Here is a 59853-nt window from a genome sequence, read left to right as displayed (position 1 = left end):
GTTATGCACCTCCCATAGACCATGATGTCAATAGTCATAGGAATTATTATGGACATTTTCAAAGTCCCGAGCCGCAATACATGAACCCTAATGACTATTCATACATGCATCATTCGCCACAACGTGAAAATGAACATTTTGCTAGTGCCTCACTCACACAATCATCACTGATCGATCAATTAGAAGCTCGAATCGCAGCTTTAGAAATGCAATCACATGAGGAATCTGTCACATCTAATTTTCTTAGGCAACCTAAAATCTATGCATGTCCTGCATGTGGTAGTTTAGACCACCCTGTTGAGAATTGTCATATTTTGCATAATTTTAGGCAATCTAGAGAAAATCCAAGGTATGAAATGCCCATGAATTGTGAGAATGGTAGTCATTGGGACCATAATCAATCCTTTGAGGGTTGCGATCAATATTTTGTAGACCCTAATGACCATGCATACATGTACCATTCACCACAATTTGAACATGAAGAATTTTGTACTCCCATGAATTTAGACTCCACCACAGAAGCTTTCAGACTTAGTGAGCAAAACTTCGATAGATCTACATCACGAATTCAGGCATATTTAGATCAGATTTTGCTTCACCTACAAAAGGGGGAAATTCATGAGGAAATGTATGTTGTCCCTAATGAAGTGTCTAGTCCCATCCATGTAAATGATGATTATGAACCTAATTTAGAGGAACATGAATCGACTAATGACACCACCACTTTTAATGAGGACCAATATGCATGCTACCATGATGATGATTATGATGATTATGATGATGTGTTAGAAGAACATGAAAATATTGTGGAACCTGTTGGTTCAATAACATATGGCTTCTCGCCCTCGACCTTCATGAATGTTGTTTTTTCTAATACTCATTGTAATTCATATGATTTTGATATTGACATGGGATTCGTACAATTATTCTGTGAAGATGAGCATGACATAGGAATAGTTGAATCTTCTGTAGACACAATATGCATGAAATATATTTGATGTGTCTGATTCTCTACCTAGGTCACATTGTGATATTTCTCCTGATTTGCCAATGCATGAGAATGAATTTTGATGATGTTGATGATTCTGATTGTGATCTTGCCAATTTGTATGATGATTGTGAGCATGATGTGACATGTGTAGATGAGTTAGAAGATTTTGATTTGATTGATAATGATATGCCTATTCTTCTACCTAAGTCACAATCTGATGGCCTTCCACCCAACCTAGATTTGGTTTGTACCAATATTATAAAACCAATTTCTCTGAGAATGCCCAACCTAGGTTTGGAACTGTGTGCTTCCCAAGTCCTCTTGGACTATTTTGCTTCCAAATATAATACATTTGAGGAACCACAGTTGGAAATAGCATGTTTGCCCGTCCCTAGCACAGTTCATTTCGAGCTAGACCTTTTGCATGATGAACCCCCGAAACTGCGCGATTTTGTTTTCAAAACTATATCTTCTGTAAAATCCAGGTTTGGGGGTAGCTCATTTTGTTTCACAGTTTCACTTGCGTTTCTTTCCTGTTTATATGTGTGAAGCTGTTGAAATGTCTACACTTCGTCTTTTGGGTTGATCCTCAACTCTTTAGATTGTTAGTGTATGGTGAATTTTTTGTATATAATCAGTAGATAAAATTTTAAAAACCCTTTTGTTCCTTTTGTATATATTTTGCTAATCCAATATGATCTCGGCTGAATATGTGGATTTTTGCCTTGAATAACGGAGTTTTATTCTGCTTTCGCCGAAATCGGGTATTCTCTCTCCTTTTACTCTACTCAGCATGTCCATTTCCATATGTTGCATTTTAATTCTTTCCATATTTTGAAACATTGAGGACAATGTTTAGTTTAGGTTTGGGGGTATAGAGTAGATACCACGATAATATGCTATAATTGAAAACAAAACTCCTTCTTCTTTTTGAAAAAATTGAAAAATTCAAAAAAATTAAAAAATCAAAATTCAAAAAAAATTAAAAAAATGAAAAATCATAAAAATGGAGCTCATTTACCTTGAAATGTTGACTCTTGTGCAAATATGTATTTTTATTAGGAGTCTTAGTCTAGATATTTAGGCACCCTGATTCTAGCACAATTCACATAGTGATAAGAAATTTGCACGCGCACGATCTACCAATACATGTATGGCCTCGATCTTCAAGGTGTTGGATAGGAAGTTACGATTGCCAATCACTTTAGAATACTGAACGAAACTTGACTAGCTTGTTCTTTGGTTGGTTGGGATAGAAGGTGGAGGTTACATTAAGAAAACAACCATCGAATTTAACTGGGTGCATCAAAAAGGGCTACCTCTTGCAAAGTGTCATGTAATTTTTTTCTTGTTGTTTATGTATCAAAAGTGTGTGTTCTCTATCAAAAAAAAAAAAAAAAAAAAAAAAAAAAAAAAAAAAAAAAAAAAAAAAAACGATGTATATATTCAGAAAAAAAAAAAAAAAAAAAAAAAATATCAGAAAAATACCAAAAAAAAAAAAAATCAAGTATTTATCAATTCCATCATCTCTTGTTCCAAAAATAAAAAGAGATGTCAATGTAAATAAGAGTCATGTAAATATTCATCTTTGTTGTTTCTTTTGTAATAAGCAAGGAGGGTGTATGCCATTGATGTACAACGCGAGAATTGTGAAATACCTCCAACTCATTCACAATTCTCGTAAAGTCCGGACAGCTAGCTAGATTTCGACCTCAGTTCTTAGCCTGAGAAACTATCTCTTGGTGATTAGTAGTCATGACTTCAGATCTTTCTTTACACATGTGTAGATACACTTTACACTCTTATCACATGTCCTTATTTGTTATCAGTGCTAGGATTGTGCCTTGATAGCTAGATTGACATCTCCATTTTGCTGTGAGCTTAACTGTTTTGCACATGTCACGTTTGATGGAATCTGAGCTCATATTTTGTCCTTAGGTTTTGTAGGCACACCTCTGGTAAACCTTCACGAGACTTCAACTCGTCCACTAGGGACACTTAGTGGTTTAAAAGGCTTAGTGCATACGCTAAATGCATTCGAGAGACCAGCGACAGTGGTATAGGTAGGATTTCCTTAGTTTTGTTTTACTTGAGGACAAGTAAAATTCAGGTTTGGGGGTATTTGATGAGTGCTAAAAAGTGCATATTTCTATATATTATTCTTGGCATTTAACTCATCTTTTGTGCGTTAATTCTACATTTTATCCCATATTCTGTATTTTCATTGTTTTCAAGAATAAATATTTTTATTAATTAATTTTGCATTTTTAGGTAATAAATAAAGTTCGGATGAGTCGCGGAGCGAAAAGAGCAGAAAAGTAGTGAAAAGCCGGGAGAAATTACGCAAGGAAGCCGCGAAGAATGGTGCGCACAACCTCATTTTCTACACACAAAAGCGCCTCCGACCTCAGCCATCAGATCATTTCTCAGAAGCATCCGACGGTCGCTCCTTGCTGATCATCAAAATCTGATGTCTCTGCCAAGCACCACAGCGCTGAAATTCCAAGCCTTCAGATTAGATGGTAGCTGAATCCAACGGTTGCTCCCTTGCTGTTCATCAAAGTTTGATATCCCCGCCTTACACTACAACACCTAACCCCATCTAGAGCCGTTAACTTCGTTGTATCCCTTCATCCGACGGTCGCTCCTCGCTTGCCTCCGCATCACCGTCCGATCCACCTACCATCGTCACATCCTACGGACCAGATCGCGAAACATCATCCCTCGCTGCAACCGCTCAACACTACAGTACCAAACACCCTACACCTCTACCAAACGCCCCCCTCTTCCCAAATCAGTCGACCACCCTCCCCTTCTCCCAAAATCAGTTGCAGAACCACCATCTCCTGCAACCCTCTGCAACTCCACCAGACCTCGAGCTCCACCACAACCACAAACACCCGACAACACCACCATCTCCATCAACCGACAACAAAACCCATCATCCTATTTCACCCATTTCATTAACCCTACCCACTGTTAGGGTTCTGACATGAGAGAACTAGGTTGATGGGAACTGAATTCGTCAGAGGAGCAGAAGAGAGCATGGGTCATCGACAAGAAGGACAAGGAACAACAAACAAGGAAATTTGGTGAGTAATTTTGAAAATTGAAAAAACCCTAATTTCAATTTAGGGTTTCTTAAATTTGGGGATTTTTTTGTAAACTATAAAAGGGAAGTGTTAGGGATGTAAAAACTGTTCTTGGACTAGCCAAGTTTCCACCCAATTTGGGTTAGCCTAATTTCAATTGTTCTTGCACTGTTAATTGTCCTGTTAAATTTCAGTTTCAACTGTTAGTTGCATTTTCACCCTTAGTTGCATTTGTTGTCATGTTAGTTGCCATTGTTAAATGTTTGTTTGTGTGTGTTCATGTTAGACTCTTGTTACTGTTAAATGTGTTCTTGTTAATGCACTGTTAATGTTAATGTGTGATGCTCCTGTTGTTAGTTAGACTCATTGTTGTGTCACTGTGAATGCTATGTTTAGTATAATATTTGTCATGTTCTAAATCACCTTGCTAGGGACTAGATGAAGCTCTATTGTCTTATTGTGTAGTACATTGATCACATTGTTCTAGAAGGCTAAACAAGTTTAGGACAATACTGAACTTAGCTCATCATCACCTCACTTTCACAATGTATGCCAAGTATGCTTTGTAGTTAGGTTCATGAGCTGCTGATAAGCTGCAACTCAAGCTGAAGTCATAATCCCTTGACTAGTTGTGCTGTAGAAAGACAATTAGTGCTTTGGAAATAATACCATAGTGTGTTTAACTTCCTATAGGAAAATACACAGTAAAAATTAGAGTGAATTCAACCCCTAGTTCCCATCCATAATCTACTTCATTCTCAACCACAATTCATTCTTCAACTGTTAGTTTAGCTTTGTTCTTGCTTTGTTTGCTTTTACCTTGATTGTTCCCCCCTGCCCTGCACTCTGTTGCACCCCTGCTTTGCTTTTTGTTCACTGCTTGAGAGCTGCAGCTGCTGCTGCAGCTCTGTGTACTGCACTGCTGTGCATTTTCTGTGCTGCTGCCACTTCTTCTGGTGTGGTTGCTGCTGGTGCCTGTTACTCTACCAGGTTGCTGCTGCTGGTGCCTGCTGCACTGCTTCTTGCCTCTCTGCAGCTGCTGCTGCCAATCCACTTCTCTGGGCTGTTGCATTGCTGCTGATTGCTTTGCTCTCCACAGCTCACTTCCAAAAGCCCAGAGCACAATCTGAGCCCAACTGTAAGACCAAAATCAAAGCCCAGTTCAGTAAGGCCCCAAGTCAAATTCATAGTCAAGGCCAAAGCCTAGTTCTCTGTTAAGCCCAACTCATAGTTGAACTGCTGAGCCCAAAGCTCAAATCAGCTCACTGAAACAAAGCCCAACTCTCAAATACCAAGCCCAATTACTGTAAAAGGCCATTTCACTGTTCAGGTGAGATTGAGCCCAAAGCTTAAACAAAGAACCAAAGCCCATTTGCACTTTAAATATAACTGAGCCCAGGCTCAGTTCATTTTATGTTTAACAAACCCACTAAGCCCAATCCATTCAAAGGGCATTCAAACCCAATAGTACATTAAGCCCAACACTTCCAAAGGGCTTCTAAGCCCAAAGCAAATCTAGGAACCCAATTAGCTAAAACACTTCCGAAACACACCCGATCTCTGTGGATCGACCCGTACTTGCACGAGCTACAACCGACGACCGTGCACTTGCGGTATTACTGTAGGCCCGTTTCCATTGCATCATTTCTATATACCCTTCCGGGGCCCAACACTTCCTATCAGGGCCGGTTTTGAGTGGAGGAACTTCACAGGATCGGACTTAGATATCAGCACCACTTTATTGGAAAGTAAGTAATGCCTGAATTTCTGGATGGAGTGGATCAAAGCTAAGCATGCCTTTTCTGCTTTGGGATATCTGATTTCGGCATCTCTTAAAGTTCGAATAAAGTAGTAGATGGGATGTTCAATCCCTTCGTCATCTTCTTGGGCGAGGAGAGATCCGATAACAGTGTCACTAAAAGCAGTGTAGAGGTGTAGCGGTCTTTCTTGTATGGGAGATTTCATGATGGATGGGGAAGATAATATCTAGGAACTTTCCCGAAGAGACACCAAAAGCACACTTCAATGGATTCATCTTCAGTTTGTACTCGCGGAATCTTTCAAACACCTGCCGCAGAATTCCTGCATGGGCTTCCCGAGTTTTTGACTTGACCACTATGTCATCTACATAATCTTCGACTTGGTTGTGCATCATGTCATGAAAAATAGTGGTCATGGCGCGTTGGTATGTGGCGCCAGCGTTTTTTGAACCGAAGGGCATCACAGTGTAGTAAAAGTTTCCAAGAGGAGTTCGAAAAGCCATCTTACTCGCGTCGTGTTCGTACATCTTTATTTGGTTGTAGCCGTTGTATCCATCCATGAAAGAGAACATACCATGTCCACTGGTGGTGTATACTAGCATGTCAATGTTGGGGAGCGGAAGTCATCTTTTGGGCAACATTTGTTCAAATATCTAAAATCGACACAGCACCTGATCTGGTCATTCTTCTTTTTTACCGGAACTACGTTGGCCAACCAAGTAGGGTGGTGAATCGGTTTGATGAAACCATCCGCTAGTAGTTTTTGTATCTTTACCTTAATTTGTTCTTCCACATCGTGCCGGAATTGTCTTGGGGTTTGCTTGACCCGTTTGGATCCGGGTATCACGTGTAAATGATGAGTGACCAGCTTCTCGTCCAAGCCAGGAATTTCCTCATATGTCCATGCGAATACGTCTTGATATTCCTTGAGAAGGTCTACCAGCTTTACGCGTTCGTCCCCGCACATAGTCGATCTGATCGAGATGGGTCGCGGAGATTCTTCACTTCCGACATTAACAACCTCAAGCTCGTCCATGGTAGAGTTGGTTCCGTCTTGTAATTGTCGTGGTGCATCAGGTACTTCCTCCTGCGGCTCGTTACTACGTTTGTGTTTTATTGGGCAGAGATACTGTGTGGTAGTATCTCATGTTAATTGCTAACAGCGGCGCTGATATACGGTTTTCCATTTTTCATCATGACCCATGATAAAATCCCATCCTCGCTTGTTATGGGTGCAAGTCGAACTCTGGTTTGGCGGGTAGAGACTGGCGTGTCTTTCTTTCGAAGGGAGGATGTGAGACCGGGTTTCTCCATGAAGCGGTGCAAGACCATCGCTTTCTTCAATGGACGTCCACTTTGGCAGTGGAGTGTGGTGAGCCTTGTTGGCTGTGGCCTGCGGTCCCTTTCTTGGTTCAAAAATCTCCACACCACAGATTGGCGCATAGGGAGATAATGATGCAGCAATGCGAACCACTTCTCCGTTTAACATGGTTTTCAAGCACTGGTGATACGTCGAAGGAATGATTCTGTTGTCGTGGAGCCATGGTCTTCCCAGTATCATGTGGTAATCTGGCTCCTTTTCGATTACCTCGAACCGTACTTTTGACTAGACAGGTCCTACTGATAGATTCAGGTTGACGTACCCATACGTGCTGGTTTGGTTGCTTTCGAAGTCGGTCATTGTAGTGGACTGTCGCACGACTTCGTTCGGTTGTACTCTGGTCGTTCTGAGCGTCCTTAGGGTAACAACGTTGGAAGATGCTCCCGTGTCAATGAGAGCCCTTTTGAATTCCACGTCCTTGATACGGGCCGTGACGTGTAGGGCCTGGTTATGCCCTTCCTCCGCCATCATGTCGTCGTCGTTAAATGTGATATTGTTGATGGACATATCTGGTGTTCTTGATGTTTTCAAGCGTGAAGGAATCAAGGACGCGTTTAGCGCTATTCGATTGATGGCGGTGAACATCTCCATCCGTTGATCTTTTGAAAGATGTAAGAGTTCACATAAATTTTACACCAGTGAGGCCGCTTCCTGGCCTACTGGTTTATGATTAGTAGTGAAGCTGTTGACTTGGGAGTGATCGTTTGGGATGTTATTCCCCAGTCCTAGAGCTTCCGGGGTAAGTGAATCGTTCAACTCTGTCATTAAGTTGATGAGGAGGTCCAGTATGATGTTAATCGCATCTTTCATCAGACCCATGTCATTAGTGTGGATCTCCTGAATCCGCGCCAAGTTAGTCATCCTTGGTATTCCTTCGTCGATTGCGTTGTTGGGCGTTGCATTTGGGGAGGGAACATTGCCATTCGCCTGAGTGAAACTTGGGCACACGGATTCAGCCCTAAAACCAACCATCTTCCTGAGTTAGAGAAACGTATTCTGGAATTGGTATTGGAACCGAGATATTGAGCTCCCACTGTGATCGCCAATTGTTTGAGGTTGAAAACGATTTCTGCTGATTTTGGTAATTTCGGGTGTGTGGGTGAGAACGGAGTTTAAACCCTAAACAATGTACTGCAAGGGAGTACTTTAGATTCGAGAGATCAATCTGTACAAATCCGTCCTAAACCAAGAAATGTTCGTTCCAGACTTGCTTCGGTCACAAAGTGAAGGAGAAGGGTTGGTCTTGGGGAAGGAAGCGAAGAGAGTGTTGAGACCAGAATAGTTGATTCTGGAAGAGTAGTTGTTTCACGACTTGTATCATAAAGTGGGAAGCTAACAGATGGAAAGCTAGCAAATATTTTTTGAGTGTTGTATCCTCCTGACCTGAACTTTTTATTCGGAGGAAATAGGTAATGCCTATTTATACCAGTCGAAGTGAAACGTACTCTGGTCTCATTAAGAAATGAAAAACGGGTGAGTAAATGGGAGGAGGTGGTAACCGGTAACGCCTGTAATTAATGTTCCATAAAAGAAAGCGTTTCACTATTACTCCATGTATTTACTAACCGCCTCGTCCTTATGACACTGTCTTATAACGGGCGTAGTATACGCCGCACGCTGTAAACCGCCAAACCAATACACAATGAGCATCCCCCAGTTTGTGACATGTGTTGATGTCTCGAGCGTTTTCGTGGAAAACATGTAGCATGTTGTTGTTTTCTGGAAAGTTGAGCTTGGGAGACTTGCCGACTCGGTAGTGACCTTCGACGGTCGAGATTTTGCATCTTAAGAGGAAAGGTAGCCGTTGATTATTGTAACTCTTCGTTAGGTATCCAGTGGCATGAAAGCATGATCAATATGGCTTCAATATGGCCTAATTTAGGCGCGGCCAAAAGTTAGGGTTTTGGTTTTATTTAGGCACGACCAAACTAGGGCCAAAGGTTGCCATGCGTTAGATGGTAACCTTGGACGACTAAGATCTGCATCTTAGATGAAAAAATGGTCGTTGATTTTTGCAGGCCTTCGTTTTGGTAGCCAGTGGCATGAACGCATGATGAGTATGGCTTTAATATTTCCTAGTTTAGGCGCGGCCAAAAGTTAGGATTTTGGCTTTGTTTAGGCGCTACCAAATTAGGGCCAAAGGTTGTCATGCGTTAGCTGGTAACCTTGGACGGCTAAGATCTGCATCTTAGATGAAAAAGTGGTCGTTGATTGTTGCAGGCATTCGTTTTGGTAGCTGCATAGGGAAGGCCGGCATGGTATGGCGCGGCAAGGTGGTTGGCATGTCATTGGCACATGTGGCATGGCATGCCTTGGCGCGGTTTGGCGTAGCCAAAACTAGGATTTTGGGCCAAAGGTTACCATGCGTTGTTTGGAGACCTTGGACGGCTAAGATTTGCATATAAGATGGAAGGGTGGACGTTGATCATCGCACGCCTTCGTTTTGGTAGCCGCATAGAAAAGGCCGGCATGGTATGGCGCGGCAAGGTGGTTGGCATGCCATTGGAACATGTGGCATGGCCTTCCTTGGCGCGGTTTGGCTTGGCCAAAACTAGGGTTTTGGGCCAAAGGTTACCATGCGTTGTTTGGCGACCTTGGACGGCTAAGATATGCATCTAAGATGGAAGGGTGGTCGTTGATCATTGCACGCCTTCGTTTTGGTAGACGCATAGGGAAGGCCGGCATGGTATGGCGCGGCAAGGTGGTTGGCATGTCATTGGCACATGTGGCATGGCATGCCTTGGTGCGGTTTGGTGTGGCCAAACCTAGGGTTTTGGGCCAAAGGTTAACATGCGTTTTTTGGCGACCTTGGTCGGCTAAGATCTGCATCTAAGATGGAAGGGTGGTCGTTGATCATCGCACGCCTTCGTTTTGGTAGCCGCATAGGGAAGGCCAGCATGGTAAGGCACGACAAGGTGGTTGGCATGTCATTGGCACATGTGGCATGGCATGCCTTGGCGCGGTTTGGCGTGGTCAAAACTAGGGTTTTGGGCCAAAGGTTACCATGCGTTGTTTGGCGACGTTGGACGGCTAAGATTTGCATCTAAGATGGAAGGGTGGTCGTTGATCAGCCCACGCCTTCGGTTTGGTAGCCGCATAGGGAAGGCCGGCATGGTGTGGCGCGGCAAGGTGGTTGGCATGCCATTGGCACATGTGGCATGGCATGCCTTGGCGCGGTTTGGCGTGGCCAAAACTAGGCTTTTGGGCCAAAGGTTATCATGCGTTGTTTGGCAACCTTGGACAGCTAAGATTTGCATCTAAGATGGAAGGGTGGTCGTTGATCATCGCACGCCTTCGTTTTGGTAGCCGCATAGGGAAGGCCGGCATGGTATGGTGCGACAAGGTGGTTGGCATGCCATTGTCACATGTGGCATGTCCTGCTTTGGCGCGGAGGTGCGGCTGGTATGGCATGACATTGGCGCAGTGGTGCGGCTGGCGTGGTTGGTATGCATTGGCGCGAAGGTGAGGCTGGCATGGCATGCCATTGGTGCAGTGCTGCGGCTGACATGGTTGGCATGCCTTGGCGCGGAGATGTGGCTGGCATGGTATGCCTTTGGCATAGTGGTGCGGCTGGCATGGTTGGCATGTCTTGGAGCAGATATTTGGCTGACATGGTATGTCATTGGCATGGTTGGAATGCCTTGGCGCGGAGACGTGGCTGGCATGGTATGACATTGGCACAATGGTGCGGCTGGCATGGTTGGCATTCCTTGGCGCGGAGACGTGGCTGGCATGCCTTGGCACGGAGACGTGGCTGGCATGGTATGACGTTGGCACAGTGGTGCATCTGGCATGGTTGGCATGTCTTGGTGCGGAGACGTGGCTGGCATGGTATGCCATTGGCACGGTGGTGCGGTTGGCATGGTTGGCATGCCTTGGCGTGGAGACGTGGCTGGCATGGTATGCCATTGGCACAGTGGTGCGGTTGGCATGGTTGGCAACTTGGCATGCCTTGGCGCGGAGACGTGGCTGGCATGGTATGACATTGGCAAAGCGGTGCGACTGGCATGGTTGGTATGCCTTGGTGCGGAGACGTGGATGGCATGGTCTGCCATTGGCACAGTGGTGCGGCTGGCATGGTTGGCATGCCTTGGCGTGGTAGCATGAGAATTAGGGTTTAGCATAGATGATGTCAGTCAGTGTTAAGGGTTCTGCCGTCGAACATGACCCATGTAAAAAAAAAGGTACCCCGGTAATTCTTACGTAGGCATGCTGATTGATTCAATAAATGCGTTGATGGTCATAGTGACGTCATGTCAGATGTACAGTTTTACGATTTTGACCCTAAGCTATAAACCACCATCAACAATAGGTTAAGGGTAGGTTAATCATTTCCACACTTTAGGACACCCCTTATAACTATAAGTTAGATATTCTTATCACTTAGTAGTCCCCCACCATTTTAGAGTAGTCCCAAAAAAATCGTTCTTTCCTAATCCAGGCTAGCCAGACGGGTCTCATATTCAGCAACACAAAAAGCCTGCTAGGCCGGATATAAACACTTATTTTAGGCTCAAAGACCAATGGGACATTATATTAACCAAGCCAACAAGTTTTTTTTGTAGTATTTTAAAGTTCTATAGCAACTGATTTGATTCTTGTTTGTGATTTTGGGATTGAATAAACTATAGTTTAAAAATAATCTTAACTAATTAATCTTTTGTGAAAGAGGATTTGTGGACAATCATATATGGACACTATCGTATAATATTTGATCCAATTTTCTCTAGTATTTAAATGACAACGAATTCCAACTAAATACTTTGATAATACGTTTCTCTTATAAAACTCGACATGCCTACCGAAAATGAGCACAATCAGAGACGTATAACACCACCATCTACTACTTTGAAAATCAACCGTTGAAAATTAGTGGTCGAAATTAAAATCGGTTGATCTTTGGTATATCTAATTGTGCTCATTTTCGGTAGGAATCTATAGAATTGAATTTGATATTTGGAATATAAGAAGGAACTTTTACACTCTCAGACTCACAAGTAAAGAGGATGACAATACTCTTGGAGATGGAGGTACGTACTAGAGGTGTTTTTGATCAGCTTATGATTCTGGATGGTGTACCTACGGGGGGATAGTCTGATTGACGAGGATGAAGGTCGTGGTCTGGATCCTCCTCATTAAAAGAATCCCCAGGCATATCATCTCAGATATCATGGGTATTCTCAAACCAGCGGAAGTGTATCAAGACTCAAGAAAACCTTTTGAAGAGACAAATATGAGAAAAACATGGAATTCAAGCTAACTATTGATGTACTAGGCCCCTCCAATTTGGTATTGAGGCCTTTGGAAGAACTACTACATCCCACTGGTTGGAATTTGTTTATGCTCTCAACGGTATCAAATTTTGCAAAGTATGTAGAATCCTTGATCACTCTCACCAGCTTTGTCTCATCCATATAACACCAAGACACCGAAACATTGTTCTGTCTCAACCTACTAGACCTATTTCTATACCCAAACAAAATGAATTGCTTGTGGTGAAGCTCTCATCCACATACCCTATTCTGATAAAGACGCTACTATGGAATTGGAGGCAAAAATGAAGCATGCTAAGAAACTTGAACTTGGAAATATTATTTCCAGTCTTCGTGTTTCCCACGACAGCACAATCATTATTAGTACTAATCCATTTCCAACTGATAAAATTGATATATGACATTGTCTGTCAAATCAGGAACAAGAAAATCATTCCCAAGACGCATATAAGAAAAAGCTTATAAGTTGAAAGTTGTTGTTAGAAATCATGGAAAAGAGATAGCTGGGGGGTCAAATAGTATCATACACTGAAGTATTTTTCCTACTACCCAATCCTAAAACCTTTCCCATTTGAATATTTACCAACCTTATCACAAATCAAAGAGAAAATGGACATTAACCTCAAAAAGATAAAGAAAATAAGCATGATAAAACAAGAAGAAAACCCATCTTTTCAGTTTAAGTAATGATGATCCACTGGATAATGGAAATACTCAATTGCAGCCAGAGAGGAAAAAGCTACATCACCCAGAAGAAGAACCTGAAATCCTAAAAACAAACAGAAACGCTGATGCAAGGTTGAAAACGCTTATAGATGGGGAGAATTATTTAGATAATTAATAGTATCTCGGGTAATCATCTAAGGATATCGGGATAACCTTCTTAAATTCTCTTTCTTTTAAATTCTTTACAAACATTACTTGCATGATCATCAACTTTATTTTTCATAACATAAGGCATGATAAGTATCCTAGAATGCACCACATAAACTATTTGACACATTATGAGGCTACCATTAAAAAAAGTATCTTCCAGAATCCAATTGTTTTATATTTTTGGCAATTCTTCACTACTCTAGCCTAGATCTTACATGGGCTAGGCATAAAGGTACCAAAAAGTACCTAAATTACATGCTAGACAAACTAAATCATGATATCATCTTTCTTTCTGAAAATCAGCAGAAAAACAGAACCTAAGGAAAATCATGTTGGACGTAAATATCTAAAATTATTGGTTTGTGGAACCAGGTGGGGCTAGTGGCGCTGCTGGTGGATAACACTGATATGGAAAAGCAATATAACCATTGAGGTTATTGATTTTTATTTGAACCATATCAATGTTATTGTCACCTCTTCTCATAGCCCCCTTGGTTATATACTGTTATTAATTATGTAAGTCCTTATGATTTGGCTGAAAGAAACCGATCCTTGGAGGATGCTAGAAAGTAATGCTCTCACTAATAATCTTTCATGGATGATTACTGAAGATTTCAACGTAATCTTTCATGATGTATAGAAATTCATTGTTTACCTAATAGACTCTACTGATGCAAGTATATTTAACAATAACATTAATGATATGGATCTTATAGACATTGGATTTATTGGTGGTCCTTTCACTTGGTCCAAGAAGAGATCAAGTTCTGCTCTCACTGAGCAAATATTAGATAGAGGTTTAGCTTCTAAAAGTTGATTGTTAATATTCCCTAACACCACCATATCCAATATGCTTGACATTGGTGTTGATACATGAAAATGGTATATCTCAAATTGGGACTTCCCCTAGTATATTTGGAGTTTCCCCTTAACATGTATGGGATTTAGGTATTAGGCTCGGGGAAGTCCTAGCCCATTTGAGATGAAAGCAAGCAATTGGTCTTGGACCCAAGAAAGGGATAACTATCCTTTAAGATGTCTAATACAAACTTAAGAGGGGGAAATGGCATATTTGTAATATATTAGTCTTTTGGACACTAACTCATAAGGTAGAAGAGGGGAAAATCATTATAAAAGGGTAAGAGAGAGTATGTTTAGGGTCATCTTAATTCACTCTTATCCACTAAGAACTTCTTCACTCTTCTCCTTGGGAGTACTTTCTGTGATTAGCGCTAGTTCCTCCTACCCACTTTATACCCATCAGTAATTGGCTCTGATTATCACCCCATACTGTTGAACACCAATCCCCGCTGGAAAGGTGGCAAAATACCCTTCTAGTTTTTTGGGCGTTGACTATATCACGAGGAGTGCAGAAGAATCATTGTTGAATGTTGTAGCAGAAATCTCTCATGATCTGCTGCTTTCATTATAGCCAGGAAACAAAAATACATCAAGTTCATCATCAAAGTCTAGAACAAGTAGGTTTTTAGCAACATCAAAACTAACATTGAAGACTACATGTCAAGTGATAAAGGATGCTAGGAAAAAGGTCAGTGAATGGCTGGACATTGGAGAGAAATTTTGGAAAACCAAAAGTAGAGATCAACACATAAAGCTTGGGACTGAACCACTAAATTCTTTCATAGATCAACCAAATGAAGATCCAAAAGAAATAGAATTGAGTTTATCCATATTAGAAAGGCAACTGGATTACAAATACTGAAATGTTATAAACCCAGACATCATCAATCTCATACCAACTACCATCTCCCCTCGTGACAATGATACCCTAAACAGAATTCCAGACATGCATGAAATCAAATGCACTCTCTTCAGCATGGTGGGTGAACCCCTAGCCCTGACGGCTTCCATAAAAAAAAAGATCAATCCAACTGGAACATAATAGGGGAGGACATTCTCAAAATGGTCCAAAATTTCTTCTTTTCTGGGAACATGTTAAAGGAGTTAAACTTTACGTTAAGATGCCACGTTCCCAAAATTGATAACCCATCATCCCCAAGCCATTTTAGACCCAACAGTCTCTGCAACACCACTTATAAAATCATTTCCAAACTCATCATAGCCCAAACAATAAAACCTTTTCTGCATAAAATCATATCCCCTTACCAATCTGCTTTTATCATTGAAAGAAGAATTTAACACCACTTATAAAATCATCTCCAAACTCATAGCCCAAAGATTAAAACCTTTTTCTACATAAAATCATATCCCATTACCAATCTTCTTTTATCACTGAAAGAATAATTTCTGACAATATTGCGATAACTCATGAAATCATTTACAACATGAGATCCAAAATGGGAAAGAAAGGCGTCAATGGCTGCACGAGGATGAAAATTGACATGTCTGAGGATTTTAATAAAATTGATTAGGATTTCCTATTTCATATACTATGAAGAAAATTGGTTTCAATGACCACTTGTATAATAAATCCACAAACGCATATCTACGACATCTTCTGTTGTGCTGATCAATAGGGCACCTGACAAATGTTTAAACCTTATAGAGGTCTCAGATAAGGAGACCCCTTTGCATAGAATCCCTCTCAAGAACCCTCATCCAAGCTTAAGAAATTGGTCTTATATCTGGAATAAATATGTGTAAAGGGGATCCTTCCATAGACCACCTCATGTTAATTTGATGATGACTAAATGGTGATCTTCAAAGATAACAAAATTGAAATCAAAAACTTGATAGTTATCTTCAAAATTTTCAGCTCCACCTATGGCCAATTGATAAACTTTAACAAGTCAAGAGTTTTCTTCAACAACAATACTTATGACAACCTAAGTGCTCTAATTAGCAACAACATAGAAGTTCAATGCTGGACTTGAATGATAAGTACCTTGGATCCCCCTTATTCACTCACAAATGCAAAATTCTCTCTTTCAATCCCTATGTGGATAAAATTAAGCTCAGACTCTCTAGCTGGAAAATGGTCCTCTAAATCTAACAGGAAGGTACACTCTCATCATATCTGTCAATTTTAATTTTACATCTACCATATGAACTGTTTCAAGCTGCCAAAGAAAACCTTCCAGTACCTAAATAAAATTCACAGAAATTTCTTCTATGGTAAAGACATTGAAAACACAAAAGCACGGACTTCAATTTGCAATCCAAAAGAGATTTGTAAATACGTAAAATTTCAACAGTGTTATACTCACTAAAATTGGTTGGCATCTGGAAAAAGACAATGATTCCCTTTGATACAAGTTAATGGATGTTAAGTACCTTCAGGGAAGAAATGCTCTTAACATGGACATCAAATCCAAGGTTAGTGACTCTTGGATCTGAAAAGATATTATTGAAGGTATCAACAATATACAAGATCAATGCAGACAGAGAAATGGAAAAAGAATCAACATATGGGATGACAAATGGACTGCAAACTACAACAACCTACTGACCAAACCTGACAACTTTCCTGAAAATCTCATTCTGGTGACTCACCTTCTCATGGATAATGGGGAATAAGAAAATCATTACCTTGTTCAACCTTATTGAAACCAAGAATATCACTGACATTGCCACTCATCCAGGGGAGGAAGATCAGATTTACTAGAGAGCAGTCGCACGAGACTTCTCAACAAGATAGCAGCTCATCTTCCATTAGATGACCTTCATGACTGTCTGACTCATTTTGATTTAGCTTTTCCAGTGCAGTTACAGCTGCCAAACTTATGCATTTTTAAACAGGTCCCTAATCTTATGAATTAAAATAAAAATATCCTCTACATATATTAATTTCTTTCACAAGTACCATGAAAAATAGATAAGAATATCAATCATTTCTTTACTAATAAAAAAGAAAAAGTCCATCCTCGATTCCTCATAGAAGTTTGATGAATGGGTTTGATTATAGTTTAATAAATAAGTATGAATCTAACCTATGGAATGCTAATAATAATTTAGACGAACCATGTGCGATGAAAGGTATAATTGAAATCAAACAAACTTCTTAGACTTCTGGTTTACACTATTAGTTCTTATTTTTTAAATTTGATTAATAATTATCTTTCTTTATAATAAAGGACCCCAAATTACCACATGTCGACTCCACAATCATTCTTCATTTTCGTGAAGCCACGTCAGCACTACCTTTCCCTGTCAGCATATCCAATTGGCTATTCCAATAAACACTCGAATCCAATTGGCAAATTCAAGGGTCACTACATCAAAAATTGAAAAGGAAAGGCATCCCTTAAAATAGATAGAATACACAAAGAAAACACAACCACTTACCACCAACGGACACAACCATTGACCACCAAGAGTTGGCAGATTATAAAACATTTCAGTATCTAACTACCATAACCACCAAACTCATTACTTATGTATTAACAATAAAGAGAAAAAACCTGCACTTCCATTTGAAAGGTTTCTCAACACAATAATGAATCATTAACTAAGCGTTGCCCCAGAAAAAAGAAGAAGGGAAGAACAGAGACTACTTTTGTCTGAAGTCTGAACCAGAAAAGAACAAAAAAAAGGTTTGATTCAAACAACAAAGGTAATCATTTGGATCAAAAAGTAATGCAACGACACATGTACGTATACAATATTTATATTTTATGGTGTAACAGTTCAAAAGAAAAGAAAACTGGGAGCATGATGCAAATCCAAGGGCCTCGAGTATATTTACGAGCAAAAAAAAACCCTGCGTTTTTAGGGGCCACTCAAAAGAAATTAGGGGCCACCTTTTTATTCCCATCCATTGAAGGAGGTTAAGGGATGTTTTAAAAATAAAAAATTGTCTATATTGTCCTTCGCCTTTATACTAAATCTAAACCTATATCCTTTATTTTCATAATCATATCATTCCACTTCTTCTTCTCTTTTCCATCCATTGAAATTTTTTTCCATCATTTTAATTTTGATTGAAAACAAAGATCATCGATCAAACAAATGTTATGATTGATTATTTAAAATTAAAACCAAAAATTCATTAACCTTAAAGTTGAAACTTAGAACATCAAAAAAAAAAGGAGTTCAACAAACAAAACGAATAGATGATAGTAGTTGTGATTCAAAATTAGGATTTGATTACTTGAAATCAAAATTTTGATCCGAAAATTTTCTTGGATTTACAGTAGCAGAAACATAATCGGTAGATAACTATCTATTTTACCTACCGATTATGGTTGATGTTCTTGGATTTACACTAGCAGAAACATAATCGGTAGATAATAATCTACTTTACCTATCGATTATGGTTGATGTTCTTCGTTTCTTAAGAACATCAACCATAATCGGTAGGTAAATTGATCGATATCTACCGATTATTCTTGATTCTAAAAATTAAATTTCTTTGTACAAAAAGTTACGCACAATCGATAGATAATGAACACCATTAACTACCGATTGTGAAAGTAGAAAATTTTGAAATTTTTGTTAAGTTTTGAAAATTTGAATTTGAGGCCATGAACACAATCGGCAGATAATAAGCATCACTTATTAACACAATTCACTTCCGATTATGGTAGTACTAAAATTCGAAAATTTAGTATATTCGGAGGTTAAAGTAACACACTTTACTACCGATTATGGTAGTACCAAAGTTCGAAAATTTTAGGATTTTGGCAAAATCATATTTTGGGGCCAATATACATTCGGAAGTCAAATTTACTACCGATTATGGTAGTACTAATATTCGAAAATTGAATATATTCGGAGGTTAAAGTAACACACTTTACTACCGATTATGGTAGTACCAAAATTCGAAAATTTTAAGATTTTGCAAAATCAAATTTTGGGGCCAATATACATTCGGAAATCAAATTTACTACCGATTATGGTAGTGCTAAAAGTTCGAAAATTGAGTATATTCGGAGGTTAAAGTAACACACTTTACTACCGATTATGGTAGTACCAAAGTTCGAAAATTGTAGGATTTTGGCAAAATCTCATTTTGGGGCCAATATACGTTCGGAAGTTAAATTTACTACCGATTATGGTAGTGCTAAAATTCGAAATTTTAGTATATTCGGAGGTTAAAGTAACACACTTTACTACCGATTATGGTAGTACCAAAGTTCGAAAATTTTAGGATTTTGGCAAAATCTCATTTTGGGGACAATATACATTCGGAAGTTAAATTTACTACCGATTATGGTAGTACTAAGATTCAAAAAATGAATATATTCGGAGGCTAAAGTAACACAATTTACTACCGATTATTGTTGTACCAAAGTTCGAAAATTTAAGGATTTTGGCAAAATATCATTTTGGGGAAAATATACATTCGGAAGTTAAAGTAACACACTTTACTACCGATTATGATTGTACCACAGTCGAAAATTAAAGGATTTTGGAAAAATCTCATTTTGGGACCAATATACATTCGGAAGTGAAAGTAACACACTTTACTACCGATTATGGTTGTACCAAAGTTCGAAAAAGCAAAAAAAAAAAAAAAAAAAAAAAAAAATCCCTCAAATTTTTTTATCACCCGAATCCTGATCAAACTACCGAATATCGAAGGATAATTTTGTCATTACGAAATATGGGAGATAAGGGGTGAACACAATTTAAGATTGGGTGACCTTTTTTGTTTTATTGTTGGCCCCTAATTCCTTTTGAGTGGCCCCTAAAAATGCCAGGAAAAAAAAGAGGCGCAACACAAGGGAAAGTTCATCCCACATTTTCCCGTCATGGTGTTCATAATTAAAGGTAAGAACCCCTTACCAGATCATCAACCAGTTCCTTAGACAACCTAACACATACCAACCAGTTCATGATAATGATATGTAAAAAGGTTTGTACATAACTGGAAAACAATTCCTTTCTCTACATTGTAAAAAACAGTACACTTTACCACTATGAATAGAACCTAACGAATTGTTTGATATTTCAGTATCAGTTCCGGAACACCAACTAAAGTATGTTCGAATGTGAAGATATATATCTTGCGGTATAAAGAAATAAAATCGATTTGTTTATCTTTTGTAATCAGAAGCTTTTTGGTATGTTGTCAAGAAGGAACGGTCAGGTTAACTCTGTAGAAACAACCTCCCCAATTTTTGAAATTTTGGGCTACAAGGGCAGATCAAGGTCAACAATATTCTCAAACAGTTTTAGAAAATACAATCAATGTTTTACTTCCACACCGCAACATGAGAAAAAAAATATAGGATAGAAATGCGCCTTTTGTTTTCAAATGAATGGTTTGAATCATCATAAGATTATTGGCACACTGCTACTGGAAGATGTCAAAGATCCGAGATTTCTACAACCATACATCATGATGAAATTGAAGTAACTCGAGAAAAGTGTAACTGGGGCATGAAATTATGAAAACTATTGGAAAGATTTCATCAATGAAGTCATCAAAACGCTACCTGAAATTTAAACTAATCTTCTTGCACAAGAGTTCAGAATGGCAAGAGATGGCAATCGAGAATCTGAAAGGGTGCCTCAACCAGAGGGTAAAAAGTCAGAAGCTTAATGCATATAGCGCACAACAACAACCAAATGGAAGCCTCATTATAAGTCTCAGGGAAGTATTCTGTTCCAACAATATAATTTGGTAGAAGACTATAAATTGAGATTAGTCGGAAAAATCAAAACAAAATCAGAGCTATACTTTAGAACCGTTTGAAAAATGCAGTCATGTCAAGTGGCACATCACATGTGTCTGCTGGGAAAAGGATTACGTAACCACTTTAGCTAACCAAAGGCCCGAGATACATGTACAAAATTATCTTGATGCAATAGCCATATGCAGATTTATGGGACCTTCAAATCTGCTCGTAAATTTCACATGTGACCAGACCAGATTAATAAAACAATCACTGAATTCGATGCCAGGTGAAAAAATGAAGACCAGCCTAATACTATCTATAGATTAAATTAAACAAAACTAGTCAAATAAAACCAAGGTGACCAAACATGTGGTACAAAAAATCCAGCCATATTATTTTTAATAAATGAAAACCATTTAATTAAAAAGTCACATAAAAACTCCAGGTCAAATAATAATGTGCAAATTTAGCTTTTATTACTTTAAAAAAAGCAAAACATATCCTTTTTACCTTGTCTTCTTCTTCTTCTTCTCTCCTTTCTTTTTTCTATTTATGCGGTCTTCATCTCCCCACCACCATTTACACCAGCAGCAACAAATATCTCTCCATGAACACCATCGCAACACCTCCGTCACCACCAACAACAACACCTCTGTCACCACCAGCAGCAACACCTTCGTCTCCTCCACGAAACCTTCGTCTCTTTTTCTTCTATTTCTATTCAGATCTATCACCAACAGTAGCTCCGCCACCATCAAACCAACCGATGTGTCCAGATCCGCCACCAACAGAACCTCCGTCTCCTCCATTAACACCATCATCACCTCCTTCTCCTCCATTAACACCATCATCACCTTCTTCTTCTCCGTCTACAGATTTTCCATCAACAACACCGCCTCCTCTTATTTTTGTTTTTCCCACCAGTACATCAGATCCGCCACCAACACTACTTCTACCTCCTCCTTTTATCATCTAAAAACACCACCAATACCTTCAAATCGGCCACCAACAACACCTCATCTACAATCAACACCAGTACTTGCAGATCCGCTCCCAACATCACCTCCGCCTCCTCGTTCAATCCTCTACAATCACCACCACCACCTTATGATGTTTTCATCACCAGCAAATGATGATACATCTTCAAAGTCGAAATCAATATTGTATTGGGAAATGACAGATTTATGATGAAACCAAAATTGGTTTCATCAAATTCTGACAGTTTTGGTTGGTGAAAACAGTAAACTAATGATGAAACCAAATTTGTTTCATCATAAACTTGCCTATTTTCTGTCATGAAATCAAAGATTTTAATGATGAAAATTAAGTTTATGATGAAACCAAATTTTGGTTTCACCTGATTTTTGTCTAGTTTATTCGGTCTGACTTGGAAGACGGCATGTTTGGTTTCATCATTGAAGTTATGTTGGTGAATGACAATATGTGGTTTCGATTGTATGTACAATGGTGGTTTTGATTATATGTGTGTATGAATTGGGAGAATGTGTATAGCAGGGTTTGGTACTGGTACTCCAGGTATTGATGAAGAAGTTGTGTTGGTAGTGGTGGCCTTAACTGAAGTTATGGAAGTGATAAAGAATGGATTAACTGAGTAAGGGTGGTGCTAATGCAATGAGAGTTGTAGTTGAGCTTCAGGTGTTGCATAAAGGACTGGTATGGGTTACAATTAAAGAGGTGTATGTCTGCATTGTTAAAAGTGTAATGAATTGGCTGAAGTTGATGAAACCTAATTAGGTTTCATCGTATTTTTTTTCATTTTGTTGAATATTAATATATGTGAAGCGAATTTTTGATGGTGGGATACAGGTGGATTATTTTTTGTTGAAACTGGTTGTATTAAGGGGGTAATGGTAGTGGTGGTTGTGGTGCTGGTGGTTGTGGCAACGATGGGGGTGGTGCAGTTGACGGTGGTGGTAGGTTTCATCTTATTGTGGATTGTTTTTTGTTGAAAGTAGTCTTAGTTAAGGAGGTAATGGTAGTGGTGGTTGTAGTGATTATGGTTGTGGTGGCGATGGGGGCGGTGCAGTTGACTGTGGTGGAAGGTTTCATCTTATTGTGTTTCATTTTTTCTTCTTCTTCTTTCTCCTTTCTTTTATGATGAAATCAAAATTTGGTTTCATCTTATTTTGGTGAAACCAATTTTTGGTTTCATCATTTTTCTGGTGGTGGCGCGGTGGTGGTCGGTGGCGGCGGCGGCGAAGGTGGTCGGTGGCGGCGGCGACGACGGGCAGTGGTGATGTTGATGGTGGTGGGTTGTTGTTCGTGGTGATAATATAATAAAAGGTTGGGTTGATTTTTGTTTTTGTTGGGGTGATTTAAATAATAAAAGGGTAATGTAGACAGTTTATGTTAAATGGGGTTTTTGTGAACATTTTGTTTTGGTGGAGTTTTTGTGCATGGATGTGACACCTTTGGAGTTATAACTCGCGGACCGTAAATTAAATTAACTAATGTAGGACTTGCGAGAAGTTAAAACATCTGGCAAGGTTGGGTCAGGTGCATAACTATTTTATAACTGAAAGTAACGCATGATATGTAAACGATATCTTGCTTATTTGTAATTTATCTATTTCAACAAATTACACTATTGAATTTCAAAAGGGAGAGCTTCAGTATGGGCTTATTTTGTTGTTTCTTAATCACCAAGATAAACGGACGTCGGGCTCAAATGATGATAAAATCATCTCGGCCAGAAAGATGTGGACTCAAAGGATATTATAGTTAAAACTAATAAAGTAGGGTCAGTTCAGTTAAGGTAAATTTTACGCAAAACACTTTGCACAGTTCCGATGCGTATGCAGCGGGTTAGAGGCTTGTATTATTATGAGTGTAATCATACCACATATAAGCATAAAGTGTATTATGATTTTAACAATGTAGGAGTTTTCTGTAGAATTTGTGTTCAATGAAAATGCAGTTCGTATGTTTTGAATGGTCTGTCATGAAACTTTAGAGAAAATTCTGTCACAAAATTCTCCTCATGACAAAGCTCTTATTGGATTTTAAGTCATGCAGTCGTCGTGGGGCATGAGCCTTCTAAAATTCTTGCATGGAATTTGTTAACCAAGTCCTAAGTATTAGGTCTTGAAAACTACTAATATTACAACTACCTGTTTCAAATCAGCCTCCGAATTCGGATTATAGTTATAGGAAATGCCGTTGACATTGGTGTGGTTTTAAAAGAACCTACAACTTAGACCTGCAAGTATACAGGGTCAGTTGTAGTGAGTGAGGTAAGAAGGGGTTTGTCCTCAGGGACAAGGAGGGTGTAAAGCTGAAACTATGGTCTCACTTAAATTGATTCTAAACAAGAAAGAGTAACCAAAATGGGGGTTGTTTTGATGTGTCGATACGACAAGGTGTTGGTGAGTAACAGAAACAGTAAAGTAATATGCAAAGAAAGAAAATAGAGCAAATGATGAGAATGGTACTAGGGCCTTTGAGTCCACCACTAACTTACACTAGTTATTCTGCTCATAACACTAACCTTGTCCTTATATCTGATAACAAAAGGGATGTCAATCGTCTGTATATCTAAGGTCACCTTGATATGAATGATTCAATCACAACTAAGGTATTTCTCCTAAGCATTAACTGTCTTTTCAGGGAACAGCTAATCAAAAGATCAATATATGGGATTAAGTATGAGTTGTAGTTCTTCAGCACAGTATTATTCTAACTACAATGGATACATGGCATACACTGTGAAAGTAAAGTACTGAATTCCTAAGATTGAATTTTATTCTAAAACAACTAAGCACAACAAGGTTACTGCCATTAACAGGAATAACTAGTAGCAAACTAGGGCTTCATCTAAACCCTAGCAGGTGAATTTAGAACAAGATGAAGATGATGAAATCAAACATGAACTACTGCTTGGTGCACCGGCTAATCCGGGCATATTCCAACAACACTAACCCCCATCTCTATTTATACCCCAAAATACAAAATTAGGGTTCTTACAAATCCCAAAATGAAAACAGTAAACTAGGGTTACAATTTTTACTTGATTGGATGGGATAATCCTTACCTATAGCGTCGACCCATTCTTTCTCTGTTCTTCTTGCTCCCTCTCCTGTCTTCAATCACTTCTATAGACTCACCTATTTTATCAATTTCCCACCTAGGGTTTCAGAGATGGATAGAGGGGAAATTGGTGAAATAAGTGGCTAGAGATATAGGGTAAGGTGGTGTTTCGTTAGAGTGGTTATGGAAGTCGTAAGGTGGCTGTGGCAGAGGTAGTGTCTGCGGCAGAGACAGGGTATGGGATGAAGACGGAGTGGAGAAGAAAGAGAAGGTCGATGTGTTTAGGGATTAGGGTGTGTTTGGGTCGACCTCTATTTTGGGTGTACATGAGTTTGGTGTTTGGGTATGAGGAGGGATAAAGATTTTGATGTTTCGCAAAGCTGAGCCGTGGGATGATAACTTCTGAAACGGATCTAACGACGAGATGGAGACAGATTATGAGCGACTGTTGGATGCAAAAATACAACGAAACTGACGGCTCAAGATGGAGTTAGGTGCTGTGGTGTGAAGCGGTTGTAGCAAATTTGATGTATCGGCGATGAAGCGACCGTTGGATTCAGCTGAGGATCCAATCTGACGGCTACAGGAGAAGTGGGTTATGGATTTTGGTTTTGGTTTGGGAGATAAGTTGGGCTTGGGATAATTCTGAGCCCATTTCTTCTTTAAGAACAATTTCTTCCTTGTTAAGCCCATTTCTAGCCTTTTGGTCTTGCGCACAACATTCTTCGCAGCTTCCTTGCGTGATTCCTCTCGGCTTCCACCACTTTTCTGCTCTTTTCGCTCCGTAATTCCATCCAAACTTTATTTATAACCTAAAAATGCAAAATTAATTAATAAAAATATTTATTCTTGAAAACAATGAAAATACAGAATATGGGATAAAATGTAGAATTAATGCACAAATGATGAGTTAAATGCCAATAAAAAGGTGCAAATATATACAATATTTGGCACTGATCAGACATGCAAGTGAAGGAGTCTGTCTGTTAATATATACGCACGAACTGTTTTAACTCGACGTCGTAGGAGTAGTAACTGCACTGCCAATTGCTGCGATACACGACAAAAATGATTTTCAATTTTGGATTTGTAGTTACAATGAACGTCATGAAATCTGATAAATTCTGGAAAGTTCATTGTAAAATCTCTTTACAGAGCAAAAAACGACATCTGTAATGCAGACATTCTACTCATGGATTGGGATGCCATCTGGAAAATAGATACTGCTCATGTCATCAAAAAATTTCTATTAGAAATTTGCTCATGGAATTCTCCTCAAAAATGCAAAGACTGCTTGCATACTGCATTACATTGACCCCATATGCAAGTTACATAATAGTGGGGAGGAAACCTTGACTCACCTTTTCTTAAGTTGTCTTGCAGTGACCTTTTTCCGGCAGCTTTTACTAGGGCCAAATCATGGTTAATATGATTCTAAAACTACCTTCAAGGATTGGTTCAACTCTTGCTTAGATTCAAACAACAATTGCTCAAATTATAATAGCAATGTTCATGCTACTGAATGTTGGTATATCTGGAAAGCTAGATGTGACTTCATCTTCAATCACACTAAGCTAAATGCAGTCATATCTCAATGAGCATTAAACAACATCTCTGCTCTTATAACAGGGTGCCTCACTTGTTGGATCACATTCTAAACAATGTTCCCTGTGATATAGAAGAAGATACCCTAATCCCTCCTCCCTCGTCTTCAAGAGGAAAATTTGGAACTACCATAAAGATTTGCATTATACAAGACCCTGGCTTTCTTATGTACTATATTGCGCACTAATTGGTCCGGACTTTGCAGGAAACCACATTGGCCATAGAGGAGCTGATCTAGCTTTCAACTGAACTAAAGAACTGCAGTGCACCAATGTTGAAATCCAGTCTGAAACTATGGCACATTGTCTAGGGCAGATTCAACCATATTTACTATAAAACAAGTAGAAGAGAAACGAGAAGGCGTTACAAGCATCGACTCTTTTGTTTTAGTAAGACGGAACACGTATTCTTTAAATTCAACATTGGCTTGTAAGAACTTAAATAGGAAGGGTAGTGGCACCCGTTATGCCACTATCACTAGCTCGAGTATGTACTGCAATTAGGCTTACCTAAATTTTCTTAGAAAAAAACAAACCAAAAAAAGAATTTCACTTAAAACATAGCTTTTAATACCGCTAGTTGGCTCCCTATTCTCCACCTTCCTATTCTTCTCCCTACAATCTAAGCCCCACATCTATATCGAGATTCGCATTCATGTTCAGGTGGGGTTCATCATTCCCCTAATGTGGGGTTTAGATTGTAGGGAGGAGAATAGGGAGCCAAATAGCACTGCCTCTTTTAATATTACGGTAGAATAAAATTTAATACCGTACAATAAAAATATTTTCACTGATCTCTGCTAACTACACCTATTTAACCTGTTTTCCAATAAATCATCTGCAAACGGCCATTAAAGCCTAAAGTTCCCATCCACACAAATGTAAAGTTCACATCTAAAAAGAAAAATCATGGAATCATAAGATGCAAGTTGCAGATATCTTATGATGATTCGAAGTTGTTTTTCAAAATATCTCCTTTCTAAAGCATTACATTACATGTCACTGCTGTGTTTCTCTGTTTAGCCACTGTATCATCACGCTGCAACTTTATTCTTCTCTGAGGAATCAAAGCTTAATCAGAGTCCAGGACTGCAGGGACCAGGCCAATCTCTATCAAAAGACTTGGGCAACATAAAAAAATTCACTTTAATAGAAAAGAGACAACATACAAATTTCCAAGTCCAACAACGTACAGTAACAAACTCTAAGCCTCTACCAACCAGCATGAGATTTATTATCATTTACAAAAAAAAAAAAAAAAAAAAAAAAAAAAATCGTCCGATATAACTCAAGGCTGCTTCTGGGGAGTAAGGCAGTGGATTTTTAGCCGGAAGTTTTTAGAAATGAGATGATGGGAAAGATGTTGCTGGTTTGGTTCCTCCTCGCTCACTGTTTGAAGTTGTCAAGCAAGCATGGAAGTAAGGGGTAGTCACTTTGGATGTGAAAGATCATCTCCCATCACTTTTCACAGAGAAAAGCAAGCAGCACAGTTGTAGTACTACACTTACAAGTACTGCTCATCTCAATTATTATTTTCTCTGACAACAAAACTCATATCTCTCTCCCCTCAATATTTTTCGGGTTATACAATATGGATACCTATTAAACGGCCCATTCCATTCAATATTTTTCCTATTTATTTCCTTCACACTAACTTCTCCATAAAATGCTAAATGGAGCACTAAACCAATAAATTAATTTCTTACTAGTCTCAGTCCGTATATTATTAAACACACACCAAACGCATTCTTCTTTAAAACCATACATCGTACGTTATCTCTTGTAGTGGGACCCGCAACAGAGACACGCGTGAAAGACCGTAGAACACATGACTCAGTCCAATGTCTCTCTTTTTAGGAGTTTTCATACTTTGTTTAGTGCCACCACAAACAAACAACCATAAAGTCCCTTCCCATACTCCATTCAATTCATTGGGTTTGTTGACTACTGACGAAACTATTCGCCTTTTCTAGTCTACTCTACTCTACTATAATCATCTACAACTCCTTTCATTTTTTTCTAATTTATTGACTTCTTAATTCAACAACAACCACTACAAAGGAAAGCACTTAACTTTTTTTACTTTCTTTTTATCTTGTTCTTCATTGCTGCTGCTTCCAATCTCTTCTTGGAGCAATGGATATCAGATTGGTTCTTTGTTTAGCAACTCTTCTTCTGTCATTTGTTTCAACTATTTCAACCAATTCTGAAGGTAATTCAAAAAAAATCTCTCTTCTTTATGATTTTTTTGATTGATTTTTAAGTCTGGGTTTCTGTTTGTAAATGGTTAATGGTGATGAAAGTATTTTTTTTTATTTTTTTTTAATTTGGTTGTTGCAGGGAATATACTTCATGGTTTAAGAACAAGACTGTCTGATCCTAATAATGTTCTTCAAAGTTGGGACCCAACTCTTGTGAATCCATGTACTTGGTTTCATGTCACTTGTGATTCTAACAATCATGTTATCAGACTGTAAGAATTAATCAACAACAACAACCCTTTTCTCCGTTTCTCTGGAATCTGCTTCTGTTTCTCACTTTCTCATTTTGAATTTTTTTTCAGAGATTTGGGTAATGCAAATATTTCTGGTAGTTTGGGTTCTGAGCTTGGTCAACTTCAACATCTTCAATACTTGTAATTAATTCTTTCCTCTCTTTGCGTTTTTCTTTATGATTTTTATTCCAATTAAGAAAAATAAGACTAATTATTTTTGAGTTCTTAATTTAGTACTATTACTAAATGAAATTAATGTGAAATGGTTGATTTCAGGGAGCTTTACAAGAATAATATCTATGGGAAAATCCCAAAGGAATTGGGTGATTTGAAAAGTCTTGTTAGCATGGATTTATATGACAACAACTTACAAGGACAAATCCCAAAATCTCTTTCTAAATTGAAGTCTCTTAAATTTCTGTAAGTTTGCTTCTGAATTTCATTCTTGGTCTTTTAAGGTTTTTTTAAAGATTTTTGAAGGAATTTAAGATTTTTTTTTTTGGTTTTTAACGGATTTTTGATGTTTGTATGTAGGCGTTTGAACAATAACAAATTGACTGGATCTATCCCAAGGGAGCTTACTAAACTATCAAACCTCAAAGTGTTGTAAGTAAACTTAAACCTTGAAACATTATTTGTTTGGATGTAATTTCGATCCGGTTTTTGAATTCTAATTGTGTGAGTTTTGCATTGTGCAGTGATGTTTCACATAATGATCTTTGTGGAACAATTCCAATTGATGGCCCATTCGGAAGTTTTCCCATTGAAAGGTATTATTATTACTGCTTCCTTTTCGTTGCCCTTCAGCATGATCCTCATGAGTATGTTTATTTGTACGCCGTAAAGGATAGATATAAAGAGTAAGTTCATTTTCATTTCATGAAAGAGTTGCAGAAAATCTACTAAGGTTGTCTGCAATGTTACATATACAGTCTAACATCTTCAATCTCATTCCAGTAGCATCCAGTCTCTTTGGTTTCTTCATGTCACTTGTCATTCCCCAGTCATTGTAGTTCGAGATCTGAAGGTCATTTTCCCTTTAAGATTTCCCGAAATGTCAAATCTCCGTTAAGGGGAGTGATTCTTCTGATCATAGTGTTCAGTGGAACTTGAAGTGTGGAACTACACATGCTGGACTCGTAACTTGAACTACACATGTTGGACTCGGAACTTGAAATATGGTACTACACATGAGGACCTTGTAACTGATAGAGCATGATGCATTATCATCTTAGATTCAAATAATTTATAGATAATTGGCCACAATTATCAGCATAAACATTAGTCGATTTTCTTTCATCCAAATGGAATTATATGACTGCCGTTACAAATCTCAGAAGAAGAGACTCTATTTTTCTTGGCCATAAAATCAAACCAAGGCAATTCTATGTTGGATATGGTACTCTCAATCTTTTGTAACTCTATAGCACCATGTTAATATATTATTATTTTTCATGTTTCAGCTATGAAAACAACGATAGACTCAATGGACCGGAGCTTCAAGGACTAGCAACTTATGATTTTGGATGCTAATGAGAACTGATTCAAGAGAAGAACACCCATTCCAGGTTCTATTCGAAGTGTAATTAGCTCCTATAAGTTAATTACTACAACTCGCCTGCAAAAGAGAAAGAGATCTTACATTCTTATTGTAGTATTTGCGAAAGACTTGGTTCTTTAGAAAATTAGTCTGGTGAAAAACAGATCGACTAATGTAACAAATAAAAACAAGCTATGTGAATTGTGAGACTAGCATGTATTGCATTTAGATCTTGTGGGATGATGGTTGTATCTGTAACAAAAAGGTTATATATAAAAATATATTTGTTTCTATGGACGTTTGAAAACATTTCCAGCTAGATCGATCAGTTTTGGATGGTTTTATCAGGTTCTTTTTTTTTTTTGGTCAATGCTCTAATTCCATGTAGATGGATGGTTTAAAATTGTGTAGAAAGATATCTGAATGACCCATGGGGGTGGAGGATCTGAAACGGCTTGGTTTCTCTGGCGGCTTGTATAGAAGCTTGCAGGATTATGTTTTCAGGGAAGAGTCTTTCCACAAAACTCACATTTGCTCTCATCCTGATTAGCAAGCAGGTCTCTGAACTCATGGCGCACAACTTTCACGTAAGCAGATGATTTGTGTTACAGAAGCTAGATTTGAATTATCCATTGCATGACAAGCTTGCAGATTTAAATTCCCTCTTCTCCCATACGGAGTCTATAATTTTTTATACGAATCAACTCTAGGATTTTCTAGTCTACTTTCCTACTAATCAACTCCATTTTTTTTTCTCATTTATTGACTTATTAATACTATAACAACAACAAAGGAAATCACTTCACTACTCGTATACTTTTTTTTCTTGTTCTTCATTGCTGCTTCCAATCTCTTCTTCAAGCATTAGAAATGAGATTGGTTCTTTGTTTAGTCACACTTGTTTCAACTATTTCTGCCAATTCTGAAGGTAATTATTCAAAACATCTCTCCTTGGATTTCCTGATTGATTTTCAAGTCTGGGTTTGTGGTGATGAATTTTTTGTCGTTGCAGGGGACATACTTTATGGTTTTAGAACAAGACTATCTGATCCTAACAATGTTCTTCAAAGTTGGGACCCAACTCTTGTGAATCCGTGCACTTGGTTTCATGTTACTTGTGATTCTGACAATCTTGTTATCAGACTGTAAGAATGATGAACAACAACCCTTTTCTCTATTTCTCTGGAATCTGTCGTTTCTCTGGTTTTGATTAGTATGTTTTTCTTTGATTTTTCAGAGATTTGGGTAATGCAAGTCTTTCTGGTAGTTTGAGTCCCCAGCTTGGTCAACTTCAACATCTTCAATACTTGTAATTAATTGTTTTCTCTATTTTAATTTTTCTTATTGATTTATTCCAGTTTTAGAAAAGACTTATTATTTATTTATTTTGAGTTCGATCTTAATTTAGTAGTATAATTGATATGATTGATTTCAGGGAGCTTTATAGTAATAAAATCTATGGGAAAATCCCAAAGGAATTGGGCAATTTGAAAAGTCTTGTTAGCATGGATTTATATGATAACAAACTACAAGGAAAAATCCCAAAATCTCTTGCTAAATTGAAGTCTCTTAAGTTTCTGTAAGTTGGGTTCTGATTCTTCTGAACTTCATATTTTTTTTTTTTTTTTTTTTTCTAATTCTTGTATATTTGTGTTTTGCATGCAGGCGTTTGAACAAAAACAAGTTGACTGGATATATCCCAAGGGAGCTTACTAAACTATCAAAACTCCAAGTGTTGTAAGTAAACTAAAACCTTGAAATATTATCTCATATGTTGTAAGTAATTTTTGATTCTTAAGTGTGGGAGTTTTGCATTTTGCAGTGATGTTTCACATAATGATCTCTGTGGAACAATTCCAATTGGTGGCCCATTCGGAGATTTCCTCATTAAAAGGTATTACTACATGCAAATGCCTTGTCTAAGTGTCATTTTAGGCTTCATACAAATTGAACAATCTTTGGTAACTTAATAGCACCATGTTAATAATTTAGTTTTTTCCCCATGTCAGCTTTATAAACAACAGTAAACTCGGTGGACTCGAGCTTCCAGGACGAGCAACTTATGATTTTGGATGCTAATGAGAACTGATTCCAGCGAAGAACACCCACTGCAAGAAACTAGCCCGGTGAAAAACCTGTCGACTACTGTAACAAATAAAAACAAGCTATGTGAATTACGAGACTAGCATGTAATGCATTATTAGATCTTACGGAATAATGGTTGTATCTGTAACAAAAACGTTATATATGTATATATATATATTTTTGTTTCTACGGATGTTTTGAAAACATGTCTTGCTAGATCAACTTTGGATAGTTCAGCTTCATTTCTTGGTCAATGCTCTAAATCCACTCTCCAATTTGGTTGTTCATGTATGGATAGCAGGCTCAGATGGATGGCTTAAAATTGTTGGTCAATGTCATACCTGGACAATTACAGCATAACTTGACTACTAATAGATTAAGCAAGCAAGGCGTTTACAGGTTGGCAGTTCTATTTCTAGGCAATTCATCATTAGCAGCATTACTATATGGTTTTATTAGTTTCCATAAGCTCTGGTTGTAGCTAGTGAGATCAATGATTTGGAGCTGGAATACTATATCTGATTGACCATATGGGGGTGGAGGATCTGAAATGGCTTGGTTTCTCTGGCGTTTGTATAGAAGCTTGCAGGATTGTATTTTCAGGGAAGAGGCTTTTCACAAAGATCACATTTGCTCTCATCCTGCCTCTATGTTTAATCTCCTTAATGAACAAGGAGATCTCTGAAGTCATAGCGCACAACATTCAAGTAAGCCAAGTTTTATTACGGATGCTAGATTTGAGTAATCCATTGCACGCCAAGCTTGCAGATCTCATCTTCTCCAAACAGACGGCCGTCTGGATATTCGGTGTCGCATACAGTCTCTTTGTATATATGATCTCCCTTCTAGCTACATCCGCAGTTGTTTACGCCAGTTCCCACATTTATATCAGCAAAGGACATATCGATGACGAAATATCGTTTATCAATGTCATGTTCGTTATTCCCAAGGTCCGGGGTAGACTTATAATCACATTCTTGTGGAATCTCTTGTTTGTGACTTGTTTTACCATCTGGATACTACTCGTCCTAGTATTAGGCTTGGCCTTACTTCACTACATCCAGGGACACGCAACGACGTCCAAAGATGAGCCAGTGGGTCTCCATTATACTCTCTTAGATGCATTCTTTGGAGAAGTTATGCTGATCATCTATTGGATTGGTTACATGTACATAATTGCAATCTGGAATTTAGCTAGTGTGGTAACCATTCTTGAAGATGCGTATGGCATCAAAGCCATGAAAAAAGCCAAAGATTTGATAAAGGGTAAACGATGGGTGTCATTTATTACCGTCCTTCTCATCTACTCGTTCTTGGAGTACTTCAACGTAATGCTGTGGGATATCGTTAAAACCAAATATGATCCTGCATCGTTTACAACTGGAGTGGTGGCTAAGTTGATAATTGTAACGGTTTGCCTCCTGCTTCAATTGATTGGGATTCTGGTCGGACTCGTTGTCCAATCTGTGCTCTACTTCGTTTGCAAGTCTTACCACAGTGAGACAATTGACAAAGCCAGTCTTGAATGTCGCTTGAAAGCTTACCGTGAGGAATATGTTCATCATGAAAGGAACACAAAAACATCACAATACCTGCAAGTTGAAATTCCTTGATAGAAGAAATAATTCTGCTAGACTTTCTTTTTTTCTTCTGATAGAAATATTCTGCTAGTCGATTCCATCGAAGTTTTTCTTTCCTTAAGCTTTTTTCGGTTTTGAAATACTCCATTGATTTCCTAACCTTTCTAGAAAGAATTTAGCAAGGAAAATGAAAAATGTTTATTGTAACAGTGAGTAATAGATAACTTCAGGAAATCTAGAATGCTTTTATGTGATTTTTCTTATGCAAGCATCAGAATCAGATACGAGATCTCAGATAAACATGAAACCTATCATTTTTAGTTTCTGCCAGAATCAGATATGCCAAAAATATATGCATTCAGATGCACAAATAACAAGAGAAGCAAGAGGTCACTTAGCAGAATGTAGAGGCCCAATTAGAGTTCCATTTGACGAGCTAGAGGAAAGAGTTTAAAACTTTAACCAACCGTAATTACCATTCTTACTATACATAAGTTCGTGCAATGTTTAACAAAACCTTAGCCCATTCGACCAAACAAAGGATAGCTCCATAAGAAATAAAAAGATAGGAAACATCACTGCGTCCCCTTCCTACTGCTCTCTGCAACTCTCACTTGAGAGAAATATGGATGCGCCTGAATACATCAACAATGAAAAATACAGCACACAAAGATTTCAACATTAGACTAACGTAATCTATGAGATTGCTTTTTTCTCAGATGTGGAAGGTAAGACTAGAATGTAGATTGGAAGGGAATGGTAAAAGTTTAAAGATAACAGAAGACAGGATAAGGACTAGAAAGAAAAGAAATATACTCTCACATCAAGTGGACGGAGCAGTATCACTTAGCATGACAGTCGTTGAGATACAAAAGTAACTAATAGTGACAAAAGTTTCTTGTTTTTCCTAAACATGCTGAACTCTCCTAGAGCTCAAAATTTAGTGTTTCACTTTCTTTTCCTTGGTCTGTTGATCATTTCAACTTCCTAATCATCAATTTAAGTAGGCCGGATCAAACTAAGGAACTTGGAGACAAACAATTTTGAACTTCGAGCGGATTGAATACTCTCTAAATACCAATAATCACCGTGAAATATCAACTTGAAAACTCAAGAAAAAGATAAATGATTAAATAACGAGCCACTAGTTCATTAGAGGATTACCATTGCTTCTTTTGCCGTAAGTCTCTCCTGGTGATCATATCGTAAAAGTTTATCCAGAAAATCAACGGCCTGTATATCGAATAAACCCTTAAATTATAAATTATAAAGATAAGGGTTTGAAACTTATTCAAAAGGAAAAAATATCAAATCATGAAGCTGTTTCAAATGAATGACCTCTGGAGAAACCAAATGCTGATTATCCGCATTAAAAAATTTGGTCCATGGTTTCCTGCTGTGCCTGCAAAAGCATATTTAGGTTTAGTACAAGCTGATGAAAATAATCATTCTCTTTAATTAACCTCCTTAACAGAACCCTCTCCTGCCCATCCACCCCGAATAAATTACTATGCCTCTTTCTACCAACAAACAATACTCTGCTCCTTCCACCAACTCACTTAACGAAACATGTGCAGTAACTGTTTGAGGTACAGTTTCAGGATGGATAATGAATTAAATGTTCTGACACAGATGCTCCATTTAAATGATACCAATTGAATGCCAGCTACTTATGGATATTACAAACAAATATCAGAGTTCATATTAAGAATACCTCCCGACAAGACCATCAAGTTGAGGATCAAGCTCCAAGCTGTATTTGTTCAGATAGGCATTTAACTCGTCTGTTCCAAGTACCTGAACATAATAGAGCACATACATAAAGTTGCGTGGTGTATACTGCACACTGCACTAAAGACAATTTTGATGATGATAGTCTCTACCAGTGAGATTCTTAGTAGACATTACCTTGGCAATTTTGACAAGCTGGTCATAGTTGTCTCGACCATAAAAGAATGGCTCCTTGCGAAATAACTGTCAAGGAATAGATAAATCAACATTCTGAATATGCTACTTCAAGAAACTTACTATGGGAAAGCTACACTCTCTTTACACAAAGGTGATTCTCACCATTCCAGCAAACATACAGCCCAAGCTCCACATGTCCAACGAGTAGTCATAGTCTTGCAAATCAACAAGGAGTTCAGGCCCCTTGAAATATCTGGGAAAGAGTGAAATGTTTAAAGAACTGAAATACCATGTATAAGTGTACAATTTTATTTGAAATGTCAAAAATCTTTGTTTAGTATTAACAGCCGGGCAAATACATCTTCTGTTACATATATATGATATGACATTGTAAAAGGTAAATGACCTTACGAGTTACTTCAACAATTTGATATCCCCGAAATACCCTTACCTTGAAGCTACACGGACATTATATTCCTTTCCAGGATGATAGAACTCAGCAAGCCCCCAGTCTATCAAACGGAGTTTACGTTGTTCGTGATCTATCATAACATTGTGAGGCTTGACATCTCTGTGCATAATTCCTTGGGAATGGCAGTAATCTAATGCCTGAAATTAACAGAAGGAGTATATCACGATGAATGCAGCACCCTATATTTCTGTTTTATACTTTGTACCACTCACATGTCTCTTTGGTGTATTGAAGATGAAAGTAAATAAGGTGTAACTTCTTAATAACATTTTTTTATAGCTAGTAAAAAAGTTAATAAACAATAATAAGCGTTCGTTGCAATAATTTTAATTGAGATGGAACCTTGAGAAGCTCGTAAATGTAGTATCTAATGTCACCATCTGTGAGAGTTGGATATAAGACTTTGAAATCCGTGCTGTTCACGTGCTCAAATACCAAGCTAGGAGTTTTAGAGTGCTTATCTCTAACTATATCGAGCAGCTTAATGATGTTCGGGCCACCACAAAGGTTCTGAAGAATTTTGATCTCCCTCTTTATCTGCAAACAAGGTTGTAAGTTGAAACATTTGTTAATTTTGAGCAACCCATAAATATTCATCATGGCAAGAGAAACCCAACAATATGGCAAGTTACATATACCCATAACACAGTAGCACCAAACCAGAAGTTGAAGAATTTTTTATTTCTTTTTCCTCTTAAGACTTTGTTTTGTTTTAAAGAACGAAAGGAAAATAATTTCAAAAAGTGGAAAAACTGGAAGAAGCTCAAAGCGAGCAACCTAGCAAGATAAAATAGCATAAAGTAGTTACTTTGGTAAGAAGAGGAAAGAAAGATGATAACGAAAACCACTGAAGCATCACTTCATAAGAAAGGTTATGTGTGTTATAATGATATTCAGAAGAAGAATTTGCTCGACATCAAGGTTGTAGAAAGAGGAACATAATATAAGTCCTACACTCCTGCTACTACAGTTTGTAATTAAACGCTAATTACAATTCTTCCTAGGTAAAATAGCTCCCTTGATCCAGTGCAGGGCAACAAGGAAAGCACTTGGATCAAGCTCATTCTGGCTCAATAACCAATTTAAGTGTCATCACTTGAAGCCTACCGTGCTTTCTTATGCATATGACAACAGACAATATTTAAAGATCATCCAGAACAAACAAAGGCTTGCTTTTTATGGAAGTTCAAAAAAGACTTGGGACATACAGGATGGAGCTAAGCCAACCAACACCCAGACATTTCAAATGTTTCTGCAAGTAAAAAATACTAGCAAACAAGAAAGAAGTCTCACTAAGAAAGCATAAGAAACGACTATTTACAAGTAAGAATTACCTTCTTTTTCTTGACAGGCTTGAGTATCTTAATTACACAGCGCTCATTGTTATTGGTATTTATACCTTCAAAAACTTCACTATATTTCCCCCTTCCAACTTTCCTAACAACTTCATAGTTTTCCTGATCCCTGGATACAAGAGAGAAAAGTATCAAATAAGCAATCAGTACTCTAGCTAGCTAGCATCCCTCAATGGCGAAAACACAAAAAACACAAAAATTTTATGTCTTTGGAATTGGGACTCTCTATGTTCTCTGCAAGTAAATGTTGAAAATCTCTAAATCTCCTAAATTTATTTATTTTTTATTTTTGACAAACCCTAATTCTCATGTTAGGCAATAAGATTAAGAACTAATTGATACATAAAATTAATGAAAGAAAAAAGGTTAGGTTTTTAAGTTACCCCCATTGAACAGTGAGAGATTCGTAATCCCAATACTCTTTAGGGCGAATGACATTAACATCTGCATAAACTCGAGCTTTAGACATATTCTTCGAATCAACTTTGATCTCAATAAGATTCTTGATTAAGGAGCTGCTTTTGTTGTAAGAAGATGGAGAAGAAGGATGGTGTAGGTTAGGGGAATGCGCTACCGGCGCGTAATAAAACGCCAACAGCGTTCCCACTGAAACTATATAGTAACGAAGAAGAAGATGTACAGAGATTTGACGATGTTGAAGATCATGTCTTTTATTGCGCATGTACCACTTCTACAACCGCAACCACTCCAGAGAGAATCAGAATAACTGTACAAACAAATCTAAAATGCTGATTTCAGGTCCCATTTACCCTTCAAATTTTTTTTGTTTTTTAGTAAACAGACCATAAGGAAGGCACAGCACATTAGGTGACTGACTAGAGTGGCGTGTCCTATCATTTTTCTGGCATGACTGCCTGGAATTCGCGTAATTTGCACCAGTGTAATCACAAGAGTTTGAACATTCTTCGTCTCACAGAACACAGTAATATTTCTCAAATGGATTTGATCTCAGCAAAAGATTAAATTGCTTTTACTGTTGGTGAAATCTACATAAAAAACAGATGTATACAAGTTCACATAGCAGAAAAGATACTAAGAGGAAGAATAATAAGCTAGAACACAAGAAACATGTTGTCTCAATTTAATTATTACACACATTTTCTATGATCTTGCATTTTTATCACCCATTATAATCTTATTCTGCTGCTGTTGTCGTGTCACCGGGTATCTTGTCATACAGGCGATAGATCAACCTTGATTTTGACATCTGAGGCTCCCTTTCAAGGACTGCAATTACATCTTTGACTGTTATGCTCCGGGCTATCTTTGTATGAACTGAATCTCTCCCGAATTTCCTCATTCCACCTATCAGAAGAGATAGATAGAGATGTTAGTCGTTATAGCCCAATGCAGATCAAAGGATCCCGTATGATTGATTTAATAAAAAGAACAAAAATGAAAAAAAAAAAACGATTAGATAACCTCTCATAAAAAGCTTCGGGGATAGAATATTAAAAACAGTAAGGTTTTCATAAATATAACAGTTGTATAAGTGACAGTAGGATGCATACCATATGCTGAAGCAGAGGAGTCTCTGATTTCAGCTCCTTGGTTGTCCCTCAGAGCTCGTCCAGTATTTGATAAAGTCCGGTGACTAGAATCTTTACCAGACTGAGAAGCTGACACCACATCAGTTCCTCCTTCACGCTTCTGCCTGGCTTGCTCAGCCATAAGTTGCCACTTCGATAACATATCATCCCCCCCAACAGCAACTCGAGCAGCAACATTTGCGGCTGTAGTCCGCATTTTATCATCTTCTTCTTTGTTCGCCTGCAAACGTAAACAGGGAGTTCAATAGTTTTTCTTCTCACCGGAGGAATATAATCACTCAATTGATCAGGTGGGCACTGCAGGCATATATCATAACTGATACCTTGAGTGCCTTTGAACGGCCTTCATCCTTGTCCTTGACTCCCTCAGCCTGCAATCAACATATTATGAAACCAAAAATAGGTGTTTTCCAAATTAATTTACAAAGATGCCAAAGATGCATGAAGCAAAGAGCACATAACTGTCAAAAGGATATAGATGGCAACGATACATCTAATATGAATAGCTGAATAGGAATTACAAGGAAACCCCTGGCAGACTGCTAGATACAGTGGAAAGATCACTCGCTAGCTTCCCTAGGTGCCACAAGTACAAAACAGGCGCTATCAATGGTTGCTAGCACTCATTATAGATATAGAAGTGAATAATTACAAGACAAACAAAGAAGATTTAATTTCATAGTAGGTGTAACAACGGATTAGCAAAAAATATAATGGTAACAGCCAATGTCAATAAAATATAATAAACAAACTTTATCAACATAAAATTTCATAGTGTGCAGGAAATAGTCCGGGATCTGTTAGGAGTATTAAAAAAATAAAATAACACTCGTTCAACACAATGCTATGGTGCTCTTCCTTCCAACCATGTTTTTCCTATCCATAGAACCACTTTCACATTTAACCAGTCTGGTATTACAATAAACAAACAGTACTGTTAGTACATAATGCTTTAGGAAACAAACATGGTAAAAGTAGCCCAGGGGCACAATATAATAGGGAAGAGCAGAAATATTATATCATGGCTGAAGCTACTTAGTTTAGCTACAAAAAAAAAAACCCATGAAGACTAACTTTCTAGTGAACAACAGTTTATGTCTGAGAAACTTCATTACCTTGCTAAAACTTCTAGCATCCATGTATCATAACATAACAGTAATGAAACAAATGAACACGAAAGCAAGATGGATTTGAAACCACTGCACAACGTAAAAGGACACATTGACCACGCATATATTATAAAGCAAAATAGATTATCAAAGCTAAATATGTACAGCATGAAACCAAAACAACTTTATTTGAACTTTGAATGCATTAAACTGACTCAAATTAAAAGCTCAGGCCACTCACTTCGTTGCTTTTTCTGAGCTTTTCTGCTTCTTCGGCTTGTTTCTTCTCCAACTCCTCCTTGGCCTTCCGGTTCATCAATTGAATTTGGCGTCTAACATCTGAGGTAATGATAGTTCTATGTCTCGGCTTTTCAATATCAACTCTCTACAAAGTTTCATCCAAGATTTAGACAAGTAGATGATCTACAGCCCCACAGATATATCACCGGAAAAAATAAACATGTACATACCTGTTTTGACATCCTCACTAAATTACTTATTAATCCACGCATTCTCTCCTCCACACACTGCAATTTAATTGCATAAGAAAACATCTAAAACAGCTACACGAGACAGGCAAGACAAAACTAATATCTCACCAATGATAGGCAGCGCTCCACATCATTGCTTATATTCTTTATACTACATTTTGACACTGTCATCAAGAACAAAAGGCAAAATATTCAACTAAGAAATCATTTATACATTTAGCACTATATCCAGAACAGGCAATGGAATACGTCACATGAATTAGAGGAGATAAAGGAAAAGGAGCTACTAACTGATCTTCGCCAATTTCTTTTGCACGGGATTTTTCTGCAAAATCAACCTTTCTTCTTCTTCTTGAACAACCCTCCGAGTTGCTTCCGAAGACCTACCATCATCTTTGGGTGCAGAAAATAGCTGCTCTTCCTCTTCCTGTAAATTATGAAAAATCGTAGAGAAAACCTAGAATTGTTAGCTAACCACAGAACGCAAAGAAGACAGCTGTCATGGAAAAACTTAATGATAGATCATACCCTGAGATCGACTCCACTGACAGCAGTAACATCGTTAAGTTGTTCAATGCTTTGATCCTGAAACGCCCCACATACCTTTTGCTTTTTACTGCAATAAGACAAATATGTTACCATTAAAAATTATAATCAACTAATGAAAGAGATAAAATTGCAGGGACATAACATATCCTTCACGAGAAAGAAAAACAAGAAAATAAACTGTTCACCTTGCCACAGGTGAGGGAGTTCCAAGTGCATCGATTGGTTTCTTTTGGCCAACAAAAGTTTTTTTTGGTGGAGGATTTGTATTCATTCCAGCCCCAAGTGGAGCAGTTGTAGAGGTAACCTGCGAATTTATCTGACATTTTTAGTAGCGGTAAGAAGTAAAAAAACATACATTGAGTTATCGAAGTGACTCCCCAAGTTGCACGAGGCAACTTAAAGGTCGGGGAACTACTTAAATTCTAAATAGTGTTGTGATTGTTGATACAGCCAGGCAAGATTATGGTTTCATAGTTTGAAATAGATGATATGACCAGATTAAACCAGTGGATTAGTTCTACAGCCTAACAAAAGCAAAAATCGAGAAATCCTGGAAAATGGGGGAAAGCAAGGTCCACTTGTGAAACGAAAGCCGAGTGTGTTTGTACAGTAGTTGTAGATGCTGGAAAAGGAATCCTAGAAGACATTTCTGCTCCAGAGGTTGTATTTCCTTGATCACGTGTCACGACGACAAAAGAAGCTGATCCCAGGGAACCAGAAGTTTGAGATTTCTGCTGCTGTTGTTGCTGGTCCTGAGTGTGATCAGCTGATTCCTGTTTTACAGGAGGCACTGTAGGCAAAGCGCTAATTTTCTGCTCTTTGTTCATGGAGGATTGCCATTGAGTATGTGGCAAAGTGGACTGACTTGACGGATGAGGAAGAGGTCCACCATGGATTCTCTTTGGTTCACCATTAGAGGTTTGGGCATCATACTTGGATGCATTCATCGTGTTCATGGGCTGAGATGCCCCTCCTATTTGAGTAGATCCCATTCCGTGATGGAGTGGAGGCTGCCTCATGTGCAAATCTTGAGTTTGGGATTTTAATGAGGCTAATCCAGCACCAGCAGGTGCCCCAGGAAATGCATGAGCAGGGTAGTTACCCATGTTAGTACCGTATATTGAATATGATGGCTGTGCAATATGCATATGCTGTTGCTGATGCTTAGTAAGTCCTCCAAATAAAACAGGCTGTCCCTTTTCTTGGAGGGCAGCACTGGGTTTGCATGCATTCCCTGTGATGCTGACTGATGTTCTGTCGCTGTGGAGTTTTGAGGGTTCTTTTCTGTGATCGACAGGCTTGAATTAGTCTGCAACTGAACAGCAGAGCTGGAAACTTGTGATGAGTCTGTTGGAGGTCTTTGACCCTTCAAATGAAAATGTGAGAACAAAATGAGGTTTTTATGATCTTTGGAGCAATAAGAGATTATCTGACAACTAATACTGCATGCAATAATAAGTTCGAGACCATACCTGAAAATGCTGGGCTGCAGCCTGTGCATTCCGAGCAGCCTGATCTTTAGCCAGTTCCTGAAGTAACAACATGTAGCACTTTTTATAAGCATAATGTTGTCAAATCAAATTGTAAACATGTTATGATCTACTTTCCTTTATTTGTGCAGCGTGAAATGCCATTCTAAGCATCTTGTCCCCAACAATGCTCCTCATATGTCTTACGAATCCATCTTTGTTAATTTCATTATTCTGAGTACAAAAATAACTTATTGTTTAATACAATAATAAATATAATTTACTAGGTCGTCCCGAATATGTAGCAAGGAAGTTCCCAAGATAGTCAAAAACTAGACTCACCCTCAATTTCGTATACAGTGAATCAAGCTGCTGCGCTTTATCTTTTTCAAGGTGTGGCATAATCATCGGAATCAACAACCCAAATGGTACCGGTCTGTTCCTACTCTGCTCGTTATTCGCTTGTTCTGCTGATGACACAGGTGGATCATTCGTTTTCTGGAATTGAGGACATGGTTGCTGGTTTTCTGAAATCACCTGCTGTTCTGCGACTTGAGCGGTACTACATTGTTCAGGCATCTTGACAGCAGCCACAATTTCTTGTGGAACCTGAGGAGCATTTTGTTCCCCTTGTGGTTGTAGTTGATCAGGACGGGACTGATTCTGTTGAACTGATTGCGCCAGTGATGACGCATTCTGTTGCTGCTGACTATCAGCAACTTCCATTTTTCATTGTACCAGTAGTTTCAGATGATTGTTTCTCCTCTTGCCGTTCCGAATTCTTCATTCCTTCTTCTTGACCTTGACCCGTGGCATTTTCTTTCCTAACTGAACTTTGCCATTGTTCAAATGTCTGGCTTAGTGCAGAATTATTTGCATGAGACATTACTCCTACGGTTTCACGATGAACTGAAAACATAAGAATCCTAAAACTTTAGGTAAACCCACAAAAGTTGCACAAAACAAAGCATAAACCCTAAAATGGCAGAGAACGCTCTAAATTGGATGATAAATTAGTGAGTATGTTGAAATAAAGTTGTTTTCTTTTATCTTTCTAGCTAATTTTTGTACGATTAGGGCTAAAGAACAATGGCATTACCAGTAGTATCTAATGATTCAGAAGTAGATGGTTCTCCTTTGATATCTCTATTTCGAGCAGCAGCGAATGCCTCTACGTCAGCCCCAGAATGTACAGTTTCATCCTGCAAACACATTAAAAAAAATCAAAATAAAAATCTCTAATTCCAACGAAAGGAGCTTCATGATTGAGAAGAAAAAGAAGAAGAATCAAACCTCGTCATCATCAAGGAGCTTCATGATTGAAGGGTCCATTCCAATTCAGAGATTATACAAACCCAGACTACCGCTTGTAAAAATGAATGGGTTTTGGTTTCAAATTCTACGATTTAACTGAGATACTTTCTGAATAAATAGAGAAGACGAAAACAAAAACAAAAAAACTTCCCGGTGGTATTTTCGTGCTGCCTAAAATATAAGGAGTATAAAGCCACGGAGGAGAATTGTTTTGGAAATGCATAAAGCAAGCCAATACGTGGCATTAGCGAGTAAATAGCAATGAGGCATAGTTTTTGGTAGATTCCAACGGCAATTCCTACGGTAACGTACAAATCCATTTTTTTTATTGGGTCATGTGGATGGCAAACAAGTTTTTCCTCTATAGAAACGGCAGTGCGCGGTTGATCATCAAATGTCGGGGCTAGGGACACAGCTTGCATGTGTAGGTTGGACTCAGCGTTGGTAGCAAAAACGTTGCCGTGCAAGACACAAACGCTGGCGTTGGTCACTCAAATGCGGGCGTGAAAAACAAAATTGCAACAGCCAATTATCCAACGTTTTAATTTTCAAAACTAAAATTCCTTCAACCCAATTCATTTTCAGTCACACCACTACTTTTTCCTTCTTCTAAAAAAAAATTTTCTTGAAACAGTACGAGCAACTTAATAAGAAAAGCGGTCAATTCTGTAAAGAAGAAAAGAGATCGAAGAAATAAACCGGCACCGCAGCCAATCACATGTGTAGATTATTCTCAAAATCGGGAAGCAGAGTTTGCTTCGCCGAGTGTCGTTGCTGCTCCATCATTAGTCCAAGGTCATGTGTCGGGGCATCAAGATCGATCTGAGGGTTATTATAGAATGAGAAGTGGATTTTCAGAATTAAAGGTTGTTTATGAAGGTCTACCCCCTCAAGTCCGAGAAAGGGTTGACAAATATCCCTGACGTGCGCTTTATAGTGTGAAGCCTAGAAAATACAATAACAAAATTGCGACAACATTGACAGAAAGGTGGTGGTCGACGACGCACACGTTCCATTTTATGGATTTTGAAATCGGTAAGCTTGTTTAACTTAACTTAAATTTTATTTTTTAAATAATTATTAAATAATCAAAAGAATTAATAATAGTTGATATTATTCTTGTAATAGGAATTACGCCCCTTGATTTGTATTTCATTTGTGGGATCCCAAGTGGAGTGGGAGATCCAGCACCATACAACCAAGACGAATGGATATCAAATAGTAAATGGTATAAGCTTCTTCCCTCGCTTATAGAATCAGAAATACGTGAAGATCATAAAGAATTGAAAGGAGGTGGGATAGTATGTTAAGCGTTGAAGACTTTCCTTACTCAAAGCAGAAACCCAAAAGATGTGGATGACTATCCTGAATTCGAAAGGGTGTTTATCTTATGGGACTGGGTAAGACGTTCTTTCCAAACTCAACTTATGTTGCTCGTGTTGGTTGGCTTGAAGCGTTGGAAGATCTTGCCAAAGCACCAGATTATGACTGGGGTTCTGCAATTTTGGCAGAAATATACTGTGGGCTGGATCAAACGTCCATGGGTATACTTAACTTCACTGGTTTATGGGACATCATAGAGGTAAATATCAAAATTATTATTTTTAAATTTAAATAATTTTTATGAAAAAATGTAGATTAAGTCAAAATACTAATATTATGGAGTAATTTGCAGTATTGGTGGTATACCTGCTTCCGTGTTGGTAAACCAATCCTTAGAGTGCCAAGAAATCCTTAAGAGACTAGAGTCTTGTATTGTTACTTTTCAGAAGAGGTCCTGTAATCTTGCAGCGGACAAGCTAGCCAAATATGCTAGAACAAGCATTAGACATCAAGTTTGGTGGAATGAACCTCCTAATATCATTAGTAGGGTGCTGATGGAGGAGAATGTTATCCTAGTTGAGTAGGTCTGTCTGGTTTCTCCGAGTCCTGTGATGTTTATTTGTCTCGAGTATTTCAGTTTGTTCCTTGTGTTTGTACCTGTTGCTTGTAGTATCAATAAAATCTCATTATTTGCTCGAAAAAAAGAAGAAGAAGTAAACCAATACTTAAAGACGGTACCCATAGATTTCCAATCTTGGACATGTACGTTTCGACCAACTGGGCGAAGGACACTGTCAGCGACGTCTCGGGTTCCAATTTTGTTCAGAGGTTTCAACAGGTGACTGGATCCACAAGAATGTAGTTGTTCACCCTTACATTGATTTTCCTCAGTATGGTGGTGATGATGGAGAACGTATTCTTGATTATTCTCTCCGTAAAGTTGTTTTTTACACTCTAGATTTGGATAAAGGGGTTTGGTACCTAGGAGAAAGACTGCAGTACCAAATACAAGGTATATATGCAATTGCAATTAACCCGCCACAATAGATGCAAATCTCTTGATCAGATTTTGATCGGCTGAGAAGAATCAATTGGGAGAGGTTGAACTAAATACAAAGAGGGATATTGGTGAAGTGCATGTCCACTGGTACAAGTAGATTGCGAAGCCTGTAATTGGGACACACAAGATGCACATCTATGGGTTTGATTTCCAGGGTTATCACGCCTGGATTATGATGAAAATATCGTTCCTAGCCAGCCACCTCCAAAAGAGACATGCTTTATGACTTACCCCACCAGGGGTGCAAGTTCTTCATCATCTTCGTCAAATATGCCTGAAACTCTTTGGGAGATGCAAAGTATTACTTCACAAGGTGATCCAACCACGATCCCCATTGTTTCCCAAGTTATGGAACGTGATTATCCTTACTACAATGCGACTGCCAGTTACGAAGAGTTGCATAGCCAACTGAACGATATGTAGTGGGTCAAGCTCCAAATGGAGGATATACACTTGGATGTGTATCGGAAATGGCACGAGGACACAATGTTTGGATTGAGTCCAAATGTAAATGATGATGGGCGTTCACTGTCTACCGATTCCACCAGAAGCAACGGATCATTTCACGATAGTGATAATACAGTGGTGGGAGAAACACAAGTATGGCAGAGTTCTTCACCACATGTACGACATAATACTTCACCACAAACTGTGCTTGTATCTCAACCTCAAGTAATTCAGCTAGATCCTAGGCGCAGTTCATCATCATTCTCTCCCTACAACCTAAATGATTGCTACACTGTTACACCACCACCATAACAACAACAAACATCTTATATGTATGAAGGACCGAGTGCTTTCCAACAGAGTGCTTTCCAATCATCTAATGTTGTTCAACCAGTTTTTCCCCCTATGGAAATTTAGTTAATATGCCGAATGCTGGGGATATCCCAGGTCTTGGAGAATTCTTGACTCCAGAAGATAACAATGTTAGCAATGAGAGACGTTAGAGAGATTGTAATTTTTAATTATGCTACATTTGTAATTCTAATTTTTAAAGTACGAGGTTTGTCTTAAATGAAATTACATTTAAAATTAAGCGTTTTACATTAGCTTCACTAAATTGCATATGTTTAAAATTAAGCATTTTACATTAGCATGACAGGTGAGAAGTTCTAGGTGGAACAACAACTACAAATAAGGGGTTGAAATTGTTCAACACCTTAAGGATTTCGAAACATTTTTCGAAACGAAAAGCCACATTTTTCCATCTTCACCATTCAGCCAAAGATCTTCGTACCATCTCAGCATCAGTTTCACCTCTCAGTCTATATCGATTGACTTGCATAGTTAAAGCTACAAACTCATTTACTTCTTTCTTAATTGTACCAAAACAATTTTCTATTTCGCATATAGCACGACGACTCGGATTACAGGTGTCACTGCAGAACCCGTCGTGAATAACCGCTCAAAAATTCACCCATGGATAGTTTGCTGAAACAATCTAAGTGAATAAAAAAACATAGTTTCTGCAAATAGATTCATCTTCTTCTTCAGTATACGGAGCTCGCCGAACTAACAAGGGCCGAGACATTTTATTTCGACAAATCTGTTTAATTCAAGAATTGAATTTTTTTTTTAAGCTCAGAGAATAAGAGTAAAGAAGACTAGATGTGTGAATTTGGAGTTAAAATGTGGAGTATTTATATAACTCAAAATTCTAACCATTGGATGATATGGATCTACAGTCGTCCAGATTTAGCCGTTGGCGATTTCGTGTCAAACGCTGGTGGGTTAAGAAAAGACGATGGTGTTTGATGAAATAATGGGCGCTTCTGAGACAAATGCCAGCGCTTGTGGGACGATCGCCCGGTCTTCCATCAAGCACGCGCCTGTTCTTCCATCTCACTCAACAAACCAACAAATTTGTTGGTTTGTCCATTTGTTTTTCATGTTTGTTGAGTCCATAGTGGGATCAAAATGAACAAATCCTTATTTTGTTGAGTCCATAGGAACTGCTTTAAGTATGCTACAATGGCCGATGGTTTGTTTATTACATTCTAACCTCGATAAATGAATGTCTTTGGGACCAGAAAAAAATATTCGTTTAACGAAACTTTTTATTTATCGATAAATGAATATATTTAATTATTTATCGATAAATTAATATTATTTATTTAAAAAGTATTTTTAGTTTTGGGAAATAATTGTATGGTCCATTTTTACGTGGTCCCATGACTATTTGGTCCAGCGGGAAAAGGCATTTCCTGTTTGGTCCACAATTATTTGAAAATATAAAATGGACAAAAATACCCTTTCTTACTATTTTAGCACTAATTTCCGTAACTTTTATATTTCCATAATTAGTTGAGTTCATGTTCTCTGATAAACTCTGAACTTCCTACTCATTTTCTTGTACGAGTTCATTCTGTTTGATGAACTATTAGGTGTTTGGTGATGGTTTTTATAGATTGGAGTTCATTCTTAAAAATGAACACACAACAAAAAAAATCATTATTATGAAAAAAGAAATAGAGTTCATTCTTTCGAATGAACACCTAATCAAAACCACTAAATCAAGTATGAAAACAAAGTTCATTATTTTAAATGAACACTTAATCAAAGTTTAGTGTTGTGAACAAAAATTAGAGTTCAAACTTCCAAATGAACACACAGTCTTTGTTCATTATTAGGAACAAAAATCAGAGTTCATTCGTCAAAATGAACACCCAATCAAAGTTCATTATTATGAACAAAAATCAGAGTTCATTTGTCAAAATGAATACCCAAAAACAAATTAATTCAAACCTAGAACAAAGTTAATTTTTTAAAATGAACACACAAAAAAAAACGTGGTTCATTTTTTAACATGAACACACAACAAAAACTCATAAAAAACAGAGTTCATTCTTTCGAATGAAAATCTAATAATTCAAGATCTAAAACAGAGTTCATTCTTTAACATGAACACACAATAAAAATCAGATTTCATTTTTTCGAACGAACACCTAATAAAAAGATCTAAAACTAGAGTTCATTCTTTAAATATTCATCGTCCCCATTATCTTCAACGAAAAAAACAGTTGCACAGAAGAAGAACACAAAAACTCTTCATTGTTCATCATTCTTCATCGTGTTCATCATCGTCGTCGTCATCTTCATCATCTTCGTCTTCATCATCTTCATAAGCAAAAAGAAGAAGAAGAAAAAAAAAAAGAAAAAAAAAATCTGAGAAGAGAGGAGAGAGAAAACAAATCTGAAAATGATTCTCTTCTCTCTTAATAATTGAGTATGTATATGGCCCCAAAAGAGTTTTTTTTCCACTACCAAAAGACAATTACATCATCCATGACGTCATCCCGTATAGGTATTGTCCACCCTAGGACCAGACAACAACATATATGTTAAAAATGGACTAAACAGACAGTTGACTAGGCCAACAGGACCAAACTAATTCTATTATATTATTTGTATGACTAAATAGTAGTTTCTACTTTTAGTTTTTTACGTTTATAATTTTTGTGTTTCCGAGCCAAAAATTAATCAATTGAAATGAGATATTCAAGAACTAACTTATATCATTTCTAATTTACACTATAAAAATGTTACGGATGTCGAACATCTTTTGAACTATCGTAACGGGACTGCATCATTATGACGTTACAAAAAATTATGAACGGTGTGCATTCTGGTAAAGGTGGAAAAAGAAAACAAAAAAAAAATTAGATGCATATTTTGAAAATAAATGACTTCTTATACGAACATTGTTGATTGGATGAAGTATTCAGGTTATTTATAGTATATTTTTTGTATGAAATTTATTAATTATTCGTTTATATATTTGTAGAGCCTTTATCGATTCAGAGTTTTTTATTCATTGATGCGTTTAGTGAAGTTATTCATTTATCCCTTTACCCAAGTTGGGACCGAATAAAATTACCTTCTGGCGAGGTTATTCATTTTTCGAACGTTCAATTATCGAGGTTAAACTGTAAAAACAAAAGGCTCATTCTTGGGGTGGATCATTCTTGGGATCTTGCTAGGGAGACTTGGGTCAATCATGCTGGCTCTGACCTAGACAGTGACCAGGAAGTTGTCACTATTAATTCTTCGTTGATGGTGATCTTGTGACGAACGATAAAAATATTATTTCATATTTAACCCTGACCCAAGTCTAATTCACCTTTTGAGGGTATGTATGTGGTTGGCTTCATGAGATGAGCAAGGTTCAAGTCTTGACCTCCATGATCAACATTTAGATGGTCTCTATGATCAAAACTCAAGTTTTGGTTTTCGTGACCAAGACCCAAAAGTCGATTCTTGGTCCCCGTGATTAAGACTCACATCATGATGAGTAAGACTCGAATCTCGGTCACCATGATTAAAACCCAAAATTCAAGTCATGATCTCCGTGACTAAGATTCAGGTAAATTTCAGTCACCATAACCAATGCCCGAAATTCAAATCTTGGTCTCCGTGATCAGGACTCAAGATTCAGGTTTCACTTACATAAGCCTTAATTAGCCACTAATCACGTCTTCTGTTGGGATCATTAGTCATATTAAGCATCATTTTGATTACTTATCAAGAGTCATGAACTCATCTTCACCCGTATAAACACAAGACTTGGGCATACTAACAAGCCTCATACACAAGTCCTAGTCAGTATCATTGACATTTTAGCGACTGACATCATTAAATTGAGTCACACATGCATGTTCAAGACATTTAACATAATTATACACAAGGTGTTACGATCTTTGTACACTCATCAAAGGACCACATGTAGGAAAATCAAGTATTTAATCTATGCACAGTCATCCACATAGAAGTTGTTTCTCAACCTCATCTCGCATATTGTCTCACAAATTATCCACAAGTTATCTCTGCTCTACATATAACTCATCCTATTCATAACGCACAAATCAGGGAATTCCTCCGTATCAGTCAATGTCGACTACGAAAATATCGCTACCCTGCCAACACATCATCATAAAAACTGAGTTTACTTCATACACACACAAAGTTGTAAATATTTGCGGGTATTTAAAAATTTTATCCATATGCTACGCGAAATACTTATCATACTAAGTTCAGCTAGTGTAATAAAACGTGTACATTTCATTTGGGTACGGTTAACAAACCTAGAAGCGTGCATTTCATTTGTGTATAACAAGCTAAGTTTTCGATCTAACGGTTGAGAAATATTAGCTTGAATCTAAATCAGGTTTTCATCTAACGATGGATATTGTTTGCTTTGTGACCAAGGCGAAACCCTGATTTGAAAGACTATATAAGGGGATATCTAGCAACTCTGCAAAACTAATCCCCACACTTAACGTGTGATACTAGTTTGCATACTAGAGTCGGTTATCCTTTAACCTTTGGTTTTCTTCTTCTAAAACTAGGTTAAAAACTTAAAGACTTCATTGGGATTTTGAAGCCAGACCGATACTACTTTTATCGTAGTTGCGTAATCTGATCTTGCATCTTCTATCGTACGAGTACAATCAGATTGATTGGCTTGAGATTGATATCTCTGATAGGCAAGATATAAAAAATAATCACAAACATCTTCGTCTCATTGTTTGTGATTCCACAACATCTTGTTTCGCTACCATACGATTAAGATTGTTGTGAGGTGATTGATAACTCTAGGCTGTTCTTCAGGAATATAAGACCGGATTATCAATTGGTTCCTGTTCACCTTGATTATTATCAAAAGACGGAACAAAACCTTTTAGGGTTTATCAGTGGGAGATAGATTGATCCTTTGATAGACTTGTCTGTGTGAGACAGATTTGTTTATTATTAAGTCTTTGACTTTGGGTCGTAGCAACTCTTAGTTGTGGGTGAGATCAACTAAGGGAATCAAGTGCGCAGTATCCTGTTGGGATCAGAGGCGTAGGGAGTACAACTGTACCTTGGATCAGTGAGAGACTGATTGTGGTTCAACTACAGTCCAGTCCGAAGTTAGCTTGGAGTAGTCTAGTGTCTGTAGCGGCTTAATACAGTGTTTGTTCAATCTGGACTAGGTCCCGGGGTTTTTCTGCATTTGCGGTTTCCTCGTTAACAAAATTCTGGTGTCTGTGTTATTTCTATTTCCGCATTATATTGTTTTATCTTTATAATTTAAATAATACAGGTTGTGCATTGTAGATCATCAATTAGAATATCCAACCTTAGGTTGTTGATTTTCATTGATTGATCCTTGGATATTGGTCTTTGGTACCATCCAAGCTATTCCTTGTGTTTGGTTGAAGACTCGCTGATTTCTATTAGCTCGAGTAAATCAAAACAAGAGAGAGATATTAACTCCTTGAGATACTTTTACCTATATTGAGTCTGACTGTCTAGTTGATTCTCTAGAAAGTATTTCGGAGTTAGTTCATACAGATTGCTAAGAGAAATATTGGGTGGTATTGTTAGACCCCCCGCTTTTTCAATTGGTATCAGAGCAGGAAAACACGTTCAAGACCTTACAAGTCTGTGTTTGTAGCGATCTGACTCTATGGACAGTAGTGCTATCTCAATAAATGCACCACCAGATCCAGGGATTTCAGAATTCTCTTCCATGACTGATTTAATAAAATTTGTAGAAGAAATTCTATCTGAACCTCCACCAGGTTTAAAATCCCTTGAAGTGTTCTCAGAGGTTGAAAAGAAGCTTGAGAGCTTATCTCTTGATGTTGAGTTATACCTCCAGAAAGAGCAAGAATCTATTGACATGCTAAATCAAGTTATGATGAATAATATTCATGTTGAGGTTGATATTGATATTGATTCACTAATAAGTGAGAGCAATGCTCCTCCTCTGCGTAATCCAATTAGTTGTGATAAACTAAACGAATTACAAGAGGAGTTTAAATCTCAGTCATCTGAGTGTATCACCTCAAAGCATGAATTGATTCGTTGCTCAATTCCTGATACTCCTATAAAGATAGTAGTATTGTCTTCTTTTATGAATAATCTAGGACGTATCTTTTTATCAAAAGAGTTTCCCTTCGCAGTATTAAAAACTATCTGCAGAAACTGTTTTTTATAAGTTGGAAAACAAGAAATCAGAAACACAAATCCTTTTGGGTTCTCTTGAAGTTCTTTGATAGACTTATAAAAACAGTTCCTTGGGTGTTTCTCAACACTACAAGATTTAAGATTTGTTGGAAAGAAACTCTTTCTTGGTGCCATGGTGAGCAAGACATTGTTCACCTCAACACAACTTGTTTGAGTTGAAAGTGCATCCTCACCAAGAAATGCCATGCTATCTATACGGTGAGGGAATCACAACAACTGGGGCGTGCAGATTATATTCGGTAAGGATGTATAATTCAATTGGACTTTTCTAAGAAGGTATGTCTATAAACTTGAGCAAGTTTTATGTTTTATTAATTGTTTGAGTACTTATAATGATCCATGTACCTTGATTATCGTTTATTTCTATCTAACTTGATCTGTGTTTAAGGTTCTTAAATGTTTAGGTTTGAAAACATTAGTTCGGGATGTTTGAACTTCATGGTACACATACCAAGTATGAATAACATCATTTAAAACCAAAATCCAGGGGTTTAAGTTCGCAAACCCCATCTGCGTACTGCTCCAGGATACGAAAATTCGTCTGCAAACACGTATGCATACTTTACGTCGACATTCAGTAAACTTGTTTTGGACGTAACTTCTTCGTCCGAACTCGGATTGACCTCATTATTTTTGCACTCTCTTTATATTTGAATTAACTTCAAAATGAAGATGAGAAACATTGAATTTGGATGAGTTAAGATTGGTATTTGTCCTGTCTCTTGTTTTTGAGTGTTTTGCCCCGTATCGTCGCACTTGTTCCACTTCTATTGGACTTGGGCACTTGGATTCTTGGAGTACTACTCTTCTAAGATCATTTGTAGATTTTACAAGAACGTTGTTGGTGAATCACAAAGAAGGAAGTTCAAGAATGGGCAGTAACATGCATTACTATGAGATTCTTGAATGTTCACAATCATTTTATGTGAACTATGGTGCATGGTCGTTAATGACTTTGTATGATCTTATTTGTTAAGAAAATATTTTTATATGCCTTTGGTAGCTATTCTTGGTGTACATCCGGGCGAAAAAGATTGATTCTACCCTCTAAGGACAAATCATCCTATATGTGCATTACGAGTTTGTCTTGGTGCCTAGAAAACTTGTTACGAGAATTTATTCTTGTTTTTGAGAAGGATTACTAGAGTTTGGAATATCCATTATTGTGAATACACATAGCTATGTCCAACGTTTTCATCTTCATGTTTTTAGGTTTATTTGTTTAAATTCTAAAATTGTTTGAAAGATGATTTTTGCAATATTAATCTTTATGGTTTTATATATTGCAATATTGTTATGGGATATGTGTGTTTACGCCCGTGAACTTGATTGTCCCATACTTTGTCAAAACTAAAGTCGTTCATGAGTTGATATGTATGTATTGATGAAAGAATGAATTGACTTTTGACAAATACAAAAGTTAAGCCTATTATGTCAATATTTGATGGAAGATAGGTTAAAATATTTTGTTTTCAAGGATTATGTCCATTAAATATCGTTATGCAAACAGTAATGGAAAATAAAATGAATCCTTGTGTATTCCGCAGTATTGATCTTCCCTGATCCATATTTTATGTATTACTGTGAGGCTCCATAATATATCTTTTGTTGAGCACTATACAAATTGATTTTTTTAGCTTAGTTGTTGTTCCGTGAGATATGTTATGTCGAGCATATTGAACTAAATTAATCATCTTGTTTGGTTATTTAGTTATTGCTCCGTAAGTTTTTTTATGTCGAGCAAAATAAATGATAATTAAATTGATTACTTTTGTGATTAGTTTGGTTGTGTATTCCGATTAGATTAATTATGGATTCTCTTGTAATTAATCTAGTTGAGTATTTTCGTGTCTCCATAAGTTCTCTTATGTTGAGCATAATCAATTGAATTGATCACTTTTTGTGTTTAATTTGATTGTGCATTCCAATTAAATTAATCATGGGTTTACTTGTGATTAATTTGATTGAGTTTTTGGATATAGAAAATCATTCTCATGGTTTTTTGTGTCCAATAAAATTCCTTCTTTTCTTTCGAAATTAAGGTCGCTCTTGTTGTTCCTTCGGGAATGACATCAAATGGGGGAGAGTTCTTTTGAACTTGTGCTTAATGGTCATATCTTGAGGGTTGTGCGGCTGTGGAATTTTAGAGGAGTTATCTTATATCTTTAAACTCCTTGATGAATGCATTTAGCTTCAGCTTCATGATTGCATCTAAATTAGTTGGTATGTATTTTTTTTTCCTTTTGTCATGAAATGTCTATCTCGGAAATTTCATTATGATCCCGTTCTTGTACCTTTGCCAATTTTATTGACAAAAAGGGGGAGAATTAATATGTAGTTCACACTACAAATACATATGGTTTTCGGATCATTGTGTAAGGGGGAGTGGTTTCCATGTGAGATGGAGTATTGACTAAGGGGGAGTGATACATATCACCATAGTATTATTGTTGAAGTTATGATACAATTGAACTTTGACGCTGTGTAATAATACTATGACACTGTATAACAATGATCGAGAACTATGTTTTCTCATTGTTATAGCTATGGATTTTCAACAGCGGTGATGCTAAACTTACAACCTTTGGGATCATTGGTTTACTTGGAAGTGACGAAGATTTCGGGGAATGTTGAATATTAGACATGTGGAATAGGATCTACTAAAGTTTTTTTTATCTTTTTTGTATTTCATATGTATTGATAGTTTTGTCACTAAAATTGACAAAGGGGGGGATTGTTAGAGCGTTGCTCGGTCGAACTCGCATGCGTTGTTATCTCAAGCATGTTTGTCAATGTTAGTGATCAAAACTATAAGTCTTGATTTCTAGTCTATTATAGCTAAGTCTCGGACTAGGATAGAAAGTGTAGTTGAGCTCAAGGACTTCATGGCGATTCATCATACAAGTAAAAGAACTACTCAAGGAACCGGTGGAACTTCTCGACAAAAAGGTATGTGAAGATTTGAACTCATATATCACTCAAAAGTCTATCTACTCTATCTCCTACTCTTTGATACAAGAAGTCGTATGCTATATATATAGACTTTGTTTATACACATTTGGTATTTCGAGCCGAGTATACCTCGCCTATCTATATCTCTAAATATGAATTGGTAAGATTTTCGCTTTAACCAAGTTTATCTTTACCATGTGACGAAAGTCATGATATGTTTCAATCATCTTGAAAATTGCTTTGGCGAGAAATAGTGTAACAACTATATAACGTCCTCTAAGAATGTTTCAATGATTGAAATGAGAGTTTAGATTACATAACCAATGATGGACATAAGCATTGTTGTGGAAACACATTTATATATAAGTCCTATTCCTCGAACCAAAGTTTGCGAACTTTGTTGATCAAGAGAACCGGAAGAATGGCGTGATCCATGTCCGCGAACTCAGTCCGCGAACTACCTAAGTTCTCAAACCCGAGAATTTCTGCTGGAGTTGACAAAATATTTGCGTGAAACTAAATCCGCGAACCGGCGAAGTTCTCATACCCGAGAATTTCTGCTGGAGTTTGTAGACTCTACCCGGTAACTTAAGTCCGCGAACCTAGTCTGCGAACTTGAGAAGGTTATATATCTGAAGATGATTTCTGAACTTAAACTTAAAAAGACTAAGGAATGCAGTTTGCAAACCGTGGCTATAAAAGTTCATAAACCGACTCAAGTGAATCAAATCATCTTTGCTTCAATTGTGTCTTGTGTAGTACATGAGATTTCCTTGCAATTGAACTCTCTAACTAGTTCATTTGAAATCCTTTGAACTAGTTATGGTGAAAAAGAACGTGGTTGATATGAAATGCTCATATGGCTAACCATTTGGTTAATTATTGTTGAACCAACAAGAGCATGCATTTGGGTACGGTTAACAAATCTAGAAGCGTGCATTGCCAAGTGTGTTTAACAAGCTAAGTTTTCGATCTAACGGTTGATAAGTATTAGCTTGAATCTAAATCAGGTTTTCATCTAACGGTGGATATTGATTGCTTCGTTACCAAGGTAACTTAACTGCAAACCCTGATTTCAAAGGTTATATAGGGGGAACTCTAGTATCTGTGCTAAACTAATCCCCACACCTCACGTGTGATACTAGTTTGCATACTAGAGTTGGTTCTCCTTTAACCTTTGGTTTTCTTCTTCTAAAACCAGGTTAACGACTTAAAGACTTCATTGGGATTGTGAAGCCAGACCGATACTACTTTTATCATAGTTGTGTGATCTGATCTTGCATCTTCTATCGTACGAGTACAATCAGATTGATTGGCTTGAGATTGATATATCTGATAGGCAAGATATAAAAAGTAATCACAAACATCTTCATCTCAGTGTTTATGATTCCGCAACATCTTGTTTCACTACCATACTATTAAGATTGTTGTAAGGTAATTGATAACTCTAGGTTGTTCTTCGGGAATATAAGACCGGATTATCAATTGGTTCCTGTTCACCTTGATTATTATCAAAAGACAGTTCAAAACCTTTTAGGGTTTATCTGTGGGAGACATATTGATCCTTTGATAGACTTGTCTGTGTGTGACAAATTTGTTTATTGTTAAGTCTTCGACTTTGGGTCGTAGCAACTCTTAGTTGTGTGTGAGATCATCTAAGGGAATCAAGTGCGCAATATCCTGCTGGGATCAGAGGCGTAGGGAGTACAATTGTACCTTGGATCAGTGAGAGACTGATTGGGGTTCAACTACAGTCCAGTCCGAAGTTAGCTTGGAGTAGGATAGTGTCTGTAGAGGCTTAATACAGTGTTTGTTCAATCTGGACTAGGTCCCAGGGTTTTTCTGCATTTGCGGTTTCCTCGTTAACAAAATTCTGGTGTCTGTGTTTGTTCTATTTCCGCATTATATTGTTTTATCTTTATAATTGAAATAACACAGGTTGTGCGTTGTAGATCATCAATTAGAATATCCAACCTTAGGTTTTTGATTTTCATTGATTGATCCTTGGATATTGGTCTTTGGTACCATCCAAGTTATTCCTTGTGTTTGATTGAAGACTCGCTGATTTCTATTATCTCGAGTAAATCAAAACAAGGGAGAGATATTAACTCCTTGATATACTTTTACCTAGATTGAGTCTGGCTGTCTAGTTGATTCTCTAGAAAGTATTTCGGAGTTAGTCCATACAGATTGCTAAGTGAAATATTGGGTGGTGTTGTTAGACCCCCGCTTTACCAGATTCTCCTTTAAGCTTAGGTTTCTTCTCGAGACCCTGTAGGTTAACGACTGAAAGACTTCATTGGGATTGTGAAGCCAGACGAAACTACTTTTCTTGTCGTTGAGCGATCTGATCTTTTCAGTTTCTATCGTACAAGTTCAATTGAATAATTGGCTTGAGATTATATCTCTGATAGGTCAAGATAAAAAGAAATCACAAACATCTTTGTCTCATTGTTTGTGATTCCACAATATCTAGTTTCGCTACCATACGATTTGGATTATTTTGAGGTGATTTATAATGCTAGGCTGTTCTTCGTGGAATATAAGACCGGTTTATCCATTAGTTCTTGTTCACCTTGATTTATCAAAAGACGGAACAAAAACTCTTGGGTATTTCTGTGGGAGACAGATTTATTCATAACTATCGACTTTTCTGTGTGAGACAGATTTGTCTATCAAGTCTTCGACTTTGGGTCGTAGCAACTCTTAGTTGTTGGTGAGATCATCTAAGGGAATCAAGTGCGTAGTATCCTGCTGGGATCAGAGACGTAAGGATTGCAACTGTACCTTGAATCAGTGTGATATTGATTATGGTTCAACTACAGTCCAGACCGAAGTTAGTTTGTAGTAGGCTAGTGTCTGTAGCGACTTAATACAGTGTGGTGTTCAATCTGGACTAGGTCCCGGGGGTTTTCTGTATTTGCGGTTTCCTTGTTAACAAAATTTCTGGTGTCTGTGTTATTTCTATTCCGCATTATATTTTGTTATATAATTGAAAT

At 37.6% G+C, this 59853-nt stretch overlaps 4 protein-coding genes and 1 pseudogene across 4 annotated transcripts; 3 read left to right on the top strand and 2 right to left on the bottom strand.

The window, feature by feature from the left end:
• The first annotated feature begins 28492 nt into the window (after window positions 1-28492).
• On the top strand, window positions 28493-30899 carry LOC113288613 (leucine-rich repeat protein 2-like). Its single transcript, XM_026537704.1, has 7 exons — window positions 28493-28780; window positions 28909-29041; window positions 29132-29203; window positions 29339-29482; window positions 29597-29668; window positions 29761-29832; window positions 30526-30899. The coding sequence occupies exons 1-7, from the start codon at window positions 28705-28707 to the stop codon at window positions 30593-30595; spliced, it is 639 nt and encodes a 212-aa protein (XP_026393489.1). The 5' UTR covers window positions 28493-28704; the 3' UTR covers window positions 30596-30899.
• Window positions 30900-31420: 521 nt separating this feature from the next.
• LOC113288612 (leucine-rich repeat protein 2-like) lies at window positions 31421-32870 on the top strand. The gene is made up of 7 exons (XM_026537703.1): window positions 31421-31530; window positions 31615-31747; window positions 31840-31911; window positions 32038-32181; window positions 32268-32339; window positions 32425-32496; window positions 32612-32870. Exons 1-7 carry the CDS (start codon window positions 31473-31475, stop codon window positions 32679-32681), a joined length of 621 nt encoding a protein of 206 aa, XP_026393488.1. The 5' UTR covers window positions 31421-31472; the 3' UTR covers window positions 32682-32870.
• A 347-nt stretch (window positions 32871-33217) lies between these two features.
• On the top strand, window positions 33218-34300 carry LOC113291209. Its single transcript, XM_026540769.1, has one exon. It carries the CDS (start codon window positions 33218-33220, stop codon window positions 34298-34300), a length of 1083 nt encoding a protein of 360 aa, XP_026396554.1.
• Window positions 34301-34563: 263 nt separating this feature from the next.
• Window positions 34564-38790, bottom strand: LOC113288610 (casein kinase II subunit alpha-2-like). The gene is made up of 10 exons (XM_026537702.1): window positions 38386-38790; window positions 37982-38111; window positions 36990-37184; window positions 36627-36784; window positions 36338-36428; window positions 36176-36241; window positions 35982-36064; window positions 35606-35669; window positions 35432-35500; window positions 34564-34902 (listed from the first exon to the last, which is right to left on the bottom strand). Exons 1-10 carry the CDS (start codon window positions 38682-38684, stop codon window positions 34843-34845), a joined length of 1215 nt encoding a protein of 404 aa, XP_026393487.1. The 5' UTR covers window positions 38685-38790; the 3' UTR covers window positions 34564-34842.
• A 111-nt stretch (window positions 38791-38901) lies between these two features.
• LOC113288611 lies at window positions 38902-44669 on the bottom strand (annotated as a pseudogene).
• Between the last annotated feature and the right edge of the window lie 15184 nt (window positions 44670-59853).

Source organism: Papaver somniferum, chromosome 6 (assembly GCF_003573695.1).
Source record: "Papaver somniferum cultivar HN1 chromosome 6, ASM357369v1, whole genome shotgun sequence".
Taxonomy (NCBI): domain Eukaryota; kingdom Viridiplantae; phylum Streptophyta; class Magnoliopsida; order Ranunculales; family Papaveraceae; genus Papaver; species Papaver somniferum.
This window is presented reverse-complemented; position numbering and strand designations above follow the sequence as displayed.

What these genes read in the sequence shown, in the direction of transcription:
- LOC113288612 (XM_026537703.1), top strand. Translation starts at nt 31,473, where the DNA reads ATGAGATTGGTTCTTTGTTTAGTCACACTTGTTTCAACTATTTCTGCC. An exon ending in GACAATCTTGTTATCAGACT is followed by an intron (nt 31,748 to 31,839) that starts GTAAGAATGATG and finishes TTGATTTTTCAG; the next exon opens with AGATTTGGGTAATGCAAGTC. An exon ending in TTGAAGTCTCTTAAGTTTCT is followed by an intron (nt 32,182 to 32,267) that starts GTAAGTTGGGTT and finishes TTTTGCATGCAG; the next exon opens with GCGTTTGAACAAAAACAAGT.
- LOC113288610 (XM_026537702.1), bottom strand. Translation starts at nt 38,684, where the DNA reads ATGCGCAATAAAAGACATGATCTTCAACATCGTCAAATCTCTGTACAT. An exon ending in AGCTTGTCAAAATTGCCAAG is followed by an intron (nt 36,065 to 36,175) that starts GTAATGTCTACT and finishes TATTATGTTCAG; the next exon opens with GTACTTGGAACAGACGAGTT. An exon ending in CTTGATGGTCTTGTCGGGAG is followed by an intron (nt 35,670 to 35,981) that starts GTATTCTTAATA and finishes ATGCTTTTGCAG; the next exon opens with GCACAGCAGGAAACCATGGA.
- LOC113288613 (XM_026537704.1), top strand. Translation starts at nt 28,705, where the DNA reads ATGGATATCAGATTGGTTCTTTGTTTAGCAACTCTTCTTCTGTCATTT. An exon ending in TATTTCAACCAATTCTGAAG is followed by an intron (nt 28,781 to 28,908) that starts GTAATTCAAAAA and finishes TGGTTGTTGCAG; the next exon opens with GGAATATACTTCATGGTTTA. An exon ending in GGAAGTTTTCCCATTGAAAG is followed by an intron (nt 29,833 to 30,525) that starts GTATTATTATTA and finishes TTCATGTTTCAG; the next exon opens with CTATGAAAACAACGATAGAC.
- LOC113291209 (XM_026540769.1), top strand. Translation starts at nt 33,218, where the DNA reads ATGGGGGTGGAGGATCTGAAATGGCTTGGTTTCTCTGGCGTTTGTATA.